We start from the raw sequence: 72089 nt of genomic DNA on the forward strand, positions 1-72089 counted from the left end.
TCTATGAACAATATTTGAATCTTCACTAAATTCTTTTATGTATGATTGGCTATCTTTGCAAGTCTCTTCGAATTATCAGTTTGGTTTGGCCTACTAGATTGATCTTTCTTGCAATGGGAGAAGTGCTTAGCTTTGGGTTCAATCTTGCGGTGTCCTTTCCCAATGATAGTAGGGGCAGCAAGGCACGTATTGTATTGTTGCCATCGAGGATAACAAGATGGGGTTTATATCATATTGCATGAGTTTATCACTCTACATCATGTCATCTTTCTTAAAGCATTACTATGTTCTCTTGAACTTAATACTCTAGATGCATGTTGGATAGCGGTCGATGTGTGGAGTAATAGTAGTAGATGCAGGCAGGAGTCGGTCTACTTGTCTTGGACGTGATGCCTATATACATGATCATACCTAGATATTCTCATAACTATGCTCAATTCTTTCAATTGCTCAACAGTAATTTGTTCACCCACCGTAATACTTATGCTCTCGAGAGAAGCGTCTAGTGAAAGCTATGGCCCCCGGGTCTATTTTCCGTCATATTAATCTTCCAATACTTAGTTATTTCCTCTGCCACTTATTTTACTTGCATCTTTATTTCTCTTTATCATAAAAATACCAAAAATATTATCTTATCATATCTATTAGATCACACTCTCGTAGGTGACCGTGAAGGGATTGACAACACCTTTATCGCGTTGGTTGCGAGGAGTTTATTTGTTTGTGTAGGTGCGAGGGACTCGTGCGTGGCCTCCTACTGGATTGATACCTTGGTTCTCAAAAACTGAGGGAAATACTTACGCTGCTCTGCTGCATCACCCTTTCCTCTTCAAGGGAAAACCAACGCGGTGCTCAAGAGGTAGCAAGAAGGATTTCTGGCACTGTTGCCGGGGAGGTTCGCGCAAAGTCAAGATTTGACTCCCGACAACGAGCCATTTCTGGCGCCATTGCCGAGGAGTCTACGCAAAAGTCAACATACCAAGTACCCATCACAAATCCTTATCTCCTGCATTACATTATTTGCCATTTGCCTCTTGTTTTCCTCTCCCCCACTTCACCCTTGTCGTTTTATTCACCCTCTCTCTCTCCGTCCTCCCTCTCTTTCTCTATTCGCCTCTTTTTGCTCGTTTCTTGTTTACTTGTGTGTCGGATTGCTTGCTTGTCACGATGGCTCAAGATAATACCAAATTGTGTGACTTTACCAATACCAACAACAATGATTTTATTAGCACTCTGATTGCTCCTCTTACCGATGCTGAATCTTGTGAAATTAATGCTGCTTTGCTGAATCTTCTCATGAAAGATCTGTTTTCCGGCCTTCCTAGTGAAGATGCCGCTACCCATCTAAACAACTTCGTTGATTTGTGTGATATGCAAAAGAAGAAAGATGTGGACAATGATATTGTTAAATTGAAGCTATTTCCTTTTTCGCTTAGAGATCGTGCTAAATCTTGGTTTTCGTCTTTGCCTAAAAATAGTATTGATTCGTGGAATAAGTGCAAAGATGCTTTTATATCTAAGTATTTTCCTCCTGCTAAGATCATCTCTCTTAGAAACGATATTATGAATTTTAAGAAACTTGATCATGAACATGTTGCACAAGCTTGGGAGAGGATGAAATTAATGATACGTAATTGCCCTACACATGGTTTGAATTTGTGGATAATTATACAAATTTTTTATGCCGGATTGAATTTTGCTTCTAGAAATCTTTTAGATTCGGCCGCAGGAGGCACTTTTATGGAAATCACTTTAGGATAAGCTACTGAACTCCTAGATAATATTATGTTTAATTATTCTCAATGGCACACTGAAAGATCTACTAATAAGAAAGTGCATGCGATAGAAGAAAATAATGTTTTGAGTGGTAAGATGGATGAACTTATGAAATTATTTGCTAATAAAAGTGTTTCTTCTAATCCTAATTATATTCCTTTGTCTACTTTGATTGAGAATAATAATGAATCTTTAATCTGAATTTTGTTGGTAGGAATAATTTTGGTAACAACGCGTATAGAGGAAACTTTAATCCTAGGCCATATCCTAGTAATTCCTCTAATAATTATGGTAATTCCTACAACTATTCTTATGGAAATTTTAATAAGATACCCTCTTATTTTGAATCTAATATTAAAGAATTTATTACCTCGCAAAAGAATTTCAATGCTTTGATTGAAGAAAAATTGCTTAAGATTGATGAGTTGGCTAGGAACGTTGATAGAATTTCTCTTGATGTTGATTCTTTGAAACTTAGATCTAATCCACCTAAGCATGATATCAATGAGTCTCTCAAAGCCATGAGAATTTCCATTGATGAGTGCAAAGAAAGAACCGCTAGGATGCGTGCTAAGAAAGATTGCTTTATAAAAGCGTGTTCTTCTAGTTTCCATGATAATAAAGATGAAGATCTAAAATTTATTGATGTGTCACCTATTAAATCTTTGTTTTGAAATATTAATCTTGATAATGATGGGACTGAATATGATCCACCTTTACCTAGAAGGCGTTCCAAAAATTCGGAGTCTTCAGATCTTGATACTAAAATTCTTAAAAGTGGGATTGAAGAAGTCAAAACTTTAAATATTGATGAACCCACTATTTTGGATTTCAAGGAATTTAATTATGATAATTGATCTTTGATAGATTTTATTTCCTTGTTGCAATCCATGCTAAATTCTCCTCATGCTTATAGTCAAAATAAAGCCTTTACCAAACATATCGTTGATGCTTTGATGCAATCTTATGAAGAAAAACTTGAGTTGGAAGTTTCTATCCCTAGAAAACTTTATGATGAGTGGGAACCTACTATTAAAATTAAGATTAAAGATCATGAGTGCTATGCTTTGTGTGATTTGGGTGCTAGTGTTTCCATGATTCCAAAGACTTTGTGTGATTTGCTAGCTTTCCATGATTTTGATGATTGCTCTTTAAACTTGCACCTTGCAGAGTCCACCATTGAGAAACCTATGGGAAGAATTAATGATGTTCTTATTGTTGCAAATAGGAATTATGTGCCCGTGGATTTTATTGTTCTTGACATATATTGCAACACTTCATGTCCTATATTTTTGGTAGACCTTTCCTTAGAACGATTGGTACAATTATTGACATGAAGGAAGGGAATATTAGATTCCAATTTCCGTTAAGGAAAGGCATGGAACACTTCCCTAGAAAGATAATTAAATTACCTTATGAATCTATTATGAGAGCCACTTATGGATTTCCTTGTTGGGGAACGTAGTAATTACAAAAAAATTCCTACGCACACGCAAGATCATGGTGATGCATAGCAACGAGAGGGGAGAGTGTTGTCTACGTACCCTCGTAGACTGGAAGCGGAAGCGTTAGCACAACGCGGTTGATGTAGTCGTACGTCTTCACGGCCCGACCGATCAAGCACCGAAACTACGGCACCTCCGAGTTTTAGCACACGTTCATCTCGATGACGATCCCCGGACTCCGATCCAGCAAAGTGTCGGGGATGAGTTCCGTCAGCACGACGGCGTGGTGACGATCTTGATGTTTTACCGTCGCAGGGCTTCGCCTAAGCACCGCTACAATATTATTGAGGACTATGGTGGAGGGGGGCACCGCACACGGCTAAGAGATCAATGATCAACTGTTATGTCTCTAGGGTGCCCCCCTGCCCCCGTATATAAAGGAGTGGAGGAGGGGGCGGCCAAGGAGGGTGGCGAGCCCTAAGGGGGGAGTCCAACTCCCACAGGGAGTAGGACTCCCCTTTTTCCTATTAGGAGTAGGAGAGGGAAGGAAGAGGAAGGAGGGAGGAAGGAAAGGGGGGCCGGCCCCCTTCCCAATTTGGATTGGGCTTGGGGGGCGTGCCCCCTCCCTTGCTCCTTTCCCCTCCTTTCCACTAAGGCCCAATAAGGCCCATATACCTCCCGGGGGGTTCCGATAACCTCCCGGTGATCCGATATTGTCCCAATCTCACCCGGAAACTTTCCGGTGTCCAGATATAGTCGTCCAATATATCGATCTTTATGTCTCGACCATTTTGAGACTCCTCGTCAAGTCCGTGATCACATCCGGGACTCCGAACAACCTTCGGTACATCAAAATGTATAAACTCATAATGAAACTGTCATTGTAACGTTAAGCGTGCGGACCCTACGGGTTTGAGAACAATGTAGACATGACCGAGACATGTCTCCAGTCAATAACCAATAGCGAAACCTGGATGCTCATATTGGCTCCTACATATTCTACGAAGATCTTTATCGGTCAGAACTTATAACAACATACGTTTGTTCCCTTTGTCATCGGTATGTTACTTGCCCGAGATTCGATCGTCGGTATCTCAATACCTAGTTCAATCTCGTTACCGGCAAGTCTCTTTACTCGTTCTGTAATACATCATCTTGCAACTAACTTATTAGTTGCATTGCTTGCAAGGCTTAAGTGATGTGCATTACCGAGAGGGCCTAGAGATACCTCTCCGACAATCGGAGTGACAAATCCTAATCTCGAAATACGCCAACCCAACATGTACCTTTGGAGACACCTATAGAGCACCTTTATAATCACCCAGTTACGTTGTGATGTTTGGTAGCACACAAAGTGTTCCTCCGGTAAACGGGAGTTGCATAATCTCATAGTCATAGGAACATGTACAAGTCATGAAGAAAGCAATAGCAACATACTAAACAATCGGGTGCTAAGCTAATGGAATGGGTCATGTCAATTACATCATTCTCCTAATGATGTGATCCCGTTAATCAAATGACAACTCGTGTCTATGGTTAAGAAACATAACCATCTTCGATTAACGAGCTAGTCAAGTAGAGGCATACTAGTGACACTATGTTTGTCTATGTATTCACACATGTATTATGTTTCCGGTTAATACAATTCTAGCATGAATAATAAACATTTATCATGATATAAGGAAATAAATAATAACTTTATTATTGCCTCTATGGCATATTTCCTTCATTCCTTCCAAAGATGGCAATACCTAGATCTATCTTTGCTTTTATGCCTAGCTAGGGGCGTTAAACGATAGCGCTTATTGGGAGGCAACCCAATTTTATTTTTATTCCTTGCTTTTTGATCCTGTTTAGTAATAAATAATTTATCTAGCCTCTGTTTTGGTTGTGTTTTTTGTGTTTAATTAGTGTTTGTGCCAAGTAGAACCGTTGGGAAGACTTGGGGAAAGTCTTTTTAATCTTGCTGTAAAAAACAGAAACTTTAGCGCTCACGAGAACTGCTGCTATTTTTATTTGGAAAGTTCTATTCAGTTAATTCTTTTTGCAGATGATTAATAGATAAATTACTCACGTCCAGAAATTTATTTTAGAATTTTTGGGGTTCTAGATCTTGCGCTAGCTACAGGTTACTACAGACTGTTCTGTTTTTGACAGATTCTGCTTTTCGTGTGTTGTTCGCTTATTTTGATGAATCTATGGCTAGTAAAATAGTTTATAAACCATAGAGAAGTTTGAATACATTAGGTTTAACACCAATATAAATAAATAATGAGTTCATTACAGTACCTTGAAGTGGTGTTTTGTTTTCTTTCGCTAACGGAGGTCACGAGATTTTCTACTTTAAGTTTTGTGTTGTGAAGCTTTCAAGTTTTGGGTAAAGATTTGATGGATCATGGAACAAGGAGTGGCAAGAGCCTAATCTTGGGGATTCCCATGGCACCCCCAAGATAATCTAAGGACACCTAAAATCCAAAGCTTGGGGATGCCCGGAAGGCATCCCCTCTTTCGTCTACTTCTATCGGTAACTTTACTTGGAGCTATATTTTTATTTATCACATGATATGTGTTTTGCTTGGAGCGTCTTGTATTATTTGAGTCTTTATTTGTTAGTTTTCCACAATCATCATTTCTGTACACACCTTTTGAGAGAGACACACATGATTTGGAAATTGTTAGAATACTCTATGTGCTTCACTTATAATTTTTGAGTTATATAGTTTTTGCTCTAGTGCTTCACTTGTATCTTTTAGAGCACGTTGGTGGATTTCTTTTATAGAAACCATTGTTCTCTCATGCTTCACTTAGATTATTTTGAGATTCCTACAAAACAGCATGGTAATTTGCTTTAATTATGTTAGGCATTCAAGATTAATAATAAAAATTTCTTATGAGTGTGTTGAATACTATGAGAAGTTTGAAACTTGATAATTGTTTTGAGATATGGAGATGGTGATATTAGAGTCGTGCTAGTTGAGTAGTTGTGAATTTGAGAAATGCTTGTGTTGAAGTTTGTGATTCCCGTAGCATGCACGTATGGTGAACCGTTATGTTAAGAAGTCGGACCATGATGTATTTATTGATTGTCCTCCTTATGAGTGGCGGTCGGGGACGAGTGATGGTCTTTTCCTACCAATCTATCCCCCTAGAAGCATGCGCGTAGTACTTTGCTTCGATAACTAATAGATTTTTGCAATAAGTATGTGAGTTCTTTATGACCAATGTTGAGTCCATGGATTATACGCACTCTCACCCTTCCACCATTGCTAGCCTCTCTAATACCGCGCACCTTTCTCCGGTATCATACACCCATCATATACCTTCCTCAAAACGGCCACCATACCTACCTATCATGGCATTTCCATAGCCATTCCGAGATATATTGCCATGCAACATTCCACCATTCCATTTATTATGACACGCTCCATCATTGTCATATTGCTTCGCATGATCATGTAGTTGACATTTTAGTTGTGGCAAAGCCACCGTTCATAATTCTTTCATATAAGTCACTCATGCATCTTTGCTATCCCGGTACACCACCGGAGGCATTCATATAGAGTCATACTTTGTTCTAGCATTGAGTTGTAATCATTGAGTTGTAAATAAATAGAAGTGTGATGATCATCATTCATAGAGTATTGTCCCAAAAAAAGAGAAAGGCCAAATAAAAAAGGAAGGCCCAAAAAAGAATAAATAAAAAGGGGCAATACTACTATCTTTTTTTCCACACCTGCGCTTCAAAGTAGCACCATGATCTTCATGATAGAGAGTCTCCTATGTTATCACTTTCATATACTAGTGGGAATTTTTCATTATAGAACTTGGCTTGTATATTCCAACGATGGGCTTCCTCAAAATGTCATAGGTCTTCGTGAGCAAGCAAGTTGTATGCACACCCACTTAGTTTCTTTTTGTTGAGCTTTCATATACTTATAGCTCTAGTGCATCTGTTGCATGGCAATCCCTACTCACTCACATTGATATCTATTGATGGGCATCTCCATAGCCCGTTGATATGCCTAGTTAAAGTGAGACTATCTTCTCCCTTTTTGCCTTCTCCACAACCAACATTCTATTCCACCTATAGTGCTATGTCCATGGCTCACGCTCATATATTGCGTGAAGATTGAAAAAGTTTGAGAACACCAAAAGTATGAAACAATTGCTTGGCTTGTCATCGGGGTTGTGCATGATTTAAATATTTTGTGTGGTGAAGATGGAGCATAGCCAGACTATATGATTTTGTAGGGATAACTTTCTTCGGCCATGTTATTTTGAAGAGACATAAGTATGCTTGAAGTATTATTATTTCTATGTCAATATTCAACTTTTGTCTTGAATCTTTTGGATCTGAATATTCATACCACAATTAAGAGAATTACATTGAAATTATGCCAAGTAGCATTCCACATCAAAAATTCTGTTTTTATCATTTACCTACTCGAGGACGAGCAGGAATTAAGCTTGGAGATGCTTGATACGTCTCCAACGTATCTATGATTTTTTATTGTTCCATGCTATATTATACCCTGTTTTGGACATTATTGGGCTTTATTATACACTTTTATATTATTTTTGGGACTAACCTATTAACCAGAGGCCCAGCCCAGAATTGTTGTTTTTTTTGCCTATTTTAGGGTTTCCCAGAAAAAGAATATCAAACGGAGTCCAAACGGAATGAAACCTTCGGGAACATGATTTTTGGAACGAACATGATCCAGAGGACTTGGACCCTACGTCAAGCAATCAACAAGGAAGGCACAAGGTAGGGGGCGCGCCTCCCCCCCCCCAGGCGCGCCCTCTACCCTCATGGGGCCCATGTTGCTCCACCGACGTACTCCTTCCTCCTATATATACCTACATACCCCCAAACTACCAGATACGGAGCCAAAACCCTAATTCCACTGCCGTAACTTTCTGTATCCATGAGATCCCATCTTGGGGCCTTTTCCGGAGCTCCGCCGGAGGGGGTATCGATCATGGAGGGCTTCTACATCAACACCATAGCCTCTCCAATGAAGTGTGAGTAGTTTACTTCAGACCTACGGGTCCATAGTTATTAGCTAGATGGCTTCTTCTCTCTTTTTGGATCTCAATACAAAGTTCTCCCCCTCTCTTGTGGAGATCTATTCGATGTAATCTTCTTTTGTGGTGTGTTTGTTGAGATCGATGAATTGTGGGTTTATGATCAAGTTTATCTATGAACAATATTTGAATCTTCTCTGAATTATTTTATGTATGATTGGCTATCTTTGCAAGTCTCTTCGAATTATCAATTTGGTTTGGCCTACTAGATTGACCTTTCTTGCAATGGGAGAAGTGCTTAGCTTTGGGTTCAATCTTGCGGTGTCCTTTCCCAGTGACAGTAGGGGCAACAAAGCACGTATTGTATTGTTGCCATCGAGGATAACAAGATGGGGTTTATATCATATTTCATGAGTTTATCCCTCTACATCATGTCATCTTGCTTAAAGTGTTACTCTATTCTCTTGAACTTAATACTCTAGATGCATGCTGGATAGTGGTCGATGTGTGGAGTAATAGTAGTAGATGCAGGCAGGAGTCGGTCTACTTGTCTTGGACGTGATGCCTATATACATGATTATACCGAGATATTCTCATAACTATGCTCAATTCTGTCAATTGCTCAACAGTAATTTGTTCACCCACCGTAATACTTATGCTCTCGAGAGAAGCCTCTAGTGAAACCTATGGCCCCTGGGTCTATTTTCCGTGATATTAATCTTCCAATACTTAGTTATTTCCTTTGCCACTTATTTCACTTGCATCTTTATTTCTCTTTATCATAAAAATACCGAAAATATTATCTTATCATATCTATCAGATATCACTCTCGTAGGTGACCGTGAAGGGATTGACAACCCCTTTATCGCGTTGGTTGCGAGGAGTTTATTTGTTTGTGTAGGTGCGAGGGACTCGTGTGTGGCCTCCTACTGGATTGATACCTTGGTTCTCCAAAACTGAGGGAAATACTTATGCTGCTCTACTGCATCACCCTTTCCTCTTCAAGGGAACGCAGTGCTCAAGAGGTAACACGCGTCCGCCCAGGCTTTCGGACGCCAGAAGGAGTGCACCGCCTCCGGCGAGGCAACAATAACGCACGACACGCCGGAGGCTGGTTTGATGGCGTCGTCGTTCCTCTGTTGGGAGCATCGTGTGTGGAGACGTGGCCTGGAGGTACCGTGTTGTGGTTCTTCGGTGCTCGCTGTTGGTTTGAGTAGATCTTCTTTGACTCTATGTACGCCGGCGCCGGTGAGTCCAAGATGATGGTTGTCTCAGGACCGACCGAGTCCCGCCACCCACTCGCCATCTCGTTTTAGGCATTCATGGGTGGTTGGTGCATCGGCTAGGGGAGTCCGGTGGTAGTTGTTGAGTAACATGATTGTATTAGGAAACATAGAAATGACTACAAATATTCTGGCTTACCTTGTACTCTAAGTAGATCATGTACTCCTATATATATGCCCATGAGGCTCAAGCTATACAACGAACTATTCCACCAACCCTCTCTCCCATCTAACATGGTATCAGCCTAATCATGATCCAAACTCTAGCCGCCGCCGCCGCCGCCGCTTCCACACCCACGCGCCGCCCCGGGGGCGGTCGGCCTCCATGACCGCCGTCGGGGGCCGCGCTGCCCGTACCTAGGGTTCGTTCGCCGGCCGTGTTCGTCGGCTGCCCTAGAGAGTCTTTTTCCCGAGCACTTGCTTCAGGGTTTTTTGCTCTCTCGCCGGTCGTTTTGATCGGTGTTTTTCTTTTTGGTTTTCCGATCTAATGTTGATCGGTTTGTGTCGCCCGCCGCCGCTGTCGACCCCCGTGCGTCTCTCTCCAACCCCGGCGCGACCAGCTGGCCTCTCCTCCGACCTGGTTGTGACGCCCCCGATTCAATCGTACACTAATCATACACGCAAACGTGTACGATCAAGATCAGTGACTCATGGGAAGATATCACAACACAACTCTACAAATAAAATAAGTCATACAAACATCATATTACAAGCCAGGGGCCTCGAAGGCTCGAATACAAGAGCTCGATCATAGACGAGTCAGCGGAAGCAACAATATCTGAGTACAGACATAAGTTAAACAAGTTTGCCTTAAGAAGGCTAGCACAAACTAAGATACAGATAGAAAGAGGCGCAAGCCTCCTGCCTGGGATCCACCTAAACTACTCCTGGTCGTCGTCAGCGGGCTGCATGTAGTAGTAGGAACCTCCCGAGTAGTAGTAGTCATCATCAACGGTGGCGTCTTGCTCCTGGACTCCAACGTCTGGTTGCAGCAATCGGATATAGGAAAGGGGAAAAGGGGGAGAAAAGCAACCGTGAGTACTCATCCAAAGTACTCGCAAGCAAGGAGCTACACTACATATGTATGCATTGGTATCAAAAGGATTAAGGGTATCATATGTGGACTGAACTGCAGAATGCCGGAATAAGAGGGGGATAGCTAGTCCTATCGAAGACTACGCTTCTGGTAACCTCCATCTTGCAGCAGAAGGAGAGAGTAGATGGTAAGTTCACCAAGTAACATCGCATAGCATAATCCTAACCGATGATCCTCCCCTCGTCGCCCTGTGAGAGAGCGATCACCGGTTGTATCTGGCACTTGGAAGGGTGTGTTTTATTAAGTATCCGGTTCTAGTTGTCATAAGGTCAAGGTACAACTCCAAGTCGTCCTGTTACCGAAGATCATGGTTATTCGAATAGATTAACTTCCCTGCAGGGGTGCACCACATAACCCAACACGCTCGATCCCATTTGGCCGGACACACTTTCCTGAGTCATGCCCGGCCTCGAAAGATCAACACGTCGCAGCCCTACCTAGGCACAACACAGAGGTCAGCACACCGGTCTAAATCCTATGGCGCAGGGGTCTAGGCACATCGCCCATTGCACACCTACACGTTGCGTACGCGGCCGGTGAGCAGACCTAGCCTCCCTTATACAAGAGTAGGCGTTCCAGTCCAACCCAGCGCGCGTCGCTCAGTCGCTGACGTCACGAAGGCTTCGTCTGATACCACGATGTCGAGTGCCCATAACTGTCCCCGCGTAGATGGTTAGTGCGTACAGGCCAGTAGCCAGACTCAAATCAAATACCAAGATCTCGTTAAGCGTGTTAAGTATCCACGAACGCCGACCAGGGCCAGGCCCACCTCTCTCCTAGGTGGTCTCAACTTGCCCTGTCGCTCCGCCACAAAGTAACAGTCGGGGGCCGTCGGGAACCCAGGCCCACCTCTATCGGGATGGAGCCACCTGCCCCTTCAGCCCCCATCTCCGAACAGTACCATAAGTAATGTAACAATATCAAGTATATAGCATATGCCCGTGATCACCTCCCGAAGTGATCATGGCCCAGTAGTATAGCATGGCAGACGGACAAGAGCATAGGGCCACTGATGGAATACTAGCATCCTATACTAAGCATTTAGGATTGTAGGTAAAGGTAACAACAGTAGTGGCAAAGACAGGCTATGCAGCAGAAATAGGATTAACGGAAAGCAATAACATGCTACACTACTTTAATGCAAGCAGTAGAGAGAAGATTAGGCGATCTCTGGTGATCAAAGGGGGGGGGGCTTGCCTGGTTGCTCTAGCAAGAGAGAGGGGTCGTCAACACCGTAGTCGTACTGGGTAGCAGCGGCGTCGGTCTCGGTGTCTAGCGAGAGAAGAGGGGGAAGAAACAATAAATATAGTGCAAAAGATGCATAATAATGCTTTACAAGACAAGTAGTGGTGCTAGGGGTGCCCTAACGCGGTATGAGGTGATACCGGTGAAGGGGGGAAACATCCGGAAAAATATCCCCGGTGTTTTGCGTTTTTGGACAGAGGAATCGGAGGGGGAAAGTTGCGTGTTCGCTATGCTAGGGATGCGTGGCGGACGAACGGGCTGCGTATCCGGATTCGTCTCGTCGCTCTGAGCAACTTTCATGTACAAAGTTTTTCCATCCGAGTTATCGTTTATTTTATATTATTTTTCAAAGTTTGAATTCATTTTTGAAACAAATAGAATTAATTGAATTAGAAAAGGTAGTTATGACGTCAGCATGACATCAAGCTGATGTCAGCAGTCAACAATTAGTTGACTTGTCAAAGTTACGCATGGGTCCCGCATGTCATAGGCTGTTAGCTAATTAACCAAGTTAGTTAGTTTAGTTAACAGGTTAGTTAATTTAATTAGCTGATTAGGTTAATTAATCAGGGTTAATTAATTAATTAATTAATTTTATTTATTATTATTAATTTATTTATTTTTAATTAATAATTTTTATCAAAAACGTTCTGGGGGTGGGGTCCCCTGTCATAGGCCCCAAGGCCTAACGGACACTGGAGCAGCCCGAACGGGCGGTGCGGGCGAAGCCGCCGCCCGCCCGGTAGCGCGGCGAGGTTGGAGCGGGGGCCAAAAAGGCGCGGCCGATGTAGCTGGCTGGCGCGGGCGCGGCCAGGGCCGTGGTATGGACCATGGAGGACGCGAGCGACGGACGGCGCGGCGCAGCGAAGCACGGGGCGGAGCGGCGGAGGCGGGACGACATGGCGGAGGCGGGACGACGCGGCGAGGCGCGAACGGGTGAGGCGCGGCGTGTGCAGTGGGACGGTGAGCTCGGGTTGTCCGGCACGGGCGCGGGAGCAAAGCATCGACCTAGGAGGGAGGCAGCATCAACGGGAGAGTGGGGGCGGCGGCAGGGGATGGAGGAATGCCAGGAGCGGGGGGCTAGGACGGCAGCAGCAGGTGCAGCAGCAAGGCAGCTGAGGCGGGGCGAGCACAATGCATCAGCAGCAAGGAGGAGAGGGCGCGGTCGGGAAGGGTGGTTGTGCGAGCCGCGGCGAGCGCACGCCGGCAGGCGCAGGGGGGCGCGGGTCGCGGCATGCTCGCGGCCAGGGCGGCGCGGGAAACGGTCAGGGGAAGGCGAACGGGGCTCACCGCGGGCCGTGGGGTCAAGGCAGCGGGGCTCAGGGAGGGAACGGGGACGACGGCGTTGACGGAGAGGAGAAGGTCCGGCAGGTCGGCCTCGGGCGACGGCAAGGTCGAGATCCGACGAGGGAGTCCGGTGAACGGTGGGGTCCACCAGGCGGCGTCAGGGGCGATGGGCAACGGCGTCAAGTCACGGGGAACGAGCATGCGGGAGGAGGGTATCGAACAGGAGCGCCCCTCCTCCGTGCTTCGGCGTGTGTGTGTGCGTCGTGGGTGGCGGCGCAGGGAGGGAACGGGGAAGAGTGGGGCATCGTGCGGGAGAGAGTGGGTGAGGCCTAGGGTTAGCTGGTGGGGGTGGGCCGGCCTGCCCGGGGTGGTTGTGGCCAGCCGGCTGGACCAAGGCCGAGTTGGCCATGGGGAGTTCTTTTACCTTTTACCTTCTGTTTTGTTTTTATTTATTTCCTTGTTTCTGTTTTCTTTTACTTATTTAATAGTTTATAGTTTTTAGAAAAAGTGAAACTCACCCCTCAATTAGATTTGTAAAATCAACTGTTCTCACAAAAAGTTTGGGACAAAAGTAAAGTACCTTGTATTCTCTATTAACTAAAAAGACATTTAAGTTATTGTCTCGGTCATTGTTTTATTTATTTTAGTGCCTTTAATTATTTTATAATAATGTGGATCCTCCATCATAATTACTTATGATTTATTTGTCACATTGGGAACATTATAGTTTTAACTTTCGAAAACTTTTAGTGTTTGACTTTATTTTAAATTTGAATTTGAATCGGTTTTGAACTAACGCGAGATTGACAACAGTAACCGTGGTGACGTGGCATCGTTAACGTGGGATTACTGTAGCCTAATTATCCGGGCGTCACAATTCTCCTCCACGACAAGAAATCCCGTCCCGAGATTTAAGAGGTAGTGAAAGGGGGAAAGGTTTGGTAACGAATCTAGCGGGTCTTCTCATCCTGGCTTGCTCTTCGCGAAGAGGCCGGTCCAATACATTGATGTCTTCATTTCTCTGCTTCTGGTCATCATGATGAAGTCGGCGTACATTCTTCAGGAACTCCATCGTATGTATGAAAGAATAAAGGGTGGGCATTCCGAGAGAACAGACTTCTGCAAGGTCGACTATCTGGTCGATAACATCGGGGAAGGTGGCGGAAAGTAACTCTCGAATTGAAACTTAAGAAGATGTCGAGAGCAAAGTAAGAAGGTGCAAAATAGAAGTTTCAAGCGCATAGGCAATCGTTCGTTGCCTGATTATGAAATGTGAAAGGGGTTCAGAGCAATGGGAAAGTATTGCATCTGATACCAGAATAGATCACTAGGAAGGTGGCCCGTGAATTACATACGAAGCCAAGCGGGTGGAATAACTTTGGAAACATGGGCGTACAGAAGAGTCAGGTTTCGATCATGTGGAACTGTGGGTTATGGGCCCACCATGTGGGTTAAAAGTAGGAGGAGCGGTGACATCTTGCATAGTCATGATAGCAAGGCATGTTGGAGGGTAGCCTATCGATTATGTCGGGAACAACGTCGGTACCAAGGGCGAGGGACGAAGAGAACCATTTTCCTGCTCGTTGAAACAAGGCGGACCAATAGGCAAGGTTCTCGCCCATCGGTGGTTACCAGAATGTCATCAACAATAGTAACAGGGTCTGGCTGACAGAATTGTACACCGAGGTGTTTACATAAGCAGGAGAATATTACTGCTTAGATCATATAGATCACAAGAAACGTTAAACCAACCAATGGAAAGGAAAATATGGTTATCAGATTAAACAGAACAATGGAAAGGAAAATGTGTTTAAACACACATTTCAGGGGTATACCCTTCCAAAGACAAGCATAGCATGATATCCATGACAGGATAGAAAGTAGAAACCCCTTTAGATAAGAGGAGAGAAATTTCATGACATTACCTTACCGGGTCATATAAAGACCGGTGTTATAACTATTGGAAACACGTCCCAACCATCATATCTGACCGAGATTCAGATCTGATCGGTGTCAGATACCTCAGACTCAGGATGCCTGAGAAGAAAAAGGTGTGACACAAATTGATGAGAAGACATCGTAAGATTCTCGGTAAATGAACTATGGAAGCAAGTTCCGAATCATGAGTTCATTATTAAATCAAGGAGAAATGAGGAGGTGGCTGATGAACTCAGCGACAATTCATCGAGATTTCCAAAAGATGGATTTCCACAATTATGTGAACAAGGAGATAGCTTTTTGTCAGATCAAATGGCATAATGATGTATGCTCGAGGAAAACATACACGATTAAACATTGGTTGATGGTGCACTCGAAATACGGACTTAGGTAGCATAAACAATGTCAGAATGGCGATTCGATAACCAATGGTCTAAGAATGAAATGTTGACCATTAACTTCAAAGCAATATGGCTGCTAAAAGTTTTTTAAAATTACTATTCCATCTGTCGGTATTCCTGTTAGGAACAACACGGGGACCAAGAAAAGAATGGTGATGGTGAAGTATCACTGATACAAGAATTCTCAAGAGGTGGTGAAATTCTCACAACATCCTTGACAAAAAGGTAGTAATACTTCAAGGTAGAATATAATACGAGCTGGATAGCAAGTTGCATCCATAACATGAACAAGTTAGTGATGAAAGGAAGGTAAAGATGTTGTCGATGGTAACTCAAATTACCATGGGACGAGGATGGCACTTCTCATCATGAATTCAATTGATATCCTGGAAGGGGTCAAAATGTTGATGGTGATCACGACACTCTTGTCGAGGGGTTTCATGAGGATATAATCGATCATCGATGACATCAAGCAAAAGGAAGGGTGAAGCGAAAGTTATCAGAACCATGGGTATGAAACAAACTCGAAATCAAGTTTGCTATTCAAGGAGAATTGATATGACAATGAAGATCGACGTAAGATTAGCTCACTGTCGAAATTTGTTCTCCATGAAGAAGGACCAGGTAGCACAGTTAAAAATTAGCCTAATAATGGTATAGCCGATCAGGCTAGGAATGACTTGAAGCATTATTAAACTCATAAGCAACAAAATTAATAGGGTTATCAAACCGGAATGCGGAATCGGTTCACATATCGGTGTTCTCGGTTGACGACAACCCAGAACCCAGAAAAATTGGAATCGGTGAGAAATAACAGTTAATGAAGAACCCATAGGAAGTTATGCAGTTCCATGACATTATCAAGATATCATAGTGTAATACTCGACAGTAGATCAAAGTAAAGGTTGGACGGGTGCAATGATCTGCACAAGACAAGTACTCAACTTGTCTGATAAATGGTATTAATGAGAAAATATGGTCGGAACCATGATTGCAAAGGACCAAACATAGATACAGGACAAACTTATAACAAGGGGATTAATATCATTTACAAGAAGCTTCGATGATAAGTTTCACATCGGGTCCATGGGCATGAACGCAAAGGCTCAAGGTCGACTCCCACTTCTTCCATGCATAACCTTTCATTTTACTTCTCGCTTTTGATGAAGCTGTAGTGTAGAAATTTTATCTAGCAAAATACCAGAAGAGTATGACTCGTGAAGACTTTCGAGTTCACACATAATAAGGAAGGCATAGGTTCAACCCATCGGGGTATCGTGGAAACATATTCCGCAAGCTTCAATAGTAAACATCACCAGCTCAAAAGTAGAGCATTGTTCAAAAGCAGATGATACGATTTACCAAAGGCATTATATACCCATGGAAGGCTCACAAGGTTATTCAATATGAAGGACACTGTCGGATAAAATCCAACAAAAGGAACCGATGGTCCACAAGGGATCTGATGTGAGCATTGGTACTCAACCAGAGGAAGAAAATGCAAGGAGATCTGATTATAGAAACAACTGACTAATTCAAAGTTCAAATGCAAAGGAATTATGAATTCCAAGACAAGGGATCAGAAGCAATGCTTTGATTAGGGATGGATAAGTTGAATAGCCTTAGGGGTACAATCGAAGGCAATTTGATTGGTCGAAATCCAGCTCATGTTTAAAATGACGTCTGAGCCGGAAGGACGAAATGAAGGATCTGATTAAGGATTGCGAGCATTCACAACATATTGATTCAACAGACTCAAACTGATAACGACTAAGGATGCCAATAAGATTACCATACTTATGGGATCAATCATAATGCAAGCGAGTAAGAATTTCGAGGGCAATAGGCTGTTGATGATTTTCAGGAGATCGAATGGTATTTCGAAGACCTTTGTGAAACACCTGAACAACTGGGGATGAGCGGATACTCGGCAAGTGCGAGGAAATATCCGTAGGGTATTCATGTAACAAGGAGCTGCAAGGCAGTAGGCACAAGGATTCTCGGAACAACGAGTATTTCAGGATAATAACAAGAGCAACTGGGGACTAAGGTAAGAATGGAAAGTGCATGTAGTTATCTATAGGGGTTGACGGTGGAAGGAAATTGCAAACGCAATGAGCACAAGTTCTCGGGATAACATCGGAGAGTATCTTCGGAATCTTCTGGTGTAGCAGGCGTTCATCTGTAATAAGGGGCTCTCCGGGAGAAAGTAGTTATGAGAACCTAGAGTCAAATTTAGTAAAATCATTTAAACCGAATAGAAGAGAGTTCAGAGTCCCAGAGTAAGGATCGAGGAGTAAATGATCCTAATACCACCCAATGGCGACGTGGGCCCATGGGCTAGACAGCCATGTTAGAAAAACAATTTTCATCGACTAGACTCAACTTCGGCCAAGGAGTGTGGAAGGGGGATTCCTACAGGCAGTCGGCTCTGATACCAACTTGTGACGCCCCAGATTCAATCGTACACTAATCATACACGCAAACGTGTACGATCAAGATCAGGGACTCACAGGAAGATATCACAACACAACTCTACAAATAAAATAAGTCATACAAGCATCATATTCAAGCCAGGGGCCTCGAAGGCTCGAATACAAGAGCTCGATCATAGATGAGTCAGCGGAAGCAACAATATCTGAGTACAGACATAAGTTAAACAAGTTTGCCTTAAGAAGGCTAGAACAAACTGAGATACAGATTGAAAGAGGAGCCGGCCTCCTGCCTGGGATCCACCTAAACTACTCCTGGTCATCGTCAGCGGGCTGCACGTAGTAGTAGGCACCTCCCGAGTAGTAGTAGTCGTCATCAACAGTGGCGTCTAGCTCCTGGACTCCAACGTCTGGTTGCAGCAATCGGATATAGGAAAGGGGAAAAGGGGAGAAAAGCAACCGTGACTACTCATCCAAAGTACTCGCAAGCAAGGAGCTACACTACATATGTATGCATTGGTATCAAAAGGATTAAGGGTATCATATGTGGACTGAACTGCAGAATGCCGGAATAAGAGGGGGATAGCTAGTCCTATCGAAGACTACGCTTCTGGTAACCTCCATCTTGCAGCAGAAGGAGAGAGTAGATGGTAAGTTCACCAAGTAACATCGCATAGCATAATCCTAACCGATGATCCTCCCCTCGTCGCCCTGTGAGAGAGCGATCACCGGTTGTATCTGGCACTTGGAAGGGTGTGTTTTATTAAGTATCTGGTTCTAGTTGTCATAAGGTCAAGGTACAACTCCAAGTCGTCCTGTTACCGAAGATCACGGCTATTCGAATAGATTAACTTCCCTGCAGGGGTGCACCACATAACTCAACAAGCTCGATCCCATTTGGCCGGACACACTTTCCTGGGTCAATGCCCGGCCTCGGAAGATCAACACGTCGCAGCCCTACCTAGGCACAACAGAGAGGTCAGCACGCCGGTCTAAATCCTATGGCGCAGGGGTCTGGGCCCATCGCCCATTGCACACCTACACGTTGCGTACGCGGCCGGTGAGCAGACCTAGCCTCCCTTATACAAGAGTAGGTGTTCCAGTCCAAACCGGCGCGCGTCGCTCAGTCGCTGATGTCACGAAGGCTTCGGCTGATACCACGACGTCGAGTGCCCATAACTGTCCCCGCGTAGATGGTTAGTGCGTATAGGCCAGTAGCCAGACTCAGATCAAATACCAAGATCTCGTTAAGCGTGTTAAGTATCCACGAACGCCGACCAGGGCCAGGCCCACCTCTCTCCTAGGTGGTCTCAACCAGCCCTGTCGCTCCGCCACAAAGTAACAGTCGGGGGCCGTCGGGAACCCAGGCCCACCTCTATCGGGATGGAGCCACCTGCCCCTTCAGCCCCCATCTCCGAACAGTATCATAAGTAATGTAACAATATCAAGTATATAGCATATGCCCGTGATCACCTCCCGAAGTGATCATGGCCCAGTAGTATAGCATGGCAGACGGACAAGAGCATAGGGCCACTGATGGAATACTAGCATCCTATACTAAGCATTTAGGATTGTAGGTAAAGATAACAACAGTAGTGGCAAAGACAGGCTATGCAGCAGAAATAGGATTAACGGAAAGCAATAACATGCTACACTACTTTAATGCAAGCAGTAGAGAGAAGATTAGGCGATCTCTGGTGATCAAAGAGGGGGCTTGCCTGGTTGCTCTGGCAAGAGAGAGGGGTCGTCAACACCGTAGTCGTACTGGGTAGCAGCGGCGTCGGTCTCGGTGTCTAGCGAGAGAAGAGGGGGAAGAAACAATAAACATAATGCAAAAGATGCATAACAATGCTTGACAAGACAAGTAGCGGTGCTAGGGGTGGCCTAACGCGGTATGAGGTGATACCGGTGAAGGGGGGAAATATCCGGGAAAATATCACCGGTGTTTCGCGTTTTCGGACAGAGGAATCGGAGGGGGAAAGTTGCGTGTTCGCTATGCTAGGGATGTGTGGCGGACGAACGGGCTGCGTATCCGGATCCATCTCATCATTCTGAGCAACTTTCATGTACAAAGTTTTTTCATCCGAGTTATCATTTATTTTATATTATTTTTCAAAGTTTTAATTCATTTTTGAAACAAACAGAATTAATTGGATTAGAAAAAGCAATTATGACGTCAGCATGAGATCAGGGTGATGTCAGCAGTCAACAATTAGTTGACTTGTCAAACTTACGCATGGGTCCCGCATGTCATAGGCTGTTAGCTAATTAACCAAGTTAGTTAGTTTAGTTAACAGGTTAGTTAATTTAATTAGCTGATCAGGTTAATTAATCAGTGTTAATTAATTAATTAATTAATTTTAATTATTATTAATTTACTTATTTTTAATTAATATTTTTTTATCAAAAACGTTCTGGGGGTGGGGTCCCCTGTCATAGGCCCCAAGGCCTAACGGGCGCTGGGAGCAGCCCGAACGGGCGGTGCGGGCGAAGCCGCCGCCTGCCCGGTAGCAGGGCGAGGTCGGAGCGGGGGCCAAGCAGGCGCGGCCGATGTAGCTGGCTGGCGCGGGAGCGGCCGGGGCCGTGGTCTGGACCGTGGAGGACGCAGGCGACGGACGGCGCGGCACAGCGGAGCACGGGGTGGAGCGGCGGAGGCGGGACGACGCGGCGGAGGCGGGACGACGTGGCGAGGCGCGAACGGGTGAGGCGCGGCGTGTGCAGCGGGACGGTGAGCTCGGGTTGTTCGGCACGGGCGCAGGAGCAGAGCACCGACCTAGGAGGGAGGCAGCATCAACAGGAGAGTGGGGGCGGCGGCAGGGGATGGAGGAACGCCGGGAGCGGGGGGCTAGGACGGCAGCAGCAGGTGCAGCAGCAAGGCAACTGAGGCGGGCCGAGCACAACGCATCAGCAGCAAGGAGGAGAGGGCGCGGTCGGGAAGGGTGGTTGTGCGGGCCGCGGTGAGCGCACGCCGGCAGGCGCAGGGGGGGGGGGGGGGGGGGGGGCGTGCTCGCGGCCAGGGCGGCGCGGGAAACGGTCAGGGGAAGGCGAACAGGGCTCACCGCGGGCCGTGGGGTTAAGGCAGCGGGGCTCAGGGAAGGAGACGGGGACGACGGCGTTGACGGAGAGGAGAAGGTCCGGCAGGTCGGCCTCGGGCGACGGCGAGGTCGAGATCCGGCGAGGGAGTCCGGTGAACGGTGGGGTCCATCAGGCGGCGTCAGGGGCGATGGGCAACGGCGTCAAGTCGCGGGGAACGAGCATGCAGGAGGAGGGGATCGAACAGGAGCGCCCCTCCTCCGTGCTTCGACGTGTGTGTGCGTCGTGGGTGGCGACGCAGGGAGGGAACGGGGGAGAGTGGGGGATCATGCGGGAGAGAATGGGTGAGGCCTAGGGTTAGCTGGTGGGGGTGGGCCGGCCTGCCCGGGGTGGTTGTGGCCAGCCGGCTGGACCAAGGCCCAGTTGTCCATGGGGAGTTCTTTTACCTTTTACCTTTTGTTTTGTTTTACTTTTGTTTTTATTTATTTCCTTGCTTCTGTTTTCTTTTACTTATTTAATGGTTTATAGTTTTTAGAAAAGTGAAACTCACCCCTCAATTAGATTTGTAAAATCAACTGTTCTCACAAAAAGTTTGGGACAAAAGTAAAGTACCTTGTATTCTCTATTAACTAAAAAGATATTTAAGTTATTGTCTCGGTCACTGTTTTATTTATTTTAGTGCCTTTAATTATTTTATAATAATGTGGATCCTCCACCATAATTACTTATGATTTATTTGTCACGTTGGGAACATTATAGTTTTAACTTTCTAAAACTTTTAGTGTTTGACTTTATTTTAAATTTGGATTTGAATCGGTTTTGAACTGACGTGAGATTAACAATAGTAACCGTGGTGACGTGGCATCGTTAACGTGGGATTACTGTAGCCTAATTATCCGGGCGTCACACTGGTGGACACGCACGCCGAGGCGTCCCGTCAGGGCCAGCCGTCGTCCGTGAATCGGTCTGTCCGTCGCCCTGTGCCAGCCGTCACCGCCCTGCTCCGACCAGCACACCTGCATCGCCCCGACCAGTCAGCCTCACGCCATGCAACGACCAATCATAGTCGTTGTTTGCGCGTCGACCCGTCCATCGATCCACGTCACCCGTTTTCGCCGTGTTCGCACGGCGGCCCTGCGGTCTACCTCGCTGGCCTCGTTTCCGGCTGCTATGTTGGTCGCTCGGGCCTAGCTGCCCGGACGCCGGCACTGCTTTGGCAGCCCGGGTGCCGGTGCTGACACACTCGTGCGTCCGACGTCCCACGCCGTCCATCATCGTCGGCTTCATATCGGACTCCGCCGCCACCACGCCTCCATCGAGCGGCGTCCCCGACCTCGCGCGCGGTCGACTTGATCACCTGCTCGCCATCGCGATCTGCCTCATCTACGCCGTGCGACCGACCTGGCCCGTCGCGCGGTTACGTGTGCCTCCACATGTCCCATGAAGATCGTCCCCGAGTTCAGCGCACCCCTCCACCGATCGAGCAACGGGCTGCCACTGCGTCGCCCCATCGGGCCGCAGCGCTGCCGCCCTGTGGTTCTCCTCATGGTTGCATCGACTCGCGCGTCGCCGCTGCGTCGCCCCTACGGGTCGTAGTGCCGCGAAACGCGGTCCTAGCCGCCGCCCTGAGGCCGTCCCCGCGGTTTGCACCGACCCGCGCTCTGCCGCTGCACCGCCCCTTCGGGCTGCAGCGTCGTAGCCCGCGGTCCCCGCCGCCGCCCCGAGGTCTTCCCGCCGTCGTCGCCCCTTCGGGCCCTAGAGCCACGGCCCGCGATCCACTTCGTCGTTCCCGCGCGTCGACTTCCCGTGGTATGCGTCACGCCGTCTTTCTTTGGCGCGGGAATGCCATCGTCTGCGCCGGTCTTCGTCACGTTGTTGGGTTCTCCTCGCCTACTTCGAGCACCGTCGCCGCCGCCGCTGCTACCCCCGTAGCCGACGCCGCCGCCCATCCACCTCCCTTCGTCTTCGTCCAGCACCAGCCCGTCGCCAGCATCGCCGTCATCTACCCCGACCACTTCGTCTACTCCGACCACCGTTGGTGGCATCGGCTCCGCACCGATGGACGCCGCAATCGTCGTCGAGTTCTTCCTTGCTGGCCTCTCCAATTTCTTCGACATGGCGTACAGCTCGTGCAGGTCCCAGTCTCCGCGTGCCCGGTGTTGGCAACACCGCCGCGTGCCTTCGTCCACGACGTGTCCCCGGGCCTGGCAAGCCTGGTGCGGCGCTCCGTCAACTTCGTCTTTGTTCGTCTATGCATGCCCGGTGCTGGCAACACCAGTGTGTGCTTTCGTCTACGATGTGTTCCCGGGCTTGGCAAACCCGCCGCGACGCGTCGTCAACAACATCTCCTTTCTGGCGCACCTCTACTTCGACACCACTGCGCCCTTGCTAACTCGGCATCCCCTTGCGCCCGCGGCTCCATGGCGACTTCCTCGACACCGGCTACCCCGACTCAACATCGACCACGACATTCTTTGCACGGCTACCTCGACCACGGCTACACCACCCTACGCTCTCGGCTACCTCGACAACGACACAAAGGGCTACCACTTTACTTGAGCAACCTCGTCGGTTGACACTCCAGCCATGACTCCGCGATGCGCCGACCGTTATGACTGTGGGGGGTGTCCGTCGGTTTGCCTTCGGATTCTTCTCCAGTCTCACCGTCTGCGTCGCTCCCGTTGTGACTGCGGGGGGATGTTGAGTAACGTGATTGTATTAGGAAACATAGGTTAGACTAGGAATATTCTGGCTTGCCTTGTATTCCAAATAGATCATGTACTCCTATATATATGCCCATGAGGCTCAAGCAATACAATGAACTATTCCATCAATCCTCTCTCTCCCTTCTAACAGTAGTTGTTGCTCTTCGAGGTGACCGGTGTTGGTTGAGACGCGGCTTTGTTGTTCTACTTAGGCCAAGTTCCTTTGCGTTGTGTTTGTAATGTGTGTGGTGGCTTTTCTTCGGATTTGCTCGGATGTGGAGTTTGTACTACACTTGTTGTCCGAGGCAGAGTTTCCGGCAGTGGCTAACACCGTTGCCGAATGCTCTTGGCTTCATCAGCTGCTCCAGGAGTTGCTTTGTGCTGTTCACAAGGCCACACTCGTCTACTGCGACAACATCTCCGCCAACCCGGTACATTATCGACGAACGAAGCACATTGAGCTCGACATACACTTTGTTCGTGAGCAGGTGGCCCTTGGGCGCATCCGGGTCCTCCACGTCCCGACGGCGCAACAGTTTGCCAATGTTATGAAAAAAGGACTGCCTACTTCTGTTTTCGAGGAGTTCCGGTCCAGTCTTTGCGTCTCCGGCGACGCTTCGACTGCCGGGGGGGGGGGGGTGTTGAATATATGGTTTGTGCATGTATATTGTATAGTCCGGCCCACCTCCTAGTCATTGTATAGTTGAGGTTGTGGCCCACCTTGTACTCCATATATACGTGCACTATGCACCGATCAATACATCGAGTTGCATTGCCAAAATATTCGTTTCCAACACGACCGAGTCCCGCCATCCACTCACCATCTCCTTTTAGTTATTCATGGGTGGTTGGTGCGTCGGCTAGGGGAGTCCGGTGGTAGTTGTTGCTCTTCGAGGTGACCGGTGTTGGTTGAGACGTGGCTTTGTTTATCTACTTAGGCCAAGTTCCTTTGCGTTGTGTTTGTAATGTGTGTGGTGGCTTTTCTTTGGATTTGCTCGCGTGTGGAGTTTGTACTACACTTGTTATTCGCGGCGAGTGGTATGCTTTTGTAATTGTCTTCTGCCTTCTATAAAAATATGATACGCTATTGACGTACTCTAAAAAAAACCTGAAGGACCAAATGAGATGGTAGTTGGGGTCAACCTGCTCGTTGTCTGAGAGAAGAGAGCAGAGAGTAGGCATTCCTGGAAGAGAATGGCAAGCCGTACATGAAGAACCGAGCTTCATCATTGTCGTTGTAGACAAAATCCTGCAACAAAGACAACACATCATCGAGCTCAACAGAACCAACTTATTTGTGATGTGGAATGTTTATCTTGAGATGACTGGTCTTACTATGAGAGAAGCTAAGACCGGGGCGGGGGTGGTTTATGGAAGAAGCCACCAAAAGAACTGGGCCTCAAGCTGGGCGGTTGCCACTTCAATTATTCTTGCTGTTTGGGGGATGAGCCTGTTGACAAGTCTATTGGTAGCAGATATGTATAGTCAACGATAGTCAATCAAAAGATGGAGCATTAACTTACTCTAGCTCCAAGCGGAGTGTGACCGAGAAAAAAGAGGTACATGTTCAGATAGGACAATTAGATTGTGCATGCATTGGGGGTAGCTTTGAGTTTTGAGCACAATTTAGTGAAGGCTGTTCTGCATGGGAAAACAGGGCAAGGACATGATAACAAGAACACTGCTCAAACGAGTTACCATCGGCAGAAAAATAGAATTTCACACAATTAAACTAATCAAGCACAGTACTATACGGTCTGCTGTGACCAAAACTGGCACTCGATCTAGTTTTCAGATTAGCACAAGTTATTATTTCAGACGCAAGGTGCAGACCTTCACAGCTCAGCACCAAAGTCCTATGCGCGCATGTAACCCGATACAATTTCTCTCTCTACCTGCGCGTTTGACTGCACCTTGAGCAGCAGCAGCAGCAGCAGCAGCAGCCTAGATGCTAGTAGTACTGCAAAGGGACCATACTCCTAGCTAGACCCAGCCCCTTGCTGATAAAAGTCATTCATACAGTTCAAATAGTATGAGTATACATACAAGTACAAGCAGCCGGGTCTGCAGTAAAAACAGAGATCAAGCCAGTAGTAAATATATACTGCTAGTGGTGTTTTTGAGTACAGTAGTAATTAAAAAAGGCCAAAGCAAGAAAACAAAAGGCAACCTTATTTTTCCTTTCCCTCCCGCATTGCAAAGATCCTTCCTGCCCTTGCTCCCACTACTATATAGCCTCCCCCTCACCTTCCATTCCAGAGAGAGAGAGAAGCAGAGGGCGAGCAAGTGAATGATAGCTAGACAGAGAGGCAAGGCATGGCAGGCTCCATGCAGCTTGTGAGATGTAACTAGGTAGGGTGGGGCGGCGGCGGCGGCGGTGGTGTGGTGGTACGAGCATGATGGTGGGGGTGGGCGATCTTGTGCTGGCTGCTCCGGCGATCCTGCTCGCCTTGCTCCTGACTCTGGTGCTGAGCCACTTCCTGCCTTTGCTCCTCAACCCCAAGGCTCCGAGGGGCAGCTTTGGATGGCCCCTTGTCGGCGAGACCCTCAGGTTCCTCACCCCTCACGCCTCCAACACGCTGGGTAGCTTCCTGGAGGATCACTGCTCCAGGTACTTTTATTTTCTTCTTCTTTTTTGTTATCATTCACCACAGCCACACCACACCTCAAGATTTCTCCACGATGCAATCAAGCACGTAGTATTGTTTATCATTTACTCATGTGGCAGCAAAAGATGATGCATGTCGTGCATGTTGTCCTGACTCAGCACCTTTATCTTCCTGTCTTTGCTCCAAGGCTGTGATATATTTGAATTTCTACAGGTTTTGTGCACAGAACCTGTTTCTGAAAAAGTTTTACCTATTGTTTTGTGGGGGAGAGAGGATGGAAAGATCTCATAAGACCCCCTATCAAATGATGGCAACTTAACAACATGAAAAAAGATCTAACATTGCAGTTGATGTGATGATGATGCAGGTATGGGAGGGTGTTCAAGTCCCATCTGTTCTGCACCCCCACCGTAGTGTCCTGTGACCAGGAGCTGAACCACTTCATCCTGCAGAATGAGGAGAGGTTGTTCCAGTGCAGCTACCCCAGGCCAATTCATGGCATACTGGGCAAGTCCTCCATGCTGGTGGTCCTCGGGGAGGACCACAAGCGGCTCAGGAACCTTGCTCTGGCCCTCGTCACCTCCACCAAGCTCAAGCCAAGCTACCTTGGCGACATTGAGAGGATTGCGCTGCACATAGTCGGGTCATGGCACGGCAAGGGCGGCAGCATCACCTTCTGCGAGGAGGCAAGAAAGGTTGGTCTCCCCGTGCATGCACTAACTACAACCAAAGCTGGCTAGGCATGCATCAGTAGGGACATGATCCCGTCAAACATGGACGAAAAACTCTGCACATGTTACCTATGGCTACATCATCATGCTGTTACTTGCTGATGCATCATCACATATTTTTTCAAACGCTGGCTTTGACTTACCAGGGTCATTCTTCTCCGTATTTTGACTCTCTTTTTCTGACTTTTTTTTTCCTTTGGCACAGTTTGCGTTCAGTGTGATAGTGAAGCAGGTGCTGGGGCTGTCGCCAGAGGAGCCTGTCACTGCCATGATACTGGAGGACTTCCTCACCTTCATGAAGGGCCTCATCTCTTTCCCTCTCCGCATCCCAGGGACCCCATACGCCAAAGCTGTCCAGGTAACTAAGTAAACAACTCTGGAATACCACCTTCTTAAACTGTCAAAGTTTCCAGCACTTCTTATCTACTTCACCATGCATCAGGCTCATGAAACTCTGGTATATATTGTTCTAACACTGACTGAGGTTCTTGGGTATGCCGATCATTCCTCACAGGCCAGAGAGAGGATATCAAGCACTGTGAAGGGCATTATCGAGGAGAGGAGGAAGGCTGACTGCTGCAAGAGGGATGATTTCCTCAACGTGCTCCTGTCAACCGATGAACTCTCTGACGAGGAGAAAGTGAGCTTTGTGCTGGACTCCCTGCTAGGAGGATACGAGACCACCTCACTCATGATCTCCATGGTCGTCTACTTCCTTGGGCAGTCAGCTCAAGATCTGGACCTAGTGAAGGTACATACATACCTGATCAAGCTTAAGCCACAGGTGATTGGTGGTTGCGTGCATGTGTCACTTATTATATATGAACATGCTGTGCATGCAGAGGGAGCATCAAGGCATAAGATCTACCAAAGCAAAGGAGGAGTGCTTGAGCTCTGAGGACTACAAGAAGATGGAATATACCCAACATGTAAGTAAGATGATGATCATTCAGTACACGCTTTAGGATATGTAGCCGGTTGGTAAGCAGGGATCCTTTTTTCTTTCTATTATCAGACATCCACCAAATATGTGACCCTTCAGAATTTATGTTTTTTCTGTCCGTATGCCTGCCTATATCTGGAATTTTGACTAGAGCAAACAACACTTTGCAAGAACAGTGCAAATGGGGAAGGAAGGGTCTCTTAATTTGTTCTGTAATAATTGGAATGGTTCAATGATACAAATACATGCGTGGATGTCCTTTCAGGTTATCAATGAGGCGCTGAGATGTGGAAACATTGTCAAGTTTGTCCACAGGAAGGCCCTCAAAGATGTCAGATACAAAGGTAATTAACCCTGCTAGTACTTGGGGCTTTCCCAGCAGATCCCATTGTGCTCATCACATGATAATGGATCAGGCAAAGGGGGCGGTTGGGCCTTTATTGCTGATTTGTGAGCATTGTTATTCCTAAACACCTAGCTTTTGATAGAAGATGCTCAAAAGCAAGTGGACCTCTTCTTTTGCTCTGTTGCAGAGTATCTGATTCCATCTGGCTGGAAGGTCCTACCTGTTTTTAGTGCTGTTCATTTGAACCCCTCACTTCATGGAAATGCCCAACAGTTTCAGCCTTGCAGATGGGAGGTATGTCTGATTTTCATACCATGTGCATGGGCATCTATATTTGTGGTGAAGTAATGAATACAGCTTAGTTTATGCAGATTAGCTTTAACATAATATGCTTGTTTAGGGAAGCTTAACTTTGACATAATATGCTTTTTTATATAAAAATTTATATGATGAAAAGGTTATAGAACAAATCAGAAGTGCTTATCTGTAGCTTTGAGAGAATCTTCTTTAAGGTTGCTCTGTTAACTAATTGATGCCTTTAATTAGTGAGTGTCCAACTAACCCATGCCATAATAATTACTTGCAACTATCCTGGTATCTTCAGATGCCAAGCAGGCTTTGGCTGAGGGCCTAGTGCCTTCTGTACATGGTCCTAACCATGATTCCTCACTCAAAGCCAGCATCCTTGGCTTTGCTTCTTCATTTTCTTAACTCCCTTGATGAAGCTAGCTCATATGCATGACTTGTACAATTGATTGATGCAACAGGGCCCAAGCCAAGGTACAAGCAAGAAGTTTACACCATTCGGCGGTGGCACCAGGCTCTGCCCTGGATCAGAGCTTGCCAAAGTAGAGGCTGCTTTCTTCCTCCATCACCTTGTGCTCAATTTCAGGTAAAACATTTCTCCTAGCCGATTAAGAGATACACATGTAGCAACTAACGCAGCAAGAGCAACAAATCGGAGAAACGAAGAACCTAAATATTTTGTAAGGATAAATCAACTTAAGAATGAAATTAACCAGAGGAAATATGAATAGCATGACCACAGATTGATGCAGTCTCATACTAGTGGAGATGCTCTGCAAACATGGCAGCATGGAGTATCCAATAAGTATGGCATGCAAGTTGAGTGGTACCAAATCTGGTCCATAGATATCTGCAGTTATCAGATTGTGACAGAAGAAAATGCATCTCCCTCTACTTTTTTTCAGAGCAAGGAGATAAGTGCTTACTGAATCTCTATAGTTACTGATCATGGTATAATTTGGCACCCTGCAGATGGAAAATCGATGGCGATGACATTCCAATGGCATACCCGTACGTGGAGTTCCCGAGAGGCCTGCCGATAGAAATCGAGCCGATTTGCTCTGAATCTTGACTGGGTTCTTGCAGCTGCAAACATGGCGGTGAGTGAAAAAAGAGATTGCAAGCAGTGAAGCGAAGAAGCACCGATGACTAGCTTAGCTTAGCTAGTTCCTGGAATGGGGTAGCTGAGGAGGTTGTGATCTCCTCTGTACATGGTGTACATATATTTTGTCCATTGTGATTACTTGAGGTGGTTGGGTCACCCTGTTACATCCTCCACTGTCTGGACTACTATCCTATAGAAAAAAAATGGGCTCCTGGTGTTTACATTTACTTCTGAAATTCGTTATGGGGAGATATGTATGAACCGGACCTCACTGAAACTTCGAAACAACGTTCTTATCCTTGCCAAACAGACCATGTAAGTCCCAAAAAATAAAGACCATGTAAGAGAACATTGGGAATTTGGCATAAGCACACCAGTCAGCAGAGAGTGAAGTTATTGTTTAAAACTGGTACTATTAACCTTTAGTGTTTACAAAGATTCATGTAAATCAGTATGGGGAGATTCTACAAGGGACATTTGGATAGAACGAACAAGTCCTTCAGAATTCAGTTGAAACTCCCATGCTCAAATGGATAATGAGAGGAGATCAATGAACAGAGGCTTTGTTCAGGAGTTTAGAGAATGATTGCAGAAAAACTATGGCCCATACAGGTCTCGAACCTGTGACCTTCGCGTTATTAGCACGACGCTCTAACCAGCTGAGCTAATAGGCCTTGTGTGTAAACTGAGCCAGTAAAGCACTTATATATGAATCATATATTTTCGTAAGTTCCAGAATCAGTCAAAGCGTATGACCTCTCTTATTTTTTTTTCCAGTTCCAAATCAGTCAGGGCGTATGTTGGAGAAAATATGACATACTGGCAGACGACAATACGCTCGACTCTAAGGGCATGTACAATGATGGCATATGGATACATATGCCTCATTGAAAAAAAGTAGCTTGAGGCAATTATACTGATTTTCTCTCCCCAATACAAACTACTACTAATGGGTCTCATCAAGAAATAGAAAGTAGAAACTCTAATACATATGCATCTCTACTCTTTACTTCAACTTTTTCAGTTTTTTACATCAGATTACACTTTTTCTTTCCAAGCACCTGCCTTGAGGATCCCGCTTCTCTATCCGAATCTATTTTCCTGACATCCGATCCTACATGACAGCATCACCATAAGGCTATGCATTGGCCATGCCCTAATGACTTGCAACGCAAAGTGTCTTTCTATCAAAGATTAAGATTGATAGACAATGCTTTAGTGACATGAAGTCAGCGAAAGTACTCTTGGCTCATTTAAAATCAAATCAAAAAAATCTGAATTTTAGTGACAAACATTGATAGAAGTTTTCAACGCTTGCAAAATTTCATCATGCAACGACATTTGTAGAGCTGTGGCAAGAAAAAAATCATCACTCCAAAATGCTTTTGAAAATGACATTTTTGGAGCATCGATTTTGTTTTTTTAGCCACAGCTTCTACAAATGTCATTTCATGATGAAATTTTGCAAGCGTTGAAAACTTTTGTCAATGTTTGTCATAAAAAATTTCAGAATTTTTTGAATTTTCTTTCATTTTTTTCGATTTTACTGTTCACCCGAGCTCATATGAGCTCGGGCTAAGAAAATCCATGTCCGTCAGATGCTAGTTGAAATTTGAAAACAAGATTTGGTCGGAAGTAAGATTGCCATTTGCCCTCGAGCCTCTAAACACCATTTCATGCCCACTAAAAATATTCAGGAGAATTCTTACTTACAACAGAACTACAACAACTTTGCAGACATACACACAAACACGCAAACTCACTGATGCCTTATTGAAGAACAGAAACGACTAGTAGATTAAAAGAAAATAATTTTGACTGTCATCCAGAGAGGGATAGATCAGCTTACTACTTCCTGGCACCGCAGAACTTGGGGCCTTAACCTTAGGGCTTTAGGAAATCAGGCTGGTCTGTGACTGATCTAACCCATGCCCATTTGTGATCATTCACATCCACCGGGTTCTTGGCCACGGCAATATCTTCCAGTGGTATGTAGCTGTAATTCCCATTTATCGGGCCAGGTACGAAGCCAGTAAACCCAGCCATTATCCCATGGATGGCTGAATGCGCCAACAGGGTACAGTATAGATTATCAGTAGCATTTGCTGGGACTGCTCGAATCATGTAAGTAGGATCGATATACTTCACAGTGAACAACTCAGTGGGGTGCTCTCTCTTCCACCATCTGCCCAGCTCAGATTTCAGCCAGGGGCCAACGTCAAGGAACAGCATGTTGCCAGACTCATCCTGCTCTCGCTTCTGATCATCGGTCCGGGGAATCAACTCCTGCCCAGCGCCTTCAGCAACGACGACGACAGCATGTCCCTTCTTCTTTATCCTTTCGTACAGGAACTCGAACAGGCCTCCCTTCCCTTCAACGTGGAAATCAATCTCAGGAATCAAACAGCAGTCAACATCTCGGCTGCTCAGGGTGGCATGAAGAGCAATGTGGCCCGTGCTCCTGCCCATAAGCTTGACAAGACCGATGCCATTCACAGCGCTCACAGCCTCCACATGTGCCGCGTCGATCGCCTGCTGAGCAATCTCCACTGCAGTTTGAAACCCAAATGACCTGTCTATGATGCCGATGTCGTTGTCCACGGTCTTGGGAATCCCTGTAATGGAGATCCTCAAACCGCGCCGTTTAAACTCTTCGAATATCGCCACTGCTCCTCTCATGGTTCCATCCCCGCCAATCGCATACACCTGTGAAATGTCATAAAAGGGATGTTCAGATAGGATAGTAAGATCAAGGCCTGAAGAACAGGAACAATTGGCATGTGAACCAGCACATGTAACATTGTATACTTAATTTTTTTTGACAATAAAAATAGGTAGTAACTACACCAAAATCTTGATCCTAACTAAGGCCAACTCTAACCGATCCCCTATCCAGCTATAAGGGACGATAAATTCGGTTTTCCTCCTCTATGCCGCACCTAGCCGATCCCCTAAACCAAATAGAGGAGGGTATTCTTCCACGGAAAGAAAGAGGGCCCTTTGGCTAGGGTTTCTTGTGCCTCCCGCCGGTGCCGCCGCCGGTCTACCTCGTCTCATGTGGTCTTAGGGCCATGGAGGCGTGGTGGATCCCGGCCCTTACCGGCGGAAGGGCTTCGTTTTTTCATGCTCTTTTGAGTTTTGTTAGGGTTTTTGTCCTGCTCAGAGAGGCGAGGCGGCGGCGGCTCTCTGAAGATGGAATAAGGTTCTCCCCGCCTTGTCCCCGTTCTGGTGGTGTTTCTAGCATCGTTAGAGGGCGTGTGGAGGTTTGTATCCGGCGGATTTCGCGGGATTCGGTCGGCGTTTGTCTTTGGTGGATCCACGTGGATCTTGTCTTCGTTCGTCTGTGTTCCTGTGTCTACAGGCTGGATCCTTCCGATCTACGCTTCTCTTCATCGACGGCGGTTGCTGCGCGTTGGTCCTATGGGGCCTTAGCACGACGACTTCCCGACTGTCTACTACAACAAGGTTTGTCCGGCTCCGATCAGCAAGGGGTGAAGACGGCGGCGCGCCTTCGGCTCGCTCCAGTGCTAGTAGTCGTCGCTAGGTGGTCTATTGACCTAGATGTATTTTTTACTTCTGGTGTTCTTTGTACTACCTTGACAGTTGATGAATAGATTGGAAGTTATTCTCGCAAAAAAAAAAAAATCCTCCGGCGCCTATTCAATCCCTAAATATACTCTGTCTGGAGGCGGGCAAGGATAAATTTTCTTCACACAAAGGCCTCCTTTTGGCCGGCCGGCGACTCACGTGAAGCTCCCTTGTCGACGGCGGCGACCTCCGGCCTCGCCGGTGACCCCTACCCGTACTACTACGGGTATGGCCACTGTGTGCTGCTGCTGCTGCTGCTCGCCGCTGCTCCTCCCCGCTGTGTGCTGCTACTGCTGCTGGCTGCCGCCTGTGCCTGCTGCTGCTTCTCCCCACTGCGTGCTTCTGCTCCTGTCAGCTACTCCTCCCCGCTGCGTGCTTCTGCTGCTGCTGCTGGCCGCTGCTCCTCCCCGCTGCATGATGCTGCTGCTGCTGCTCGCCGCCGTCAGCGTAAGCCTCGATCAGTGCAGGCAGAAGTGCGACGTCCGGCGTGTTTGGCGTGCTCTCCAGCAGTCCAGCATTGCCGGCGTGGTCACCATGGTTGCATAGCAAGTGTTCCACGAAATGTATGAGCCAAATGTAAGTTTACTCAGTTATACACAGGGGATCGGCTAGGTCCGGCCAAAACTCCACTAAAGGTTTACTCCGTCGGATGGGGATCTGTTAGAAATGCCCTAACACGAACAATCATGAGTGTTTTCAGACTTTTCTGTAATACACCATTATCCTTTAAATCGCAACTTTGAACAATTTTAGTGTATTAGAGTAAGGCCAAGCTGATCCCAATCTTCCAAGTGCTTACGCATTCTGTACATCGCCTCGCGGTTTTGCAAGTAATCACTGTCTCTAGTGAAAATCTGAAAGCTGCGTCTGAGTTGCTTTTACCTGCGTATACCCGCGGGCGACGATGCCATCGACGATCTTGTTAAGATCAAAGCCACCACGTGTCGTCTTGAGCGCGGTGCCGCCCTTCTTGTGCCAGTCGTCCACGGAGGCCGGGTCCAGCCGCACGTGGTCGTCGTCAGCGCCGTAGAACCCGCGGTAGCCCGCGGCGACGCCGAAGACGTCGAGGACGCCGTAGAGCTCGTGGAGCCCCACGACGAGCTCCCTCAGCACGGTGTTGAGGCCCGGGCAGAGCCCCCCGCAGGTGACGAGGGCGGCGCGGGCGCGGGCCGGGTCGACGGCGAGGCTTTCGCGCGGGCCCGCGCGGCGGTACGCGACCAGCGGGTTCGGGGTCCCGGAGGCGAGGTCGAAGAAGGCGTGGCGGAGGGAGACGTCCCCCGGGGAGATGTAGAAGGTGGGGGGCGGGTGGAAGTAGGGGTGGCTGGAGATCGGGTTGGGGACCGCGGTGGCGCCGGAGGGCGAGGCCGGGAGCCGCGGCGCGTCGCGGAGGGTGAGCGGCGGGAGGGTCACGGTGGTGTTGGTAGGGGTGGAGGCGGCGTGGTCGCCGGAGTTGGGGACGGTGGGATCCATCTGCACTTGCTGTCGGTCAGGGCGGTGGGAAAGTGGAACTGCGTAGTGGCGGAGTGGTTCGAAGCAGGTGAAAGCTGAAAGGGAGGGGTCTGAGCGACGCGTGGCGGTTTGCTTGGAGCTTCTCGAAGTTGACAGCGGCGCCGTGTCAAGAGGCACCTCATCGGTAGTGACTAGCAAATGGCCAAATGGCAGTCAAGAGAAGGCTAACAAATGGCCACGTAAACAGTATTATAGGAGTAGGAGAGTATTTGGCGAAAGTTATCTTCTGCTCCTCCGCACGAATGAGCTCGGGATGAACAGTAAAATTAAAAATTTCATCATGAAATGACATTCATGTAAGTCATGGCTAAAAAATCAGCATTCCAAAATGCTTTCAAAAATAGCATTTTTGGAGTATTAATTTTTTTGCAACTTTCACGAATGTGGTTTCATGATAATTTTTGCAAGAACACAAAGTATTTGTCAAGTTTGATACTAAAGAACAGATTTTTTTAATTTTATTGTTCACCGGGAAGCATTTGAACTCGAGAGCACATACTTCGCGGCGAGTATTAGGTGTCGGTTTAGTTAGACGTCACTCGCCTGAATTTTCAATTTTTTTAGTTGTTTTGGTGGAGAAGTAGGTGACGACGCGCAGCATCGAGGCCGTCGCCAACGGCCAAGAACGAGCCACGGCCGGCAGCAGCCGACATATGCGAGTAAGAAATTTGACGATTTGGGTGGGGTGAAGGGCTCGCTAGTTTAGAGGCATGGTCGGGTGGCGGCGCCAACACGGCGATGGATGGCGGTAAGGGTGGGCGGGGCGGCCAGGCTGGCATGGGAGCGCCATCGGCCGTGGACGAGGTGGTTGACTTTTTGGCCGGTGGTTCATGGGTGGTCGGGGAAGAAGATGAATACTAGGTTGAAGAAAGCCATATGACCGTCTATTTTGCATCGGATGGCCGGAAAAAAATCGACTGGCCCAAATTATTTGTCCACTTACCCTAGCCAATCCAATGAGGTGTATAATTTGAGGAGATTTAGTGAGAGCAGAGCACAACATCCTTGTTCATTCAGATGTTAGGACTTAGGATTTTTGCGAATTCACATGTATGCCTCTCTTTTTTTGGCTAGACACATGTACGCCTCTTTTAATTTCCTGATAGTTATATGTTTTAGCAGCGTGGATAGTTACATTTTTACATGTAGCTAGTGACCGGGCATATGGGGTGCATATATTCTTTAGGTGCATTTGGTTTGAGCCTCAACCACCTCCATCATTTCCTTTTAGATGATCAAAGGAAGGAGATGCACAAATGAAGACAGAATTTGGACATAAGAGAGGTGAGGAAGTAATAACCGTTCGAACACAAGAACATAGTCAATATAATTAATATGTATGACAACATATGTTTGATAATAAAAAAATATTTTTTAGCTTACATTTAACTCTACAAGTAATACAGTTGAACGTGTCAATAATTTCATCAGATGTGACTTTTGGCCCTATCATCTTTAAAAAAACCATAAAAATAGAGTAAAATAGATTTTTAAATTGTAATCTTACCGCATCTAATTATTAAATTAAACAATTGTCTTTACTCTTATAAAAAAACAGAGTTGGTGATGATGGTGTGCCTGTCATCCTGCAATATAGGTCGTCCGATTTATATCTGACGGATAGGAATGAATCTATGGCAATTTTACAAAAAGATACCCACACCTCTCTTCACATTTGCAAAATAAGGCCTTCCTTCGTTCACCATTTTCTCTCACAAGATAAACTACTCATACAAATGCATCTTGATGTTACGTGCAACGCACAGGCAACTTGCTAACAGAGTTGGTGATGATGGTGTGCCTGCCATCCTGCAATATAGGTCGTCCGATTTATATCTGAGGGATAGGAAGGAAACTATGACAATTTTGCTAAAAGATACCCACACCCCTCTCCACATCTGCAAATAAGGCCTTGCCTCGTTCATCCTTTTTTCCCACAAGATAAACTACTTATACAAAGGCATCTTGATGTTCCGTGCAACGCACGGGCATCTTGCTTATTAAAATAAAATTGTACTAATTCACCCAGAATTATAATCTACTCACTATGTTTCAAAAATAATTGAAATTCCAGGTTTATCTTAAGTCAAACTTGGTTAAGTATGACCAACTATATTATATATATATATATATATATATATATATATATATATATATATATATATATATATATATATATATATGCTAAGATCCACAACACTAAATACACACAATACAAAAATATACTTCATAAAGAATCTCACTGCCTAGTTTGATGTTCTAGATGTCAATATATTTTCTATAGATTTGGTCAAACTTAGACAAGTTTGACTAGAAACAAACCCATAACTTCAATTATTTGAGGGAGGTAGTATAATGCATGATTGGGAAAATGTAATCGTTGTTTTGGGTAATATATCGATTCGAATAATTATGAATATATCTTGAAATTGATGTATAGTGTCAGTGTCACAGTGAAGCATTTGCCACTCGCAGGAATGGAGTATTCCATAGCCCGTGCCACAATGGTGGAAGGGACAACGAGTATCGGAAAGCGACAAGCCAGCAATGCAGTGATGTAGCCACGAAAGCACGACCTGGAAGCCGCAAACAAATTTACAAAAATGATGTAGACATGGAGCTCCTATTTGTTGCTTTAAGCGATGAATAATTATTATATGCTCAATAGCGCTCCCTCATGCATAATAGGGGGGGAGGGTTGGTGATGTACGTTCTCTGGCAAACCAGTAAAAAAGGAAGTAATTGGGCTTTCTTTGTGCGTAAGCGTAAGCGTAAGAAAAACAGGGTCGGTGTAACGTCCTCGATGTGGCTATATCTCCCACGTGTCGAAGTACGACTTAGAGGCATAACCGCATTGAAAGCAATGTCGCAAGTGAGGTAATCTTCACACAACCCATGTAATACAATAGGGGAAAAAGATACATAGTAGGCTTACAATCGCCACTTCACACAATTACATGAATAAAGCATTACATCATCCAAATACAATCAAGGTCCGACTACGGAACCAAAATAAAAGAAGACTACCCCAAATGCTACACAGAACCCCGATCGTCCCGACTGGGCTCCATTACTGATAAACTGGATCAAAACAACACAAAGGACAAGATCTTCATCGAGCTCCTCCTGAGCTTGATTGCGTCATCTGCACGGTTCAACGGCACCTGCAAGCTGGTTTTGGAAGTATCTGTGAGTCACGGGGACTCAGCAATCTCACACCCTCGCGATCAAGACTATTTAAGCTTATAGGAAGGGTAAAAGGTATGAGGTGGAGCTGCAGCAAGCGACTAGCATGTATGGTGGCTAACATACCCAAATGAGAGCGAGAAGAGAAGGCAAAAGCACGGTCGAACAACTATGATCAAGAAGTGATCCTAGAACAACCTACGTCAAGCATTACTCCAACACCGTGTTCACTTCCCGGACTCCGCCGAAAAGAGACCATCACGGTTACACACATGGTTAATGTATTTTAATTAAGGTCAACTTCAGGTTTTCTATAACCGGACATTAACAAATTTCCATCTGCCCATAACCGCGGGCACGGCTTTCGAAAGTTCATAATCCTGTAGGGGTGTCCCAACTTAGCCCATCACAAGCTCTCACGGTCAACGAAGGATATTCCTTCTAGCAGGAAGACCTGACCAGACTCGGAATCCCGGTTACAAGACATCCTCGACAATGGTAAAACAAGTCCAGCAAGACCACCCAATGCACCGACATCCCGATAGGAGCTGCACATATCTCGTTCTCAGGGCAACACCGGATAAGCAACCCGTACAACTAAAACCAGCCCTCGAGTTTCCCCGAGGTGGCGCTACAAGGGGCTCTAGTTTGGACCAACACTTAGACAAGCATTGGCCTGGGGGTTTAAAATAAAGATGACCCTTGGGCTGGCCTAACCCAAGGGGAAAAAAGGCTAGGTGGCAAATGGTAAAACCAATGTTGGGCCTTGCTGGAGGAGTTTTATTCAAAGCGAACTGTCAAGGGGTTCCCATTATAACCCAACCGCGTAAGGAACGCAAAATCCGGGAACATAACACTGATATGAAGGAAACTAGGGCGGCAAGAGTGGAACAAAACACCAGGCATAAGGCCGAGCCTTCCATCCTTTACCAAGTATATAGATGCATTAATTAAATAAGAGATAATGTGATATCCCAACAAGTAAACATGTTCCAACAAGGAACAACATCTCCATGTTCCAACAAGGAACAAACTTCAATCTTCACCTGCAACTAACAACGCTATAAGAGGGGCTGAGCAAAGCAGTAACATAGCCAAACAATGGTTTGCTAGGACAAGGTGGGTTAGAGGCTTGGTTCAACAATATGGGAGGCATGATAAGAAAGTGGTAGGTATCGCAACATATGCATAGCAAAAGAGCGAGCAACTAGCAAGCAAATATAGAAGTGATTTCGAGGGTATGGTCATCTTGCCTGAAATCCCGCAAGGAAGAAGAACGAGTCCATGAAGAAGACAAACGGACGTAGACGAACGGGTCCTCACAAACGCGACGATAACGGAACCAACCCGAAGAAGCAACACCGTAAAGAAGCACACAACATAGTAAACAAATCACACACGAACATGGTATGATATGCGGGATGCGGTATGCGATGCATATGCATGATTTGGAAAGGAATGATTGAACCTGGCCTCAACTTGAAAATCCAAGAGCGCCATTGGAAAGGTGAGGTGATTTCGGTTGAGATCGATATAAACATCACCGAAATCGGATGCACGTTTTGGAAATGGCAAGCAAAACAAATATGGCACCGGACTGCGATAATCAGCAAGTAGCCATCTAAATGCATCAAGATAAATATGCTACAACACTCAAACATGGCAACAAAATACATGGCAGGGATCCACTCAAGAAGCTTGACAAAAAATGAATACTGAGCTACGGCTAATTCATCCATTAACAGGATCAAACAAGCATGGCAAAAGTGCAAACGATAACATGTTTCAGACTTTGTGAAATTAACACAAGTTTGAAATTTATCATCAGGAAGCACACTTTAGAGCATGAAAACTATATGCTACAGGAACATAACATGGCAAGGCAAGGCATATCATGAAGCTACTCAAAGCACTTAACAAAAGTCCCTTAGTGACCTTGAGCCAAAAGGGATCAGAAAATACAATTGCAAGCATGTGAACATGGCAAAAACATAAACAGATTCAGACTTAGTGAAAAACTGGAGCATGCAAAACAGTTAACGAGTAGGCATGTTTACAAGCTCGATGCACTCACTACAGAGCATGGCATGACAAACTAAGAATACACCCATCAAGAATACATGGCATAGAAGCTATACATGGCAAGAACAACAACATAGCATGCACAGATCAATAGCAACATCCTCGGTAAAATTGCTAACAAGTCAATGATCTGCCAGGAACATTGATATAGCAAAAGTAGAGCTCGATTGACTCAAGCTAGGGTGCTTCATAAATGCAAAGAAAGACATGGATGGATAGAGCACCACAATATTAACAAAACATCCTTATTGATCATCCTCAAAAGAGGCACAGATCACTAGTAAACAACATGAACATATGGCATATCGACAAAAACAGAACAAGGACTTAGTGAAATTCTAAGTCCCTGAAATAAGCATTACCGATTACGCTACTTTGCAAGCTTGTGCTAGTCACCACGAATATCACAAAAATACATGGTAAGCACCACTGTAAATATGGCATGGCATATAAAAAAACACATATAGAGCTCAGGATCATAGCATGCACACATTAATCATGGCAAAAATGACAAAATGCCATTTGCTGAAACAGATCTGACAAATTACTCACATAGCCCTCTTCCAACAGAATTTTGGGAATCAAGATGAGCTCAAATGAAAATGATGCAATGAGATGAAATGATGTACTCGTCGAGACGAACATTTTGATATGCTACACGCACAAATCGGAGCTACATATGCAGAGTTATAGCATGATGAAATTTGCCAAAAATTAGGGTTTCGGAAGATAAAAAGTCAACCATCTTCTTCCAGATCCAGATCCGAATCTCGCCGGAATCACTGTAGCAGTTCGCCGGAGTTTGTTGTCGTCGCCGGAGAAGGAGAACGAGGAGGAAAATAGAGGAGGGCCGGATCCGGTGGCCGGAGAGGGCGCCGGCGACGAGGAGGTTGCAGGCGGCCGTGGCGAGGCCGGGCGGCGCCGGAGTAGCGCGGTCGGGGCGGCGGATGGCCGCGCCGCGATGGTGCCCGGGGCGGCGAAGGGGCTCAGCCGCGAGCGGGAGGCGGCGCAGGCACGGGAGCCGGTCGGTGGTTGCGGGCTCCTCCGCGGGAGGCGGTGGCGGCGGGCCGCGGCTCCGGCGGGCGGCTGCCGACGGCGGCGAGCACGAAGGGGCGCGACGGCGAGGCGCCCCGGCGAGTAGGCGGCGCAAGTCCGGCGAGGAGGCGGCACAAATCCGGCGAGGAGGAGGCGGGCCGAAACGGGCGGACGACGGCGGCGGTGTGGGATCGCGCGGGCCCGATCTGGGTCCCGCGGGCTGGCGGCGGGGCTGAGGAGAGAGAGGGCGGCGACGGACAGATGGTGGCCTCCGATTGGATGCAGGCGGCGGCAGACATGTCCGTCGGTGGAAAATTTGTCCGGCGGCGCGGAGAGGAGAGATCTAGGGTTTGTACCGCGGAATTTTCGGGGAAGGCCACATATTTATAGGTAGAGGGAGTTAGGAGAGTCCAAATGAGGTGCGGTTTTCGGCCACACGATCGTGTTCAAACAACCGAGATGATGGAGGAGGTTTAGGTGGGTTTTGGGCCAAATTGGAAAGGTGTTGGGCTGCAACACAAACGAGGCCTTCTCGGTCTCCCGATTAACCGTTGGAGTATCAAACGAAGTCCAAATGGTACGAAACTTGACATGCAGTCTACTGGTAGTAAACCAAGGCCGCATGACAAGTCTCGGTTCAATCCGGAAATGTTTAACCCCCGCACACGAAAAGAGTAGAAAGGGACACCGGTGACATAGGAGCGCCGGATTGCAAAACGAACAACGGGGAAAATGCTCGGATGCATGAGACGAACATGTATGAAAATGAAATGCAGAAGATGACATGATATGCAAAGCATGACATGCAAGCAATGACAAGGCAACAACAGCGAATAACTGGAGGACACCTGGTACATCGGTCTCGGGGCGTTACAACACTCCACCACTACGAGAGGATCTCGTCCCGAGATCTAGAATGGCACCGGAGGGGAAAACGGAAGAGAAAGAGAAGAGGTAAAACTAAGTTGCTCCTTTTACAAATGAGTGAAACCAAAGAACCTTGCGAAGTTGAACAAACTGAAAGAAAGAATGCAACGAGAATGAGCGAAGTTGAAAGCACTCCGTTGGGAAAAAACAAGGAAGAACAAATTCGGGGAGCACTCTGATTGAAAAGAGATGAAAAACTTGATAAGATGAGAAGATATATGAATGAAAACATGACACTCATGTTAAATGGATAAACATGAAAAGTACAAGGTCCTGACAAGAACAAGAGAAGGGTTGAAGAGAGCAACATCACAATGCCTCCGGAACAAAATAAAGAATGTAATGGAATGAACGAAGGGAAACAAGATCTTGAGGGAGCACGCTTACAACAAATGCTAGAATGGAGTTGTAGGAAAATCAACAACGAAAAGAATAAGCTTGATATGGTCTTATGGAATACATCTCAAAATATGAGGTGACAACCTGCCACTCACGGGAAAAAGAATTGGATTGGTATGAACAAGGAGACGAGAAAGCTTATTTCACCGGAAGGATGAAAGAAGAACTTGGGTCCTATATGAGCACCATAAATAGCAACAATCCTTAGGGACAGTTTTAGGTGAAATATAGCCCAAGATAATTCCAACAAAGGGATTGTTGGATTTAAAATACCTCATTCTTAACAACATGTGGAACATGAAACATGAACTCAAATTATCAAGAATGACATAATATCACCTCCAACGATAAGGAAAAAAAATTGCACTCCGGATAGCAAGATGAATAATGCGTGAGCTCCTTAGAAAAGAGTCTCAATGAACACTTCGAGAATGAATTAAATCCTTGATGAACCATCATGTAGAACCTCCATGAAGAACTCCGGTAAAAAAGAATTATGAAAATAAAGAGAAGTTGGAAACACAAGGTGAAACCTTGTAATGATTTAGATGGAACTCCGTGATAATTAGAGCTTGGAACTCCGGGAAAGAAAGATGAAACAATTTAAATCGGAATTTGATGAGCCTCTGGAATAAAGAATAAGAATTACATTATGCTTATCCTTCACCAATTTACATTTACGACAATCAACGGATTTTGGCATACTACTTATTCTCGTAGAAAGGATTAAGATAGATATAGCACAAACTTTGGAAGATCTTCAATGAACCACCGTAAGAATTGAAACAATGAATAAATTGATATGATAAATGAAGGAAGAAGAATCTTGAGCAAACCACCGTAAGAATTAAAAATGAACAAAGAAAAGATAAGGAAGACACCGGGAAGAATTTAGCAAATAAATGAAGATGCTTGAGATAATTTAGATACATGAGAACGAAGGGATCACGAACTGATTAGAGATCACTTGATGCACCGGTAAGATTGGAAAATGACAACTGAAAGCTGAGAATGAATACACCTGAATTGATGGACTCCGGATAATCAAACTGAGAAGACTCTTGAATTGCTCCGAATAGGTGAAAAGAATTCTCACAATCAAACAATTATGAGAGGATGGCCTCGAACTAGAACCACGAATCTCTGAGAGAACGGATAAGATATGGAGGTAAAACTCTTCTTCGGTCTTCAAATGTTGAGAGTGACGACGAGAAACACCACCATGAATTGTTGAGATACTCCGAGAGAATAAAAAATGAAGAGATTGAGCCAACGATGAAAAGAATGTGGACGATCTTGGAGAAAAACATAAGACTTATGATAATTCATTCTTACGTCAAACTTGGAAAATAATTTGAGAGTAACACCGGGAAAATAAGAAGAGTCTGGTAAGATCCTCGGAAAAGACTTGTGGGTTAGGGCCCAATCAAAGGATACACCGTTGAACAATTTGAAGGAGAGATTGCACCGGTTGAATTAAATGGCTTGAATACGATAGGACCTCGAAAGATCTTCAACGAATGCAGAGTGGAAAACATGAATCTTCGAGATATCTTGAGCACTCCGGAACAATTGAATAGCGAGAAATGACTGAATATAAGGTGCATCGGCATGAGAATGCATTTGAAATAAGGAAAAGAATATGATCAAACACCGAAAGCTTGGATTGAATCCACCGGAGAAGATAAAATAACAAGGAATGATAAACTTGAGGCTCCGTTAGAATCTTCATGAGCATCACCGATGAGGGAGTACTGGATTAGGGGGTGTTCGGGTAGCCGGACTATACCTTCAGCCGGACTCCTGGACTATGAAGATACAAGATTGAAGACTTCGTCCCGTGTTCGGATGGGACTTTCCTTGGCGTGGAAGGCAAGCTTGGCAATGCGGATATTCAAGATCTCCTACCATTGTAACCGACTCTATGTAACCCTAACCCTATCCGGTGTCTATATAAACCGGAGGGTTGTAGTCCGTAGGCAATCAACTCCATACACAACAATCATACCATAGGCTAGCTTCTAGGGTTTAGCCTCCTTGATCTCGTGGTAGATCTACTCTTGTACTACCCATATCATCAATATTAATCAAGCAGGACGTAGGGTTTTACCTCCATCAAGAGGGCCCGAACCTGGGTAAAACATCATGTTCCCTGCCTCCTGTTACCATCCGGCCTAGACGCATAGTTCGGGACCCACTACCCGAGATCCGCCGGTTTTGACACCGACATTGGTGCTTTCATTGAGAGTTCCTCTGTGCCGTCACAATCAGGAAGGATGCCTCCTCCCGTCTTTAAAGACGGCGCCGTTGCTAAGGGAGCCTTGGCTGTCGGCCAAACCCTCCGGCTAGGTGGTTTCCTCATGACCGCCTGTTCGGCTATTGCGCCGACGATGACCTCTCGGGTCATCAAAAGCAACCTAACATCACCTCGGAGCTCGTCGAGCAGCTAGATCCAATGGAGCTCTCTTCCGTAAACGAGCTCTTGGATCGCATCGCCGCCCTGGGGGTCGATACGGATTACGACCAGGTTGGGCTTAAACCCGATCTAAGAGAAATTAACTCTTCCCAAGTCACCCACCATGTTGCCGTGGTAGAGGCATAGTGCGGCGACCCTTCATCTATTTTAAGGACTAGCTACGTCCGAATTCCCGACCCCTCCAAGCCGGATACCCATGGAGAGGAGGATGTAACTCAAGACCTGAGCTTAGGATCAGGCAACGGGCTAGATTCGTTGGACAACATCCAAGAATCCGAACTTCAGAGTTCGGTAACTCTTCGGCCTCCGAATCTTGGATTGGGTAAGGTTTCAGATTCAACGACACCCGCCCACCCGAACATAAGCGATCTCTCCCAAATCAGGCAGAGGCCCGAGGAAACAGTACATCATTACTGGGCCAGATTCCTCCTGGTTATGAACAGGATAAAGGATTGCCGCGAGGGAGACGCAATCTCAATTTTCTGCAGTAATTGCACGGACGAGGGAATCCTTAACGCTGTAAGTCGTCGTGATATTACACGCTTCGCTGACTTGGCGTCCATAGTACAAAAATACTGTGCGATGGAAAGCGCCTGGAAAACCGAAATAAAATTTTGGGATAATCCGGCCTTGAATAGTAATCCCGTCCGAACTAAGAGGGTGCATCATCATAGGACACCCGAGATAAACACCAAAAAGCCAAAACCCTCTACAGGGCATGGAACCGTACTGGAAAGGTGCCTTGATGGACCATGTAAGATTCACAGTACAGAGGACGCCACACCAACTCACAGCCTTAGAGCATGTTGGATACTCCGGCAGGTGGCCAAAATTGGAGAGGACCTCTTAATTCTGGAGGCCGCAGAAAGCCAGCCCGAAGACACCAGTACCATTCTCACAGCCTTCGAGACTTTTGCATCAAACAATATGTGAAAAAGAACACTCCTCAGCCTCGCCGAAGTCTATCAAGTTGCAACAATAAATCCATGGAGCGACACTGCTATTACCTTCAACGCAAGTGATGAACCTAGATTCCGAACAGCCCGAGCACCAGCCGCATTGGTCCTCAGTCCCATAGTGGACGGCTTTCGCCTCACCAAGGTGCTCATGGATGGAGGCAGCGGACTGAACCTCATTTATGAGGAAACCCTTCAAAAATGGAAATAGACTGGAACCGCATCGAGCGAAGCAGCACAACCTTTAGAGGAATAATCCCCAGTCGGGAAGCGCGCTGCACAGGAAAAATCACACTAGATGTGGTGTTCGGCACGCCGGATAATTATAGGTCCGAAGAAGTCACGTTTCAGGTGGCCCCGTTTAAGAGCGGATATCACGCTTTACTAGGGCGGGAAGCATTCACAATCTTCCAAGCAATACCCCTTTACGGGTACATGAAGCTTAAGATGCCCGGGCCGAATGGAATTATCACTCTAGCTAGTGATCCAGACATAGCGCTCTGCGCCGAAAACAAGACAGCCGCATTAGCCCTTGAGGCGCTATCCGAAGCCTTAGTGGCCGAGGAACTGACTGCGCTGCGCTCCACGGTTAACAGGGATGATGTGATACTCGATAAGAGATCCAAATCCACATCCTTCAAGCCAGCCGATGAAATAGTCAAATTCCAGATCCATCCAACGGACCCTAATAAAACAGCTTCAATCGGGGCACGACTGAACCCTGATGTAGATGCCGCACTACGAGAGTTCCTACGAGAGAACTGGGACATCTTCGCCTGGCACCCTTCAGACATGCCATGGATCCCACGCAGGCTGGCCGAACATAGCTTAAATATCCTAAAAGGATTTAAACCTGTCAAACAAAACCTTCGGCGTTTTTCCGAACCCAAGAGACAGGCTATGGGAGAGGAGCTAGCCAAGCTATTGGAGGCCGGATTCATCAGAGACATAAAACATCCGGACTGGCTAGCAAACCTGGTGATGGTACCAAAGAAGGACGAATCCTGGTGCCTATGTGTCGACTTTAAAGACCTTAACAAGGCTTGCCCAAAGGATCCCTTCCCCCTCCCCCGCATCGATAAAATTATCGATGCCACGCAGGACATGATTTGTTGTGTTTCCTCGACGCATACTCTGGTTACCATCAAATCAAGATGGCAGAATCAGACCAAGTCGCAACAGCATTCATCACACCATACGGCCCATTCTGCTTCAACACAATGCCCTTCGGGCTAAAAAACATCGGCGCAACATATCAGCGCATGATCCAGACATGTCTGGCAAACCAGATCGGCAAAACAATGGAGGCGTATGTGGATGATGTGGTCGTCAAATCAAGACATGTTGAATCCCTAGTAAACGGCTTAAGGCTTACATTCGATAACCTCCGACAATATGACATCAAGCTCAACCCAGAAAAATGCGTCTTCGGCGTTCCAGCCGGAAAGCTCTTGGGCTTCATTGTATCCGGTAGAGAAATTGAAGCAAACCCAACCAAGATCCGAGCTTTGTCACAATTGGATGTCCCAAAGGACCTTAAACAAATACAAAAATTAACCGGGTGCGTGGCGGCTTTAAGCCGCTTCATCTCCCGCTTGGGAGAAAAGGCACTACCCCTTTATCGCCTCCTTCGGCGCACTGAACACTTCGAGTGGACGGATGCCGCCATGGCCGGACTTGATGAAATAAAAGCCATATTGGCAACAAATCCAGTCCTGGCTGCGCCAATCACCGGCGAACCAATGTTATTGTACATTGCAGCAACACACCAAGTTGTCAGCGCAGTGCTCGTTGTCGAGCGAGAAATGGACGGACACAAATTCCCCCTTCAAAGGTCGGTCTACTACTGTCCACTGTCCTCACTCCATGCAAATCACGGTACCCGCATTATCAAAAGATTGCATACGCGATATTCATGGCATCCCGGAAGCTACGACACTACTTTCAAGAGCGTTCCATAACAGTAGCCTCGGAAGTACCACTCAACGATATTATCAACAACCGCGACGCAACGGGCCGGATTGCAAAATGGGCCATCGAGCTTCTTCCGTTTGATATAACCTATAAGCCACGGCGAGCTATTAAATCGCAAGTTTTGGCCGACTTCGTCGCAGAATGGACGGAGGTCGAGCTCCCTAAAGAGTACGACACATATTCAAACTGGATTATGCATTTCGACGGCTCCAAAATGTTGGCCGGACTGGGGGCTAGCATCGTCCTGACGTCCCCCACAGGAGACACAGTCCAATATGTGCTCTAGATCATGTACATGGATTCCAACAATGCAGCCGAATATGAGGCCCTCCTACATGGTCTCCGGATAGCAGTATCCATGGGTATCCAGTGCCTAGAGGTACGCGGGGATTCAAACCTCGCAATATCCCAAATAAATGGAGACTTCGACACCAAGGACCCAAAAATGGCAGCTTACCGCAACGCTGTCCTAAAAATGTCAGCTCGGTTCGAAGGGCTGGAGTTTCACCATATAGCCCGAGAAAACAATCAAGCAGCGGACGTCCTGGCACGCATCGGAGCAAAACGCGATGCCGTCCCCCCAACATCTTTTTGGAAAGATTGTTCAAGCCATCCGTAGCATGGGAGGGGGAACCCACAAATAACAGCCCGGACCCAGCCACACCACTCGACGCCGAACAATCTGACACAGTTGGAGGCTCTGCCAATGAAATTACACCTTCAGCCCACGTAATAATGGCGGTCATCGCCCCGTGGACAGAACCATTACTAGCCTACCTTACTAGGCAGGAACTCCCGAAGGACCAAAACGAGGCCCGCTGCATAGTGCGGCGATCTAAAGCCTATAGAGTCCATGAGGGAGAGCTTTATAAGAAAAGCACTACCGAGTCCTTCAAAGGTGCATCTCCGAAGAGGAAGGGCGGAACCTTCTGGCTGAAATTCATGCCGGACTCGGTGGTCACCAAGCCGCTGCTCGGTCCCTTGTTAGGAAGGCTTTCCGTACAGGCTTTTATTGGCCGACGGCCCGGGCAGACGCTCAGGACCTAGTCCAACGATGCACTGGTTGCCAACTTTTTGCCAACCAAAGCCATATGCCACCCACCTCAATCCAAACTATACTCATCACCTGGCCTTTTGCGGTCTGGGGGCTTGACATGGTCGGACCCCTTAAAGGTGGGACCGATAGGAAAAAATACTTACTGGTCATGGTGGATAAATTCACCAAATGGATAGAAGCCAAGCCTGTTAAAACGGCCGAATCTGGACCTGTGATAGACTTCATATCCGGGGTTGTACACCGTTATGGCGTTCCCCACAGCATCATAACCGATAACGGTACAAACTTTACCGCCGATGAGGTAAAACTCTAGTGCAAAAACATGGGCATCAAACTCGATTATGCTTCCGTCTATCACCCACAAACCAACGGCCAGGTCGAACGCGCAAATGGTCTTATCATGAGCGGCATTAAACCCAGACTGGTGCGGTCCCTCAAGGAATCTAACACGCACTGGGTAGAGGAGCTCAACTCCGTGCTATGGGGGCTGCGGACCACGCCAAATCGCACCACCGGATACACACCATTTTTTATGGTATACGGCGCAAAGGCAGTTCTGCCCTGCGACATAATTCTTGACTCACCTAGAGTGCGCATGTACGAAGAAAGAGAAACCGAGCTCGATCGGCAGGACAACTTGGACGCCCTGGAGGAGGAGCGTGACGTGGCAAAAGCCCGTTCCGCATTTTATCAACAGCAGGCCCGAAGATATCAAAGCAGAGAAGTACGGGCCAAAAATTACAATGTTGGCGAACTAGTTCTATGCCTGCCGGATAAGAAAAAGGACAAACTCAAGCCCAAGTGGGAAGGTCCATTCATAATCGACCAAGTCCTGACTGGCGGGGCGTACCGCCTGCGAGATGCGTCGGATAACCGACTCGAGCCAAACCCGTGGAACGCCAGCCGTCTCCGAAGATTCTATGCCTAGCGCCGGACTCTGTGTTCGTCTCCTTCCTCTGTCCATTTTTTGCAATTTTCTGTCTTACATTTCTCTCCTTCCCCTCTTTTCTTTTATAGCCCTTAAAGGCTCATCTAGTGACGCGCCACTCGCGCTCATTAAACCTGGGGGCTTCTTTAACAGAAGCTTATTTATACGGGCTTCACGCCCAACACATGCGTCAAACTTCCGCATGTACCTTTTTCTTCACCATTATATGCATCGATATGACTTAAGTTTTGGCCAAGCTGGGTTGCCTGGCTCCTGTGCTTACCCCTGCGTTCCCGATTGTTCGGCTAGGCGGTAAAGGGAGCACCTCTGCGATTGTTACTGCCGAGTCAGCCGGATGTGTACCTCAGACTGGGTGAAGCCGAAAGCTAGCGTTCTTAAGGGAATATTCGGTCGGTGAGATAAAAGATGATCTTTTTACTCATTTTATGCGCCCCTAGATGCTTTTTTCTGCGTCTTTTTATGCAGTCCGTACATGCACTTTAGGGCATGCCTCCCAGCGAAAGGAACCCCTAACGGAACTATTCTCTCTGGAAGATGTTTCTTACTAACCTTGTAATATAACATAACTAGTTGGGCACTTGTCTGATAAAGCACTAATGACGCCTACGCCTGGTCTCCTTGCATACCACGGTTCTTATATAACTGCTATGGTATTCGGACACACTCCGGACCGTCAGGTCCCGAGGTTGAAGCGAAAAGGTCGGCAACGACAAACGATCTACAATCCGGCTAGAAGGCATTACACATGTCAATTCAAAATTACATAGTCATTCTGACTGATTGTATTCCTCTTCTATACCATCTAACAGGCTGTCTAATTTACAGTCCTGCTGGGAATACTTCGCGGCCAACTCTACTTGGCCGTATACTAAGCTCACAGGGATCTCCTTCCCGTCAGGCCCCACTGGTCCGACCTCGGCCATGTGGTTTGGGTCAGACTTCGTAAAACGGGTCTTCACCATGGCCCAGGCTTCCCTAGCGCCTTGTCGGCAGGCCGATATCTTCCACAACCGGAAGCGCCACCGAGCTCCCTTCAGCTTCTCCGCAAGCTCTCCAAGGCCCTCGGGCATGGAGTGGGCAGGCCATAAGGCTTGGGAAACACCTCGCATCGCCTGCCGAATTCGCTCGTGCAGTTGCATGAGTTCGGGAAGAAGGTCACCCGTAGAACTGGGCATCTCCTCTGCAAGACGACCTGTGAGCATACCTACAGACATTACTCTGTTAGTCGACTTCCTCGCCGAACTCTTTTTTCAAAGTTCGTTCAAGCACTTACTAAATATGCCGCATCCAAGTCGCTGATTCTCCTTCGTGGAGTCCGAAAGCTGGCCACGAACATCTTTAAGTTCGACGTCCAGCCTGGTGTTGGCATCCTGAAGATCATTCTTCTCTCGCCTCACCTTTGTCAACGTACTCTCACCGGCCTTTAGCCGGCGTAAGAGTTGTTGCTTTTCCGGATCGAGTCCGGCGCCATCTGCAACATGATTTTTCAGATTTGCACCCACACCGCACAATACTAATCTTTCGAAGTGTATCTTACCCGAGGGGGTCTCTTTGGGCTCCCCCGCTGCGGCTAGTGCGGCCTCTAGTTGGGCCTTGCACTTTTCCAGCTCCTGGGACAGTACAGTATTCTTCTCTGTAAGAACCTGCATATTAAATGATCCTTAAATCAGTTGCTCTAACTGTTTCAAGTCTCGGGGGCTACTGGTATATATATATTTGACCAAAATTTTCTTACCCGTATGTCTTTTACATACTACTCCGTGGCTCTGGCTAAACCATTTTGAGCGGCACGGAGGTACGCATCTCCCGAATTAAAGGCATCTAAAGCCTCTTGGGAGAAACAAGCGTCGCGTAGAACTGTCCGGTGATGCTTGTGGTTCATGGAACTCTCCACTTCAGAATTTGTGGCAGACAACCTGTCCGCATCCTCTGTCGGAGGAGCGCCCGGTGCGCGCCTTGTGCTCGCCTCCGCTTCCTGGCCAGACGCTGGAGCCTGGCTGGTAGAGGCGCGATTGGCAACCTCTCCGGATGTAGTCCGGAGAGGTCTCTTCGTTCTGAAGATAGCATGAACGTTAATATGCCCTGACAGAATAACACTAGGGAGACAGAGGGTGCGCTATACCTTTGCGCCGGCATCTCAGTCCGGACTACATTCCTTTTTGCCCCACGGGGCCCTGCGGCCCCTCGTTGGCTAGCCGCCGCAGGTTCGGCCTCCTGCCTCGGAAATCTCCCCTGCAAAACACGGTTGTCGTCAGAAACACCGGAATACGTGAGAGTGGAATCTCTCTCAAGGGAATGAGACTCCGGTTTCTGTCACTTGGGAGGCCGGGATTAACCCTGGGTAATCACCCGTGATGGCTACCAAGGTATTGTCCTTGCTTAGCTGATGGAACACCCCGTCGATAAGCTCCACCAATATGTCTGGATCCTCTTCGGAGTCCGGATCGAGGGACCGTTCTGGGTCCTCGGGTTGTGGAGGGCGGCTGTTTATATCCTTTACCACCTGTCGCAGTTCCTGCATTGAAGTCGTTAGACTACATATCTAACCGTGGGAGTATAAAACAAACGGGCAAGCGCAGTTGTTCACTTACCCAACTTGGAGGATCGTACATAGTAAATCTGGCCTGTGGGTTGACGCGGAGGAATTCCTCCTTTTCTCCCTTGTACAAAGAGGATAAGATCTTTACTAGAGCGGCAGCTGAGGCCGGCCCCTTACGATCGTAACGGGTGGCGTCATCCTCCCCGTTGAAATCCCACATGGGGTGGCCTCTATATTGAAGTGGCTGCACCCCCGCATAATGCATGCGGCCATGACTCCGATCATGGTTAGTCCGGAATGAGCCAACAGTCTTATCCGGCCCATCAGGTAAATGACGTCTCTGTCACTTTATCTCTGAGAGCTCCGCGGACGCCAGCTCAAGTGTTTCTTCAATGAAGCACTGTTGAACTCAGGGAGACCGACCCGGATAGGGTCCGGCAGCGGGACGTCATCTATGTAAAACCATTCTGAAGGCCAGTCCTCGGACGCCTTCTTTGTGGTTCCGGATAGGTATTCGGTCCCGGCAATGCGCCATACTTTGGCTCCGCCCACTTGGTATATAGACCCCTTTTGCGAACGGGGCACCAGGCAGAATAACCTCTTCCATAGCGCGAAATGAGCCTCAACGCCTAAAAATAGCTCGCAAAGGGCGACGAAACCCGCAATATGCAATACGGAGGCGGGCGTGAGATTGTGCAGCTGGAGGCCGTAGAACTCCAGAAGCCCACAGAGGAAATGGATGAATTGGAAATCCCAGTCCCCTTATTAGATAAGGGACGAGGCACACCCGCTCTCCTTTAGAAGGATTGGGGGTGCTCTCCGCTTGTTTTCCACCATTGTAGGTGGCGAGACCGGCTCGGACCGGGACCATGTATGCCTGAGGGAGAAATCCCTTGGCCTGAAGCGACACTAACTCGCTATGCGGGATGGTGCAACTCTCCCAGACCCCGGGTTTGGGACCGGAGGGCGAGGGGAGGAGCCGCGACGGCTGGTCATGTTGGAATGGACCTTTGCTGGAAGCGCTCTGATGATAACTCACGGAAAGGAGAAGATGTGGTTTGGACCTAAATCCCCATCCCGTTAAATAGGCGGCTCGTTTATACGGCTAGGGGTGTGGATGTAAAAATGCCCCAGCTTTTCGCATTCGTTTGACACGTGGAAGATGGCCATTATTGGGCGTGGAAGCCGAGGAGCACTACATTACAAAAATCGGACATCATTCCTGCAGGTACACAAGATTTGGAGAAGAACCCGCCTTGCAATGCCGAACAATCTGCGCGTCGGACTCGTCGTCATTGAAGCCTGGTTTGGGGGCTACTGAGGGAGTACTGGATTAGGGGGTGTTCGGGTAGCCGGACTATACCTTCAGCCGGACTCCTGGACTATGAAGATACAAGATTGAAGACTTCGTCCCGTGTCCGGATGGGACTTTCCTTGGCGTGGAAGGCAAGCTTGGCTATGCGGATATTCAAGATCTCCTACCATTGTAACCGACTCTATGTAACCCTAACCCTATCCGGTGTCTATATAAACCGGAGGGTTGTAGTCCGTAGGCAATCAACTCCATACACAACAATCATAACATAGGCTAGCTTCTAGGGTTTAGCCTCCTTGATCTCGTGGTAGATCTACTCTTGTACTACCCATATCATCAATATTAATCAAGCAGGACGTAGGGTTTTACCTCCATCAAGAGGGCCCAAACCTGGGTAAAACATCGTGTTCCCTGCCTCCTGTTACCATCCGGCCTAGACGCACAGTTCGGGACCCACTACCCAAGATCTGCCGGTTTTGACACCGACAACCGGGTAAGAACATTGACGGAAAAGGAATGGAGAGACTTCACAAGAATAAAATGGATACTTGATGAAGAAATCTGGGTCCTCGAAGAAACAAAGGGAGGGAGGGTGGGAAAACAAAGGCAACTTGAAGACGGATGAAGCAAACACTGTTGAGAAGAACTGATAATTGATCTTGTGAATGTTGACAAGATTGGATCCACTTGAAGAGACACACACCGGTTGAAAAGGATTGGCATGACAATCTTGATTATCATGAAGGATTAGTATTCACATAGAACTATGAGAACACCGTTTAGGAAAGGTATGGAATCAACATTTGACATTGAAGCAACTCGAATACCACAACTGAAAACAAAACAAGGGTTGGCTTGCAGAATAAGCCGGAACAAACATATGATAGAGATTTCGTCCAAAGTTTTCGTGGTGGGGCCTACACGGGCTCGATCGTACAACACCATCACGTACAAGGCAGTGCACATGACATACGAAGCGTCCCCGAGTCGTCATAGCCAAGGACTCTTTAAGACACAACGAGACCACTATAAAACCAACCGTGGATAGGCGGACCACTAGACGTCGAACCCCAATTTCATATCATACATCTGTCAGAAAGATATCCTAAGAGCTACTTGAATTCCCACTTACAAACTCCCGAAATTTTCCGGTTATGCAATCAGGTGTTGGGGATACAGGGGAAGCATAATATCTAGTCAAAACTAGCAAATCCTACATCCAGCTGTATCCATCCTTCAACACATAACCAAGAAACCTTCGGAAATCGTCTACCTCAACCTTCGAAAAGCATCCGTTATACGAGTTATGGCAATACTCCCGAACTCCCGCCCCAGTACTGGGTGGCGTCGAGGTTATCTCACCAACAACTACATAAAAGAGATTTTCGATGTCGGCGAAACTAATCTCAGGTATTCCAGAACTGCAATGATAAAATTGTGACGACAACACCTCGGAGCTCAACTCCCCGAGACACTGCCACAACCCCTAAATGACAGGAGGCACCAAGAACAATGTTCTCGTCACAAAACCATCGGAACGATTCCAAGATACCCGCGTGATCCTAAAATTTTTTTAGTGAAATTTGAGAAGAGAAGAGTCAAAACTCTATGTCAGGATGCCTCACCAGAGCGACGAAGGGACTAAGGAGTAAAAAGAATTCCTAACTCTCCGATATATATAATCCTAGTGAAACGTGCATAACCAGATGAGATTGCTGAGTCCCCGTGACTCACAGATACTTCCAAAACCAGCTTGCAGGTGCCGTTGAACCGTGCAGATGACGCAATCAAGCTCAGGAGGAGCTCGATGAAGATCTTGTCCTTTGTGCTGTTTTGATCCAGTTGATCAGTAGTGGAGCCCAGTCGGGACGATCGGGGTTCTGTGTAGCATTTGGGGTAGTCTTCTTTTATTTTGGTTCCGTAGTCGGACCTTGATTGTATTTGGATGATGTAATGCTTTATTCATGTAATTGTGTGAAGTGGCGATTGTAAGCCTACTATGTATCTTTTTCCCCTATTGTATTACATGGGTTGTGTGAAGATTACCTCACTTGCGACATTGCTTTCAATGCGGTTATGCCTCTAAGTCGTGCTTCGACACGTGGGAGATATAGCCGCATCGAGGGCATTACAGTCGGTATCATACATCCATAGAAAAAACACTTATGGTTTTCAGCTAGGTTTGTTTTCATGAAAGTATTATATTTAATATAAGTACTATTCCTAATATATTAAATATTATGTAATAAAATCATTATATTAAAAGAATCCATCCTAGATTAAAAAAATATTCACAATTTTTTTAAAAGTGTTGCAAATTACGTATATTCTCAAACTAAAAGAATATTCACAAATTTCATAACATTGACACTAATTAAAAAATGTTCACCATTTTAAAATATTCACGACATTTAAAAGATTCTTGAATTGGGAATATTCAAAAATCTAAAAATTTCATGGACTTTAAACAATATTCATAAATTTAAATACACAAAAAAGGTGAAAGAAAATAGGAAACTGCAGAAAAAATGGACATGACCACTAAAAACCATGAAAAGGATGCAGAGAATGAAAGAAAAAACTTTGTGGAAAATGTGAATAGAAAGAAAATCAGAAAGTAGGTACAGAAAACAGAAAAAAAATGGTTGTGAGCCTCCTACCTAGGCCGGCCCAGTACACATAAGGATGTGCATTAAATACCAAATGCTCACTATTCTTCACAATCAACGAAGAATAGGAGATTGTTCGCAAAAAACAAAGAATAGGAGATTCCAACGCATTGCAGATTTGAATGCTTACAGGAACAACGATTTGCTGGCTAATATAATTTTCTCCACTACCAAGTGGGCTCTTCACCAAAAAAGTTGTGCTGAGACTTGTTTCTGTTCGTGAACACCCAACGGGCCGGGTGTTGCTAGGTCTCGCTTACTGCGAGACAAACGCTAGCATCGCGTATAGCGAGCTCTCGCATGAGTCAGGTCCAGCAATGCTTTGTCTTTTATGAGGAACCAAACCCTGCGAGATGCTACTACGTCTCGCTTATAGCGAGGCCTAGCGTACGCTAATGTCAAACAACCAAAGAAAGAACTACTTCTAGGTGTTAAACAACCAAAAAGACAAAGCTTCCAACAACATAAAAAGCAACAATGAAACTAATTGATACTTTTGTTATATTGGCATGGTGGCTCATCAATAGTTCAAACTACATTTGGGTGGGACAATCCAACCTTTCGTATCCAGCATGAGAACCCAATGTTGAAGCCAAACAGTTCGTTTATCTAATTCATGTTTGCTCTATGTTCAAGGGAGTCACAACTCACCGCAGAAAAATGTAGTCACTAGTGAAGGTTGGCTATTTCGCGAAAAAATATTTCATCCCAAAATGCCAAAGATGACAGAAGATTCAGAAAGAATTAAAAAACTAGAGGGAAGGCTTTCAATGGCTAACAAAATTAATTAATACTTTTTCATTGACATGGTGGATAATCGGTAGTTGATACTATTTTGAGTGGAATAGCCCAATGTTTATCTATCTCCATCCTCAGGTGGGTTTACAAGCCGACTAACCTACCATTTATCTATCTCGGGTGGGTGTACAAGCCGACTAGTCTAACATTTTCCTATCCTTAGGTGGTATGTGACCCTTTTGTATCCAGTGTTCTATCTAGCGTGAGAAGCCAACCCTGAAGCCGACTGGTTTGATGTTCACCCTACGTCCAAGGCAGTTGAGTCACGCAAGTACACGATGCATAGTCGTTGATGACGCTATAGAAAGTGGCAGTTGGTTGCTTATCAGCACAGAAAAATGAGTGTATCTACCAAAAGTAGCTATGTATTTTCTAAAATAAATATTTCTTCTTGGAATGTCAAAGATAATAGAAGATTGTACAATGTGAATAGACAAACATCCGAACAGAAAAGGCTTTCAACTACATAAAAGGAATGACGAAATTAACGGATACACCCTCTATTCCTCAATATAAGATGTTTTGGTGGTTCAATTTAGGAGCGGGGGTAGTGGTACTTCTTTTGAATTGACATGGTTACTGGTCAATAATGGTACACTTCAAAACGGGGCAACCAAACCCAAGACGTCCCTATCCTTAGGTGGTCGACTAGCCTCATGACTCTTTTGTGTCCAGCATGTGTCAAACAACCAAAGAGAGAACTACTTCTAGGTATTAAACAACCAACTGGAGAAAACTTCCAATGGCATAAAAAGCGACAATGAAACTAACTGGACTTTTGTTAAATTGGCATGATGTCTGGTCAGTAGTTTGAACTACTTCTAGGTGGGACAATCCAGCAAATCCTTATCCTTAGTGTTGGGGAATGTAGTATTTCAAAAAAAATCCTACGATCACGCAAGATCTATCTAGGTGATGCATAGCAATGAGAGGGGAGAGTGTGTCCACGTACCCTTGTAGACGAAAGCGGAAGCGTTTAGTAACGTGGTTGATGTAGTCGAACGTCTTTGCGGTTCAACCGATCCAAGCACCGAACATACGACACCTCCGTGTTCAGCACATGTTCAGCTCGATGACATCCCTCGAGCTCTTGATCCAGTTGAGGATGAGGGAGAGTTTCGTTAGCACGACGGCGTGTTGATGATGATGATGAAGTTACCGACGCAGGGCTTCGCCTAAGCACTACAACGATATGACCGAGGTGTGTAACCATGGAGGGGGGCACCGCACACAGCTAAGAGAAGACTTGGTGTGCCTTTGGGGTGCCCCCTCCCACGTATATAAAGGGGGGAAGGAGAGGTGGCCGGCCCAAGGGGGGGCACGCCATGGGGGGTCCTACTTGGACTCCCGGTCCAAGTACGATTCACCCCCCCTTCCTATTCCCACTAGGAGAAGGAGGGGAGGTGGAGGAGGAGAGAAGGAAAGGGGGGCGGCCCCCCAACCCTAGTCCAATTCGGTTTGGGCTTCGGGGGCGCCACCACCTGGCCGCAGCCTCCTCTCTCCACTAGGGCCCATGAAGGCCCATTAACTCCCCGGGGGGTTCCGGTAACCCTCGGTACTCCAGAAAATGACCGAACCTTTCCGAAACCATTCCGGTGTCCAAACATAACCTTCCAATATATCAATCTTTATGTCTCGACCATTTCGCGTCATGCCCGTGGTCTCATCCGGGACTCTGAACAAACTTTGGTTCATCAAAACACATAACTCATAATACAAATCGTCATCGAACGTTAAGCGTGCGGACCCTACGGGTTCGAGAACTATGTAGACATGACCGAGACACATCTTCGATCAATAACCAGTACGAAACCCGGATGCTCATATTGGCTCCTACCTATTCTGCGAAGATCTTTATCGGTCAAACCGCATAACAACATACGTTGTTCCCTTTGTCATCGATATGTTACTTGCCCGAGATTCGATTGTCGGTATCATCATACCTAGTTCAATCTCGTTACCGGCAAGTCTCTTTACTCGTTCCGTAATGCATCATCCCACAACTAACTCATTAGTCACATTGCTTGCAAGGCTCATGGTGATGTGCATTACCGAGAGGGCCCAGAGATACCTCTCTGATACACGGAGTGACAAATCCTAATCTTAATCTATGCCTACTCTGAAGGAAATATGCCCTAGAGGCAATAATAAAGTTGTTATTTATATTTCCTTATATCATGATAAATGTTTATTATTCATGGTAGAATTGTATTAACTGGAAACTTAGTACATGTGTGAATACATAGACAAGCAGAGTGTCACTAGTATGCCTCTACTTGACTAACTCATTGAATCAATGATGGTTATGTTTCCTGACCATAGACATGAGTTGTCATTTGATTAACGGGATCACATCATTAGAGAATTATGTGGTTGACTTGACCCATCCATTAGCTTAGCGCGATGATCGTTTAGTTTGTTGCTATTGCTTTCTCCATAACTTATACATGTTCCTATGACTATGAGATCATGCAACTCCTGAATACCGGAGGAACACTTAGTGTGCTATCAAACGTCACAATGTAACTGGGTGACTATAAAGATGCTCTACAGGTGTCTTCGATGGTGTTTGTTGAGTTGGCATAGATCGAGATTAGGATTTGTCACCCCGAGTATCGGAGAGGTATCTCTGGGCCCTCTCGGTAATGAACATCACTACAAGCCTTGCAGGCAATGTGACTAATGAGTAAGTCGCGGGATAATGCATTACGGAAAGAGTATAGAGACTTGCCGGTAACGACATTGAACTAGGTATTGAGATACCGACGATCGAATCTCAGGCAAGTAACATACTGATGACAAAGGGGACAACATATGTTGTTGTGCGGTTTGACCGATAAAGATCTTTGTAGAATATGTAGGAACCAATAAGAGCATCCAGGTTCCGCTATTGGTTATTGACCGGAGATGAGTTTTGGTCATGTCTACATAGTTCTCAAACCCGTAGGGTCCGCACGCTTAACGTTCGGTGATGATCGGTATTATGAGTTTATGTATTTTGATGTACCAAAGGTAGTTCGGAGTCCCGGATATGATCATGTACATGACGAGGAGTCTCGAAATGGTCGAGACATAAAGATCGATATATTAGAAGCCTATGTTTGGACATCGGAATGGTTTCAGATGAGTTCGGCATTTTCTGGAGTACCGGGAGGTTACCGAAACCCCCCGGGGAGTATATGGGCCTTATTGGGCCTTAGTGGAATAGAGGAGAGGAAGGGAAAAGGTGGGAGGCATGTCCCCCTAGCCCAATCCGAATTGGGTGGGCCCCCCTTTCCTTTCCCCTCTCCTCCCCTTCCTTCTCTCCTACTCCTACTACTTGGAAGGGGGAATCCTACTCCCCGTGGGAGTAGGACTCCCCTAGGGCACGCCATAGAGGGCTGGCCCTCCCCCTCCTCCACTCCTTTATATACGAGGGAGGGGGCACCCCATAGACACACAAGTTGATCATTGTCTTAGCCGTGTGCGGTGCCCCCTCCATCATAATCCACCTCGGCCATATCGTCGTAGTGCTTAGGCGAAGCCCTGCGCCGGTAGCATCATCATCACTGTCATCACGCTGTCGTGCTAACAAAGCTCTCCCTCGACACTCAGCTGGAGCGAGAGTTCGTGGGATGTCACCGAGCTGAACGTGTGTAGATCATGGAGGTGCCATACTTTCGGTACTAGGATCGGTCGGATCGTGAAGACGTACGACTACATCAACCGCGTTGTCATAACGCTTCCGCTTACGGTCTACAAGGATACATAGACAATACTCTCCCTTCTCGTTGCTATGCATCACCTAGATAGATCTTACGTGTGCGTAGGAATTTTTTTGAAATTACTGCGTTCCCCAACAGTGGCATCCGAGCCAGGTCTATGCGTAGATGTTATATGCACGAGTAGAACACAAAGGAGTTGTGGGCGTGGGTATATACATATTGCTTGCCGTCACTAGTTGATTCTTGATTCAGCGGTATTGTTGGATGAAGCGGCCCAGATCGACATTACACGTACGCTTACACGAGACTGGTTCTACCGACGTGCTTCACAAACAGGTGGATGGTGGGTGTCAGTTTCTCCAACTTTAGTTGAATCGGATTCAATGAACAGGGTTCTTTCTGAAGATCAAAAAGCAATCACTATACCGCGTTGTGGTTTTTGATGCGTAGGTAAGAACGGTTCTTGCTCAGCCCGTAGCAGCCACGTAAAACTTGCAACAAGAAAGTAGAGGATGTCTAACTTGTTTTTGCAGGGCATGTTGTGATGTGATATGGTCAAGACATGATGCTAAATTTTATTGTATGAGATGATCATGTTTTGTAACAGAGTTATCGGCACTGGCAGGAGCCATATGGTTGTCGCTTTATTGTATGAAATGCAATCACCATGTAATTGCTTTACTTTATCACTAAGCGATAGCGATAGTCGTACAAACAATAGTTTGCGAGACGACAACAATGCTTTGATGGAGATCAAGGTGTCAAGCCAGTGACGATGGTGATCATGATGGTGCTTTGGAGATGGAAACCAAAGGCAAGATGATGATGGCCATATCATATCACTTATATTGATTGCATGTGATGTTTATCATTTATGCATCTTATTTTCCTTAGTTCGGTGGTAGCATTATAAGATCATCTCTCACTAAATTTCAAGGTACAAGTGTTCTCCCTGAGTATGCACTATTGCTACAGTTCGTCATGCCGAGACACCACGCAATGATTGGGCTGTGATAATCCCTATGTTCACATACAATGGGTGCAAGCTAGTTTTGTACACGCAGAATACTCGGGTTAAACTTGACGAGCCTAGCATATGCAGATATGGGCTCGGAACACTAAGACCGAAAGGTCGAGCGTGAATCATATAGTAGATATGATCAACATAATGATGTTCACCATTGAAAACTACTCCATCTCACGTGATGATCGGACATGGTTTAGTTGATATGGATCATGTGATCACTTAGATGATTAGAGGGGTGTCTGTCTAAGTGGGAGTTCTTAAGTAATATGATTAATTGAACTTTAATTTATCATGAACTTCGTACCTAATAGTATTTTGCATGTCTATGTTGTTGTAGATAAATGGCCCGTGCTACTGTTTCATTGAATTTTAATGCGTTCCTAGAGAAAGCTAACTTGAAAGATGATGGTAGCAACTACACCGACTGGGTTCGTAACTTGAGGATTATCCGCATTGCTGCACAGAAGAATTACGTCCTGGAAGCACCGCTAGGTGACAAACCCGCTGCAGGAGCAACGCCAGATGTTGTGAACACCTGGCAGAGCAAAGCTGATGACTACTCGATAGTTCAGTGTGCCATGCTTTATGGCTTAGAACCGAGACTTCAACGATATTTTGAACGTCATGGAGCATATGAGATGTTCCAGAAGTTGAAGTTAATATTTCAAGCAAACGCCCGAATTGAGAGATATGAAGTCTCCAATAAGTAGTACAGCTGCAAAATGAAGGAGAATAGTTCTGTCAGTGAACATATACTCAGAATGTCTGGGTACCACAACCACTTGACTCAGCTGGGAGTTAATCTTCCTGATGATAGTGTCATTGATAGAGTTCTTCAATCACTGCCACCAAGCTACAAGAGCTTCATGATGAACTATAATATGCAAGGGATGGATAAGACAATTCCCGAGCTCTTCGCAATGCTAAAGGCCGCAGAGGTAGAAATCAAGAAGGAACATCAAGTGTTGATGGCCAACAAGACCACTAGTTTCAAGAAAAAGGGTAAAGGGAAGAAGGGGAACTTCAAGAAGAACATCAAGCCAGTTGCTACTTAAGTGAAGAAACCCAAGTCTGGACCTGAACCTGAAACCGAGTGCTTCTACTGCAAAGGGACTCGTCATTGGAAGCGGAACTGCCCCAAGTATTTGGCGGAGAAGAAGGATGGCAAAGTGAAAGGTATATTTGATATACATGTTATTGATGTGCCCCTTACTAATGCTCGCAGTAGCGCCTAGGTATTTGATACTGGTTTTGTTGCTAATATATGCAACTCGAAACAGGGGCTACGGATTAAGCGAAGATTGGCTAAGGACGAGGTGACAATGCACGTGGAAAATGGTTCCAAAGTCGATGTGATCGCCGTCGGCACGCTACCTCTACATCTACCTTCAGGATTAGTTTTAGACCTAAATAATTGTTATTTGGTGCCAGCATCAAGCATGAACATTATATCTGGATCTTGTTTGATGCGAGACGGTTATGTTGGAAATATGCCCTAGAGGCAATAATAAATTGGTTATTATTATATTTCCTTGTTCATGATAATCTTTTATTATCCATGCTAGAATTGTATTGATAGGAAACTCAGATACATGTGTGGATACATAGACAACACCATGTCCCTAGTAAGCCTCTAGTTGACTAGCTCGTTGATCAATAGATGGTTACGGTTTCCTGACCATGGACATTGGATGTCGTTGATAACGGGATCACGTCATTAGGAGAATGATGTGATGGACAAGACCCAATCCTAAGCCTAGCACAAGATCGTGTAGTTCGTATGCTAAAGCTTTTCTAATGTCAAGTATCATTTCCTTAGACCATGAGATTGTTCAACTCCCGGATACCGTAGGAGTGCTTTGGGTGTGCCAAACATCACAACGTAACTGGGTGGCTATAAAGGTACACTACGGGTATCTCCGAAAGTGTCTGTTGGGTTGGCACGAATCGAGACAGGGATTTGTCACTCCGTGTAACGGAGAGGTATCTCTGGGCCCACTCGGTAGGACATCATCATAATGTGCACAATGTGACCAAGGAGTTGATCACGGGATGATGTGTTATGGAACGAGTAAAGAGACTTGCCGGTAACGAGATTGAACAAGGTATTGGGATACCGACGATCGAATCTCGGGCAAGTATCGTACCGATAGACAAAGGGAATTGTATACGGGATTGATTGAATCCTTGACATCGTGGTTCATCCGATGAGATCATCGTGGAGCATGTGGGAACCAACATGGGTATCCAGATCCCGTTGTTGGTTATTGACCGGAGAGTTGTCTCGGCCATGTCTGCATGACTCCCGAACCCGTAGGGTCTACACACTTAAGGTTCGATGACGCTAGGGTTATAGGGAAAGTATGTATGCGGTTACCGAATGTTGTTCGGAGTCCCGTATGAGATCCCGGACGTCACGAGGAGTTCCGGAATGGTCCGGAGGTAAAGATTGATATATAGGAAGTATGGTTTTGGCCACCGGAAGTGTTCCGGGCATCACCGGTAGTGTACCGGGACCACCGGAGGGGTCCGGGGGTCCACCAGGTGGGGCCACCAGCCCCGGAGGCCTACATGGGCCAATAGTGGGAAGGGACCAGCCCCTAGGTGGGCTGGGGCGCCTCCCACCAAGGCCCAAGGCGCCTCCAAGAGGGGAAGGGGCAAACCCTAGGGCAGATGGGCACTAAGGCCCACCCCAGGTGCGCCTCCCCCTATCCCCCTTGTGGCCGCCACCCTAGATGGGATCTAGGGCCGCCGCACCCCTTGGGGTGGAAACCCAAGGTGGGGGCGCAAGCTTTCCTCTCCCCCTATATATAGTGGAGGCAAAGGGGCAGCCCAACACACGAAGTTCTTCCCCTGTTGGCGTAGCCCTACCCCTCTCCCTCCTCGTCTCTCGTAGTGCTTGGCGAAGCCCTGCTGGAGTCCCACATTCCTCCACCACCACCATGTCGTCGTGTTGCTGCTGGACAGAGTCTTCCCCAACCTCTCCTTCTCCCCTTGCTGGATCAAGGCGTAGGAGACGTCACCGGGCTGCACGTGTGTTGAACGCGGAGGCGCCGTTGTTCGGCCCTTTATTTACCGTGCTTCCTAGCAACAAAGTCTCTCTTATCATAACATTGATTCTTTGATTGTGGGTTATCAAGATCAACAATAGGTTCAATCTCTATATCATTATTATTGCTAGGTTGAGCATCAACATGAACATCATCATTAACATTATCACTAGGTTCATGTTCATTACCAGATTGTGTTTCAGCATCAGAAATAGAAATATCATTGGGATTCTCAGGTGTGTCAACAATAGGTTCACTAGAAGCATGCAAAGTCCTATCATTTTTCTTTTTCTTCTTCTTAGAAGAACTAGGTGCATCAACCTTAGTTCTCTGAGAATCTTGCTCAATTCTCTTAGGGTGGCCCTCGGGATAAAAAGGTTCCTGAGTCATTTTACCCCCTCTAGTCATAACTCTAACAGCATTATCATTTTTCTTATTATTTAATTCATTGAGAAAATCATTCTGAGCTTTAAGTACTTGTTATATTTGAGTGGCAACCATAGAAGCATGTTTACTAATGCGTTTAAGTTCACCTTTAACTCTAGACATATAATCACTCAAGTGTTCAAGCATATCAGCATTGCGTTTCAATTTTCTACCAACATAAGCATTGAAGTTTTCTTGTTTAATAATAAAATTATCAAACTCATCTAAGCATTGGCTAGCAGGCTTATAATGAGGGATATCACCTTCATCAAATCTATAGAGAGAATTTACCTTTACTACATGTGTCGGGTTATCAAGACCATGTATTTCTTCAATAAGTGGTAAATTCTTAACATCTTTAGCCTTAATACCTTTTTTTCATAGATTTCTTTGCCTCTTGCATATCTTCAGGACTGAGAAATAGAATACCCCTTTTCTTCGGAGTTGGCTTAGGAGTTGGTTCAGGAAGTGTCCAATAATTTTCATTACTCAACATATTATTCAATAGCAATTCAGCTTGATCAAAAGTTCTTTCCCTGAAAACACAACCAGCACAACTATCCAGGTGGTCTCTGGAAGCATCGGTTAGTCCATTATAAAAGATATCAAGTATTTCATTTTTCTTGAGAGGATGATCAGGCAAAGCATTAAGTAATTGGAGAAGCCTCCCCCAAGCTTGTGGGAGACTCTCTTCTTCAATTTGCACAAAATTATATATTTCCCTTAAGGCAGCTTGTTTCTTATGAGTGGGGATATATTTAGCAGAGAAGTAATAAATCATATCCTGGGGACTACGCACAGAACCAGGATCAAGAGAATTAAACCATGTTTTAGCATCACCCTTTAATGAGAACGGAAACAACTTAAGGATAAAGTAATAGCGAGTTTTCTCATCATTAGTGAACAAGGTGGCTATATCATTTAATTTAGTAAGATGTGCCACAACAGTTTCAGATTCATAGCCATAAAAAGGATTAGATTCAACCAAAGTAATTAACTCAGGGTCGGCAGAGAAATCATAATCCTTACCAGTAATAAAGATAGGAGAAGTAGCAAAAGCAGGGTCATATTTCATTCTAGCATTCAAAGACTTTTCTTTAAGCTTAAATAATAATTTCTTAAGATCATATCTATCATTGCAAGCTAAGAAGTCACTAGCAGTTTCTTCATCCATAACATGACCCTCAGGCACAACAGGCAATTCATATCTAGGGGAGAATCTTCATCGTCACCTTCATCAATATTATCAGTTTCAATAATTTCATTCTCTCTAACCCTAGCAAGTTGTTCATCAAGAAATTCACCTAGTGGCACAGTATTATCAAGCATAGAAGTAGTTTCATCATAAGTATCATGCAAAGCAGAAGTGGCATCATTAATAACATGCAACATATCAGAATAAATAGCAGGAGTAGGTGTCGCAAGTTTACTCAAAACAGAAGGTGAATCGAGTGCAGAGCTAGATGGCAGTTCCTTACCTCCCCTCGTAGTTGAGGGGAAAATCTTGGTTCTTTTATCTTTCAAGTTCTTCATAGTGATCAGCAGATATAAATCCCAAGTGACTCAAAGAATAGAGCTATGCTCCCCGGCAACGGCGCCAGAAAATAGTCTTGATGACCCACAAGTATAGGGGATCGCAATAGTTTTTGAGGGTAGAGTATTCAACCCAAATTTATTGATTCGACACAAGGGAAGCCAAAGAATATTCTCAAGTATTAGCAGCTGAGTTGTCAATTCAACCACACATGGAAACTTAATATCTGCAGCAAAGTGTTTAGTAGCAAAGTAATATGATAGTAGTTGTAACGGTAGCAAAAGTAATATTTTTGGTTTTATGGTGACTGTAACAGTAGCAATGAAAAAGTAAATAAGCGAAGAACAATACATGAAAAGCTCATAGGCTTTGACCAGTGATGGATAATTATGTCGGATGCAATCAATCATGCAACAGTTATAACATAGGGTGACACAGAACTAGCTCCATTTCATCAATGTAATGTAGGCATGTATTCCGAATATAGTCATACGTGCTTATGGAAAAGAACTTGCATGACATCTTTTTTCCTACCCTCCCGTGGCAGCGGGGTCCTATTGGAAACTAAGGGATATTAAGGCCTCCTTTTAATAGAGTACCGGACCAAATCATTAACACATAGTGAATACATGAACTCCTCAAACTACGGTCATCACCGGGAGTGGTCCCGATTATTGTCACTTCGGGGTTGCCGGATCATAACACATAGTAGGTGACTATTGACTTGCAAGATAGGATCAAGAACTCTCATATATTGATGAAAACATAATAGGTTCAGATCTGAAATCAGGGCACTCGGGCCCTAGTGACAAGCATTAAGCATAGCAAAGTCATAGCAACATCAATCTCAGAACATAGTGGATACTAGGGATCAAACCATAAGAAAACTAACTCGATTACATGCTAAATCTCATCCAACCCATCACCGTCCAGTGAGCATCATGAAATTGGTGATGGAGGAAGGTTGATGATGACGATGGCGATGGATTCCCCTCTCCGGGCCCCGAACGGACTCCAGATCGGCCCTCCCGAGAAAGATTAGGTCTTGGCGGCGGCTTCGTATCGTAAAACGCAATGAATCCTTCTCCCTGATTTTTTTCTCCCCGAACACGAATATATGGAGTTGGAGTTGAGGTTGGTGGAGCACCAGGGGGCCCACGAGGTAGGGGGCGCACCCAGGGGGGTAGGCGCCCCCCACCCTCGTGGACAGGGTGTGGGCCCCCTGGCCTTGATTCTTTCGCCGGTATTTTTTATATATTCCAAAAATAATCTCCGTTGATTTTCAGGTCATTCCAAGAACTTTTATTTCTGCACAAAAATAACACCATGGCAATTCTGCTAAAAACAGCGTCAGTCCGGGTTAGTTCCATTCAAATCATGCAAGTTAGAGTCCAAAATAAGGGTAAAAGTGTTTGGAAAAGTAGATACGACGGAGACATGTCATTGATCGACCACCACGTGGTCAAGACAAAGCGGCAACCCAAGCCGAACACCAGCCCGTACTACCTCGTTGTAAAGACAGGGATAAAACAGCTCGGGCATATACATATGACCTTTGGCAGGACCTGGACAGTAGAGCAGGACATACCAGATCAATCTACGGATCGTGGGGGCGTGCCCCGACACGCGACAACAGCTATCTATTCGGACGTGACAAGCCTAATCACGCCCAGGCCGAATGCCGCAGATGGATTCCATCCGAGCTATATCGCAATATGGCCCGATATAGAGGCGCCGCACGCCCTTTTTGCTTCACTGGTGAAGTAATGGAGCATGAATTCCCCGAAGGGTTTAAACCCGTGAAGATCGAATCATAGGATGGAACAACAGATCCCGCGGTATGGATTGAAGATTTTCTTCTCCATATTCATATGGCCCACGGTGATGACCTTCATGCCATCAAATACCTTCCGCTAAAACTCAAAGGGCCAGCTCGGCACTGGTTAAACAGTCTTCCTGAAAACTCTATTGGCAGCTGGGAGGACTTGTAAGACACCTTCCGTGACAACTTCCAAGGTACATACGTACGACCTCCAGATGCGGATGACTTAAGTCACGTAGTTCAACAGCCCGGAGAGTCAGCCAGGAAATTCTGGACCAGTTTCCTAACTAAAAAGAACCAAATCGTCGACTGTCCGGATGCCGAAGCCCTAGCGGCCTTTAAGCATAGCATCCGCGTCAAATGGCTCGCCCGTCACCTCGGACAAGAAATGCCGAAGTCCATGGCATCCCTCACAGCACTCATGACCCATTTTTACGTGTGTGAGGATAGTTGGCTATCCCGTAGCAAAAACACTGCAAGCGAGGCTGGCACCTCTGAGACCAAAAACAGCAATGGCAAGCCCCGACGCAACAGGCACAAGCGTCGAACCAACGGTGACAATACCGACGACACGGCGGTCAACCCCGGATTCAGTGGCCAAAGTACGGCCAGCGGAAGAAGCCATATAAAAGAAACAATCCAGGCCCATCCAGCTTGGACCGCATACTCGATCGTCCATGCCAGATCCATGGCACCCCAGACAAACCAGCCAATCATACCAACAAAGATTGCTGGGTTTTTAAACAGGCTGCAAATTAAATGCCGAGAATAAGGAGAAGGGGTCACAAAGCGAGGACGGTGACGAGGAGTCCCGTCCGCCGAACACAGGGGGACAGAAGAAGTCCCCCCCCCCAAATAGTGAACATGATATATGTGATGTCTACTACACAACCTTCTTCTTGTAGACGTTGTTGGGCCTCCAAGTGCAGAGGTTTGTAGGACAGCAACAAATTTCCCTCAAGTGGATGACCTAAGGTTTATCAATCCGTAGGAGGCGTGGGATGAAGATGGTCTCTCTCAAGCAACCCTGCAACCAAATAACAAAGAGTCTCTTGTGTCCCCAACACACCCAATACAATGGTAAATTGTATAGGTGCACTAGTTCGGCGAAGAGATGGTGATACAAGTGGTATATGGATAGTAGATAATGGTTTTTGTAATCTGAAATTATAAAAACAGCAAGGTAACTAATGATAAAAGTGAGCACAAACGGTATTGCAATGCCTTGAAACAAGGCCTAGGGTTCATACTTTCACTAGTGCAAGTTCTCTCAACAATAATAACATAATTGGATCACATAACTATCCCTCAACATGCAACAAAGAGTCACTCCAAAGCCACTAATAGCGGAGAACAAACAAAGAGATTATGGTAGGGTACGAAACCACCTCAAAGTTATTCTTTCCGATCAATCCATTGGGCTATTCCTATAAATGTCACAAACAGCCCTAGAGTTTGTCCTAGAATAACACCTTAAGACACAAATCAACCAAAACCCTAATGTCACCTAGATACTCCAATGTCACCTCAAGTATCCGTGGGTATGATTATATGATATGCATCACACAATCTCAGATTCATCTATTCAAACCAACACAAAGAACTTCAAAGAGTGCCCCAAAATTCCTATCGGAGAGTCAAGACAAAAACGTGTGCCAACCCCTATGCATAGATTCCCAAGGTCACGGAACCCGCAAGTTGATCACCAAAACATACATCAAGTGGTTCAATAGAATACCCCGTTGTCACCACGGGTATCCCACGCAAGACATACATCAAGTGTTCTCAAATCCTTAAAGACTCAATCCGATAAGATAACTTCAAAGGGAAAACTCAATCCATTACAAGAGAGTAGAGGGGGAGAAACATCATAAGATCCAACTATAATAGCAAAGCTCGCAATACATCAAGATCGTACCACCTCAAGAACACGAGAGAGAGAGAGATCAAACACATAGGGACTGGTACATACCCTCAGCCCCGAGGGAGAACTACTCCCTCCTCGTCATGGAGAGCACCGGGATGATGAAGATGGCCACCGGAGATGGATTCCCCCTCCGGCAGGGTGCCGGAACAGGTCTAGATTGGTTTTCGGTGGCTACGGAGGCTTCTGGCGGCGGAACTCCCGATCTATTCTCGTCCTCGAAGTTTTTAGGGTATATGGGTATATATGGGAGGAAGAAGTACGTCGGTGGACCTCCGGGCTGTCCACGAGGCAGGGGGCACGCCCAGGGGGGTGGGCGCGCCCCCACCCCCATGGGCAGCCCGGGACTCTCCTGGTCCAACTCCGATACTCCGTGGGCTTCTTCTGGTCCAAAAATAAGTTCCGTGAAGTTTCAGGTCAATTGGACTCCGTTTGATTTTCCTTTTCTGCGATACTCTAAAACAAGGAAAAAACAGAAACTGGCACTGGGCTCTGAGTCAATAGGTTAGTCCCAAAAATCATATAAAATAGCATATAAATGCATATAAAACATCCAAGGTTGATAATATAATAGCATGGAACAATCAAAAATTATAGATACGTTGGAGACGTATCAGCATCCCCAAGCTTAATTCCTGCTCGTCCTCGAGTAGGTAAATGATAAAAACAGAATTTTGATATGGAATGCTACCTAACATATTTCTCTAAGTAATTCTCTTCATTTTGGCATGAATGTTCTGATCCATAAGATTCAAGACAAAAGTTTAATATTGACATAAAAATCATAATACTTCAAGCATACTAACAAAGCAATCATGTCTTCTCAAAATAACATGGCCAAAGAAAGTTCATCCCTACAAAATCATATAGTTTGGTCATGCTCCATTTTGGTCACACAAGAATGCTCTCATCATGCACAACCCCGATGACAAGCCAAGCAATTGTTTCATACTTTAGTAATCTCAAACTTTTTTCAACTTTTACGCAATACATGAGCGTGAGCCATGGATATAGCACTATGGGTGGAATAGAATATAATGAGGGGGTTATGTGGAGAAGACAAAAAGGAGAAAGTCTCACATCGACGCGGTTAATAAATGGTCTAGGGAGATGCCCATCAATTGATGTCAATGCAAGGAGTAGGGATTGCCATGCAACGGATGCACTAGAGCTATAAATGTATGAAAGCTCAACAAAAGAAACTAAGTGGGTGTGCATCCAACTTGCTTGCTCACGAAGACCTAGGGCATTTGAGGAAGCCCATTGTTGGAATATACAAGCCAAGTTCTATAATGAAAAATTACCACTAGATATGAAAGTGACAAAACAAGAGACTCTCTATCATGAAGATCATGGTGCTACTGTGAAGCACAAGTGTGGAAAAAAGGATAGTAGCATTGTCCCTTTTGTATTTTTTCTTTTTTTATTTGGCCT

The 72089-nt window shown here is 46.1% G+C and overlaps 2 protein-coding genes and 1 non-coding gene across 3 annotated transcripts; 1 reads left to right on the plus strand and 2 right to left on the minus strand.

Annotated features, from left to right (window-relative positions):
• Nucleotides 1-25927: 25927 nt before the first annotated feature.
• Nucleotides 25928-29945, plus strand: LOC123189488 (cytochrome P450 724B1). Its single transcript, XM_044601916.1, has 9 exons — nucleotides 25928-26280; nucleotides 26646-26973; nucleotides 27215-27367; nucleotides 27524-27760; nucleotides 27852-27938; nucleotides 28218-28296; nucleotides 28486-28592; nucleotides 29066-29190; nucleotides 29577-29945. Exons 1-9 carry the CDS (start codon nucleotides 26066-26068, stop codon nucleotides 29674-29676), a joined length of 1431 nt encoding a protein of 476 aa, XP_044457851.1. The 5' UTR covers nucleotides 25928-26065; the 3' UTR covers nucleotides 29677-29945.
• Nucleotides 29946-30309: 364 nt separating this feature from the next.
• Nucleotides 30310-30383, minus strand: TRNAI-AAU (transfer RNA isoleucine (anticodon AAU)). The gene has a single exon. It is a non-coding gene; the product is annotated as a tRNA-Ile (tRNA).
• Nucleotides 30384-31363: 980 nt separating this feature from the next.
• On the minus strand, nucleotides 31364-34873 carry LOC123189489 (ATP-dependent 6-phosphofructokinase 2). The gene is made up of 2 exons (XM_044601917.1): nucleotides 34180-34873; nucleotides 31364-32415 (listed from the first exon to the last, which is right to left on the minus strand). The coding sequence occupies exons 1-2, from the start codon at nucleotides 34765-34767 to the stop codon at nucleotides 31594-31596; spliced, it is 1410 nt and encodes a 469-aa protein (XP_044457852.1). The 5' UTR covers nucleotides 34768-34873; the 3' UTR covers nucleotides 31364-31593.
• Between the last annotated feature and the right edge of the window lie 37216 nt (nucleotides 34874-72089).

The sequence above is a fragment of the Triticum aestivum genome, chromosome 2A, assembly GCF_018294505.1.
Source record: "Triticum aestivum cultivar Chinese Spring chromosome 2A, IWGSC CS RefSeq v2.1, whole genome shotgun sequence".
NCBI classification, from domain to species: domain Eukaryota; kingdom Viridiplantae; phylum Streptophyta; class Magnoliopsida; order Poales; family Poaceae; genus Triticum; species Triticum aestivum.

What these genes read in the sequence shown, in the direction of transcription:
- LOC123189488 (XM_044601916.1), top strand. Translation starts at nt 26,066, where the DNA reads ATGATGGTGGGGGTGGGCGATCTTGTGCTGGCTGCTCCGGCGATCCTG. An exon ending in CTGGAGGATCACTGCTCCAG is followed by an intron (nt 26,281 to 26,645) that starts GTACTTTTATTT and finishes ATGATGATGCAG; the next exon opens with GTATGGGAGGGTGTTCAAGT. An exon ending in CAAAGATGTCAGATACAAAG is followed by an intron (nt 28,297 to 28,485) that starts GTAATTAACCCT and finishes GCTCTGTTGCAG; the next exon opens with AGTATCTGATTCCATCTGGC.
- LOC123189489 (XM_044601917.1), bottom strand. Translation starts at nt 34,767, where the DNA reads ATGGATCCCACCGTCCCCAACTCCGGCGACCACGCCGCCTCCACCCCT. An exon ending in TCGCCCGCGGGTATACGCAG is followed by an intron (nt 32,416 to 34,179) that starts GTAAAAGCAACT and finishes GACATTTCACAG; the next exon opens with GTGTATGCGATTGGCGGGGA.